General features: G+C 43.1%; 4 protein-coding genes and 1 pseudogene across 6 annotated transcripts; all 5 read left to right on the forward strand.

Moving 5' to 3' along the window:
* The first annotated feature begins 24,551 nt into the window (after positions 1-24,551).
* LOC308165159 (Fanconi anemia core complex-associated protein 24-like) lies at positions 24,552-25,991 on the forward strand (annotated as a pseudogene). Its single transcript has 4 exons — positions 24,552-24,648; positions 25,175-25,314; positions 25,447-25,602; positions 25,749-25,991. The product of its transcript is annotated as a Fanconi anemia core complex-associated protein 24-like (transcript).
* Positions 25,992-28,712: 2,721 nt separating this feature from the next.
* On the forward strand, positions 28,713-38,475 carry slc7a10b (solute carrier family 7 member 10b; the record flags this gene model as incomplete). The annotated part of the gene is made up of 11 exons (XM_080539940.1): positions 28,713-28,875; positions 30,806-31,010; positions 31,950-32,101; positions 33,819-33,944; positions 34,113-34,266; positions 35,268-35,391; positions 36,455-36,558; positions 36,719-36,815; positions 37,325-37,474; positions 37,733-37,910; positions 38,384-38,475. 11 exons carry the CDS (start codon positions 28,713-28,715, stop codon positions 38,473-38,475), a joined length of 1,545 nt encoding a protein of 514 aa, XP_080396066.1.
* A 2,408-nt stretch (positions 38,476-40,883) lies between these two features.
* On the forward strand, positions 40,884-46,466 carry dus2 (dihydrouridine synthase 2). 2 transcript variants are annotated; one of them, XM_080539359.1, is made up of 16 exons: positions 40,884-40,975; positions 41,483-41,623; positions 41,731-41,776; positions 41,901-41,992; positions 42,087-42,130; positions 42,325-42,385; positions 42,766-42,813; positions 43,128-43,193; positions 43,333-43,403; positions 43,518-43,604; positions 43,858-44,026; positions 44,257-44,378; positions 44,534-44,677; positions 44,890-44,977; positions 45,603-45,676; positions 45,792-46,466. In XM_080539359.1, exons 1-16 carry the CDS (start codon positions 40,970-40,972, stop codon positions 46,060-46,062), a joined length of 1,530 nt encoding a protein of 509 aa, XP_080395485.1. In that variant the 5' UTR covers positions 40,884-40,969; the 3' UTR covers positions 46,063-46,466. The 2 variants fall into 2 exon arrangements, with proteins under 2 accessions (XP_080395485.1, XP_080395486.1); XM_080539360.1 differs by having other exon boundaries at positions 45,609-45,676.
* An 836-nt stretch (positions 46,467-47,302) lies between these two features.
* Positions 47,303-59,399, forward strand: LOC308165341 (nuclear factor of activated T-cells, cytoplasmic 3-like; the record flags this gene model as incomplete). The annotated part of the gene is made up of 9 exons (XM_080539498.1): positions 47,303-47,393; positions 48,886-50,026; positions 50,387-50,549; positions 51,600-51,799; positions 52,320-52,492; positions 52,938-53,078; positions 53,188-53,243; positions 54,667-55,765; positions 59,269-59,399. 9 exons carry the CDS (start codon positions 47,303-47,305, stop codon positions 59,397-59,399), a joined length of 3,195 nt encoding a protein of 1,064 aa, XP_080395624.1.
* Positions 59,400-61,167: 1,768 nt separating this feature from the next.
* tmem168b (transmembrane protein 168b) lies at positions 61,168-66,041 on the forward strand (the record flags this gene model as incomplete). Its single annotated transcript, XM_080538785.1, has 4 exons — positions 61,168-62,304; positions 62,830-62,972; positions 64,908-65,182; positions 65,319-66,041. 4 exons carry the CDS (start codon positions 61,168-61,170, stop codon positions 65,864-65,866), a joined length of 2,103 nt encoding a protein of 700 aa, XP_080394911.1. The 3' UTR covers positions 65,867-66,041.
* Between the last annotated feature and the right edge of the window lie 6,048 nt (positions 66,042-72,089).

Genomic DNA, 72,089 nt, shown 5'->3' on the forward strand with positions numbered 1-72,089 from the left:
ACTTAAATGTTGTTGTAAACTGTTGAACTATCTCACATTTTCAATGATAACAGAGTTTAATTGCGTGTTTTTTTCAGAAGTGCAAATTGCACGGGTCCTGTTTCCTCTCACGTGACTCCTTCCCGCCCTCCGGTCCTAGACACTCCAGGTCACAGACGTCAAGTCTTTCTTTCTCTCCGACCATCAACCTGTTCGCTGCCCACCGCCAAGACCGACAAGACACCAGATTGCATCTGAGAATTCTGGTCACCTTACCGCGGAAAGCCTTCCACAATGTATGGAAGACATTTTAATATCTTATCAATGTACATATTAATGTGTTAATATCTCACGTGCTGCAATTATGTTATTGAATTAATCTTGCTTTAAACGGTGTGTGCACTGTCATTGAACTAGCTGTGTTAGTGTTAGCATTTCGTTAGCTTAGTTGCTATTCATTAGAGCTTTCGTCATTATCGGCTGGTATACGGTCATTAAATATAGGTCATATATTACATATAGGTCATTAAACATAACTAGTTATGTATGTTATAGGTAAAACAGTTTGTCAAGTGGACTTATTCGGTAGTTGGACAATTCGGACTCTTTCCAATTAGATGCTAGCTAAGGGTCGATCGTCCGCATTCGGAAAACGCGCTATAATTGAGTGTAAGCTGCCTACCAAGCTATCAAATCTAGCTAGTTATGTATAAAATATATTCCAAATGCTGCACTATGACGATAATGTAGCCGTGAAACCAATCTACATTCTACAGCTATTCAACCCCTCAACGCTCACCTCTGGGCTGGACAGGGTCTGGGACGAGGCCCCCGGCATCATCTGAATCATGACGCAGATACTCACCAACATCCTCATCAGCCCGGATGTCCAAGCTGTGGACATCCTCGTCCCCAGGGGTTTCCTCACCATCCTGCTGAGGTTCTCCCTCATCTTCCTCATTGGGTGCCTTGATGCAGTGATGAACATGATACCAAGTGGGGGACCCCTTGATTTGAATGGCATTCCCAGTGCAACGAACGACCTCGTACGGTCCTTCCCGTCGAGCATCATGCCACTTTCGTCGGTATACCTTCACGTATACTTTGTCACCCGGTTGCAACGCGTCCTTCCTCTCCTGTGCGTTCACCTCCTCTTCACGTTCCTGTTTATGGATCACATAAGAAGAGATACTCTTTTGCCGGTTAGTCATATACTGCACATAGGCTTTCATGTCACTCTCCAGGAGAGCCAAACTTGGCCCTATCCCGCTGGTTCGTGCACAGGGAGCTGTCATTACTCTCCCCATAGCCAGTTCATGGGGAGTCAAGTGCAGCCCTCGAATCTCACTGGAACGACAGGCCATCAATGCAAGAGGGAGTCCTTCCACCCAATTAAGACCTGTATGCTGACAGACCTTAGAAAGACGGTTCTTAAGGACCCCGTTCATCCTCTCTACCATCCCCTGGCTTTGAGGTGAGTAAATACACCCAAATCTCTGCTTGATCCTTAACTTTTGTAGTATAAGCTTTACCGTCTTATCCACAAATTCCTTTCCATTGTCTGACGCTATCCTATCTGGAATTCCAAACCTAGGTATGAATTCCCTGCATAGGAACTTTGCTACAGACTGAGCATCCTTTCTTCGAGTGGGGCAAGCTTCTACCCATCTGCTGAACCTGTCCACTACAACTAACATGTACCTGTATCCTGCAACAGGACGAATCATGTCCACATAGTCAATCACCAAATGTTTCATTGGCCCGTTTGGGGTAGGGATATGCCCAGTTCCCACTGGTATTCCAGGTCTGATATTGTTTTTCAAACAGACCACACATTGACCAAGGACATGGTCTATTTGTTCCAGTAAATATGGAGCCCAAAAACCATATTCCTTGGTGATCTTGCATCTTACCTCCCCCCTAGCCACATGTGCTAATCCATGGGCTTCCTGTATCAATATGCCAACTAAATGTGGGGGTGCCACAACCAGCCCCTCATGATTTCTCCATAGACCTGTGTCATCCTGACTAGCCCCCCTTGTTAACCATAGGTTTTTGTCTAGCGTAGTTGCCCCACTCTGTAACATCAATAAATCCTCAAGCGTGACCATGCCCTGTAATTGTACTTCATGTGTGATCAGAAGAACTTTACCTGCTTTGTCTGCTCCTGTAATGGCTTTGGCTGCATCATCTGCAGCCCTGTTACCTTGTGTGACATGTGATGAGTCAGACCTGTGTGCGGCACACTTCACTATGGCTAATTCCTTTGGTTTCATCATGGCTTGTAACAGCTTCATGATTTGGGCGTGGTGCTGTATAGGCGAACCATCAGTTTTCTTAAAACCCCGTCCCTTCCATACAGCTCCATGTAAGTGACACACATTATGGGCGTAGGCAGGGTCTGTGTACACTGTTACTCTCCGTTCGGTTCCCAAGTTGCATGCCTCTGTGAGGGCAATCAACTCAGCCAACTGAGCTGAACAAGGCTGAGGAACAGCCTCGGCTTGTTCCACAATGAACTCTGAATTTTGGGATCGGACTATGGCATACCCAGCACATACATTTTCTCCTACACGGTAACAAGATCCATCAGTCCAATATTCAACATCAGCTTCCTTTAAAGGCAAAGCTAGTAGATCTGCTCTAAGCTTAGAGTACCTCATGGCTTCCTTCACACAATCGTGTGGCTCCCCATCTTCTGGGGTTGGCAAGGTCTCTGCTGGGTTAAGTGTGTTACATCTTGCTAATGTTACATCTTCCCTTTCCAACATCCTGTAATAATCCCTAATCCTAGGCATCGTCAAAGTGTACTTGCCTTGATTCAAAAGATTTCTTAGACTGTGGTGGCAGAGAATGGTAATTGGGTACCCCATTGTTAAGGTTGTTGCCTTCTCGTACATAAGATATGTCCGGGCCATTGCTCTGTAGCATGGCGCGAAACCCATTTCTACCTCTGAATATGCGACAGAATAATAGGCTATGGGCTGTGGACTAGGTCCAATGCCTGTTGGTTGCGTAAGAACAGCGCAGGCATACTTCCCTTCGGCTGAAGAAGAAACATACAATCCAAATTCTTTAGAATAATCTGGAAGCGCTAAAGCTGGCGCTTCTTGCAATTTGTGTTTAATTGTCTCAAACGCCAAATCAGCTTCCCTTGTCCAAGTGATGCAACATTGGAGGTTATCACTACCTGTTTCCTTAATCATCCCCCTCAATGGAGCGACCAGTCTAGTGTAATCCTCCACCCATGCTGAACTATACCCAGTAATGCCCAAAAACATCATCATTTCCCTAACTGTTCGTGGTTTTGGAGCCTTCTGAATAGCTTCCAAATGTGCGTTAGAGACACTGCGATGTCCCTGTGTAATAGATTGTCCTAAGTAAGCTACCCTTTCCTGACAATATTGTAGCTTCTTTTTAGACACCTTGTGTCCCTTCTCCGCCAAAACCTTTAACAGTTTAACGGAATCCCTGTGACATGTTTCTTCATCTGGGGCACAAAGGAGTATGTCATCCATGTACTGAATGGCAGTACTACTTATCGTCTGCTCTAACCCGTCTAAGTCCTCCTTCAAGACCTGATTAAAAACATGAGGACTGTGTTTGTACCCCTGCGGCATTCTGGTATATTGATAATGCTGACCTTTGTAGGTAAACCCAAATAACCCTTGACTTTCTACACTAAGAGGTACAGAAAAGAAAGCCCCGCATAAATCAATTACTGTAAACACTTTGGCTGTAGATGGAATCTGAGTCAACAGCACATGAGGATCAGGAACTTCAGCTGGATAGCTGACAACTACCTCATTCACAGCACGTAGGTCATGTACCAGACGATATGAACCATCAGGTTTCGTCACTGGCAGAAGAGGTGTGTTGCTTAACGGATATTGAGTTATCTTCAGGACTCCTGCCTCTAACAGTCCTTTGATCTGTGGCTCAATTCCATCAATTGCTTCCTGTTTCAATGGGTATTGATTTTTCCAAGGGGGTTCTGCACCCGGTATGAGTTCAACTCTCAATGGACGAGCTGATTTCACAAATCCAATATACTTTAAATTGAATAAGGCGTACTTTTCTTACAACCCACCTTCTTTTGCCGTATCTGCTAAACAGATGCTAGTCTAACTTTAACTGTATTAGCTGTCCACACAGAATCACTACAACCTAGAACAACGTATTGTTTCAGTGGTATTGTGTATTATTGACTTAAATGTAATCTATGTGTGTGTTTTTTCACTTAAATGTTTTTTCCTTATTGTGTATGAATATGTGTCACTTAATTGCTCATTCAATACTAATTATAGTTCAGGTCAACTTAATTATTAAACTACAAAGGCTGTTCAACACAATTATCAAATCACAAAGGCAGGTCACGCTCCAAGTCTTTGCTGATTTACAAAACCTTTGACTGCTCAATCCTCAGATAGGAAATGTTCTGCTATTCTTTAATCAAAAGCTGTGGAAATGACCTAACTGAAATAAAAGATGTAAAATACGAATATTAATTACAACCTGTAAAGAAATCGACTTGTTATTTGAAAGGAATGAATGATTAGTTAGACTTAGTCATTGTACAATCGTATACTTCATTGATGTAAACCTGTGAAGTCATTCAGCTATTATCAAAATATCAAACAAAGGAATGGTTATCATTAGATTGTCACAAAACAATTGATCAAAGTTTTGTGAAACAGATAATGAATGATCTGAATAATTAATTCAAACAATTAGTAATTAATTAAAGTAATGTAATATTCAACAGTCATTTACAAACATCAATCTATGAATGTAAAGGACTATTTCATCGACCTATAGATTCCACAGAGAACCAGTGTTTTAAAATGTCTTGTCGTGTTTCGGCCAGCAGATGGAGCCAAGCAACCGACTCGAATGGCCAACACCCTTCCCTGTGTATGTAATGCGCATGCGCGCGCTTCCCGTGTCTAATGCGTGTAATGTTTAACCGTATCTTTAAACTATTTTAAATACCCCGATGATCAATTCACTTTATCTTTATCTTTAGAAATACTACAATCTATGTGAATGAATTTATCTTTATCTGTAAGGGATGAGTAATGTAATCAATGAAATTCAGCTTCCCTTGTGCCTTTTTTTCTCTGAAATGAGACGGACAGAAGGGGGAAGGGACCACGGACTTTCACACGACTTTTGTTTTCACAAACAAAGTACTTTCACGACACAGCAATATCAAGATTATCTTTCAATGTAGTTAAACTATTACTTACCAATGTAATCTCATTCTAATATTCTCCAATGCTCATGCTCTCCACGTTTTTTCTCCGTGTTCTCAAGTAAATGAACAATGTGTATCTTAGAATAGAGCTATTTCCTGCTCACAAACACGGACTATGCTCTTTCAAACTAGGAATTCAGATTCCATACAATAACACAATTATCAGACTCTGTTCTGATCCAACACACTTATATTCACAAAATACTTAATATTGCCAACCCATCAACCCAACGTCTCAGGTTAATTTTCTGTCGGCAAGGCCTTCACAAAGGACCCTATAACAGTACGTCTTCCTGTTATACCACACACACGATAAAGTATCGTACAATTAAAACGTATTTACAAATACAGGCTTCACAACCCGGCTCTTTGTCCAACCCCACCCAACCTTAAAGATCTTATATTTCCAACAGATATTCAACACAATTCAAGATTCTTTTGAATATAACTCATCTGATAGACACAGTCAATCTTGCACAACTCCGCCTTGGCCTGGCGAAAATTCAGCGAGGGAGGGGTATTCTGCAGAAGACTTACCTCTCTGCTGAATTGAAGAGATGCAAAAAATGACGGTGATTCAAATGGCTATTTGTCTTCTCCGGGATTCTAGCTCGCCATCTGTTGTGTATTGTTCTCTGTTGGCTGCCAAAAATGAGGAATAGTTCTTGAGCAGAGTTAAGACTATTTATTCAAAAAGGCAGTTCACACAGCATGTTCTTCTCAAGGTCTGGCAGGTCATCTGGGCGGGGGTCGCAGGAAGCAAGAGAATGGGCAGTGGCTGCCCATAGGATTTTATACCCTTTTCCTATGTAAATACCTTCACCCTTGGGCCAACCAAAAAACAGTATGGTCAAGCTTGTTCCTAACCTTCTTTAGCCAATGATCTCCTTTTTCCCCGTTCTTTGCCCTAATATGGAGATGGTCAATGTGTGTGTGTGTGTGTGTGTCTCTGGTCATCTGAGTGTTTTGAGAAAAAAGTGTGTGTGTGTGTGTGTGTCTGGTCATCTGGTTGTCATAAAACCCCCATTTGTTAGAGGACATGCCCTTACAGGCCCTTCATGGTATGTGTGTCTGTCCCCAGTAAAATATACTACACAATCATGTTACAAGAAAACCATAAAATACATTCCTGGTTCTTTAAATCAATCAATAAGTAGGTTACTTCTGTGCTGTTTACAAATGTTTAGAGGTAGAAACCCTGTTATTGTACAAACTACCTTCTGCCAACACTGAAATTGACAAAGGTTTGTTGAGGTCACGAAACAGTAATTCAAGTATAACAGTAAAATTGGTAAGAAGCCAAAATTGAGTAAAGAATAAAAAAGAAAAAATAAGCTACAAAGTCATGTGAAATGTAAAAGAATAAACTACGCTGCATTTTTTGGTGTAAGGAAATGTGCAATGTGTAAGGTGCTTTGAGACTTTTTGTTATTAAAAATACATTTACATTAGGTTATAACCTTATGTCTTATAACAGTAATGAACAATATATTAGCAAAAAAGACATAATATAATACAGCAAAATATATACAAAATATATACATCGATGACTTAAATCACTAAACCTTTATGTTTGCATGTGTGTATTAAAACATATTTGGGTTTGTTTATGTGTGTGTGTGTGTGTGTGTTTATACTGTATATAGGTCAGAGGCAGTTTGAGTCAAACTGTGTGTGTGTCTGTCTGTCTGTCTCTCTGTCTGTCTGTATGTGTGTGGTGTGTGCCAGGCAGTTTGAGTCAAACTGTGTGTGTGTGTGTGTGTGTGTGTGTGTGTGTGTGTGTGTGTGTGTGTGTGTGTGTGTACAGGGGGCTATTCCACTAAAGGTGGATCAGTATAGCGGCGATATAAATAAATGCGGCGCTCAGGCAACTCGAGATTGGAATTCAAGCCTCAGGTGATTCCTCGAACGAGGATCAGCCTTGTGTCATCAGTGTTCACAGAAGACAGGCTTACAAATCTTCGATATGGGCGCGTGCACGCAGACATAAAAAGCCCTGAAGTGTCGATCTGTCGAAATGAAGATACTCCACTCTGCAGGGGTCCTACATTTGCGCAGCATTCCGAATTATTGATTTTTATGAAGACGGAAAAATAAGATGTAAAATAGTGCAATACTGCCGCAATTAACAAGGCGAGGGAAATGGTTTGGCAAGAAATTGCTGACCGATTAAATGCGTAGGTCATACTAGCCCCAGTTATTGTTATATGTTCATATTTTAATAAATGAATATTACTACTGTGGTGATATCCGCAGCAGGCTTCAAACCGTCATATCGCCACAATGGCCTAGTGGTATCGACCGCGGCCACAGGATTTAGTCGTCATTTTATATCGGTGGTTCAAATCCCTTTTCAGACGCACTTTTTACTGCATTTCGTTGTCTGAATCTAATCTAAAATCTCATCTAAAAAAGTATGTAGGCTATAAAATGATGGTGCAGGCTAATTTACAAGAACTGACACAATTACAATGGTGTTTGAAGCCTTTGCATGAAATCTTCGGTTAAATGTAAAAATAATAAAAAAAATAATCACTTAGTCAAGTCTCGAACACGCAACCTTTGGAACTCCAGCTGGCTGCCTTAACCACTACGCCAGCCAGACCGCTGTGATGACAGCAATGCAAGTTGAGACAATTACTCTTTTTTTTTACACTCTTTTCTTTATTGATCTATCGATCTATCTATCACACTTTCAAAATATCAAGTTATCTATCACACAATCAAACTATCTATCGATCGATCACACTTTCAAAATATCAAATTATCTATCTATCACACAGTCAACCTATCCATCTATCTATCTCGTGTGAAGTGGGAACTAATATTTCCTAAAAGAGGAACTGTCGTTCGGGATGTAGTTTCCGCCTGTGAGCCTTTTTTGACGCGCGTCTTACCATAGCCTGTGTTTTAGCCTGGTCGGCTAATTATATCTGACTCAGAAGAAGCTCAACCAAGCAGCGAATTATTTGAGCCACATTGATGGCACCGAACGCAAGCTAACATTTTCGAGGCTTAGAACTTTATCGAGGCTTAGAACTTTATCGAGCTTCGTGGAATACCCCCCAGGTCAGAGGCAGTTTGAGTTAACACAAGCTTTGGGAGCCCTGAGTATAGCTGACACAGTGGGGACTGGGACCAGTTCCTTCTTTGTGAAAAGCTGTGTTGTGCTATGCACCTCTTTGCTCCATACAAGCCCAAAAAACATCTTTGTCTCTTATGGCCAAAAGTCGGTACAGGCTCCAAAGTTCTGGAGCGATCGACACATACACATTCAACCATACACATTAAAAAACAAACTTAGTTCTATGTAAGCAAATCATTGTGCACTCAGTTCTAACTGGTCAGTCCTTTATTTCCATTCACTTGATGCTAAAAGTCCCCCCCCACACACACACACACTCTGGATGGATGATTGGGGTGTGTCTCACAAGATGATTGGGGTGTGTCTCATCTGTCCATGCACACGGAAGCGGTACACACAGGTGTATTCCAGGTGACCCCAATTACTGAGGATAGCCAGCTCAACATAGCGATATGGGGTGCCATTACGGTCCTGAGAGAGAAAGAAGGAACAACATTTGGGAGGTTGAGGGATAGAGGGGTGGAGAAAAATGGGAGCGAGCAAGAGTGGATGAATGCTAGGGTAGTCAAGCTGAAGAACATCTCTACATGTGTCTCTATTGATGGATTTCATGTGCGACTCAGCAGAAATGCACCACAAACATCTATTAAGAATGTTTGAACACTTTTTTTGGTACTATGTTCCCTATGTACTTCAATGTTATCGCTCTCAGCTCACAACTCATGCATTCACGTACCAACATGAAATCCATCTATTGGTACAGCACTTTAGTGGAGTCTATCACTCACAGGCAGTTTGAAGGTCTGGATGGACTCTCCTGCCTGGTCATATCTGAATGTTCCAAGTAACCTTCCCTCTTCACCCTCAGTAGACATTCCCTGAGAGAGATGGAGGAATAGATAGAAAGACAGAGTCTTTTGATGCACTTTTAAAGAGACATCTTTCTTGAAGGACCGATCCGCAGTTGTGAATTGGCTGGCCACCATTCAGGGTAAACAACATTGGAACAACAGGGAAAACATTGTGTTGAGATTTGAAAAAGTAACATCAGTTACTCTACACAACAGCCTTCAAAAGTGAAATGTATGGTTCATGAAAAGCTTTCAAATACTTTGAGCGTTTACTCAAGTGGACTACTTACTCAAATGACTATTCCATTGGTTTCATTGTGCCAGGCAAAATAAAGTGTCAAAATAAGCAACATGGACAGGGGATAAGCAACAGCAATGAACATCAACAACAGTGAATACCAGTACAAATGTGGGGAAATGCATCATTAACATTAAACCTCAGTGTATTGCTCTGAATTTCTCTGTGTAGTGTCATACACAATAGATTTCATTTATTAATGTATGAATGAATGAATCTTTTTAGTTTGAACATGATTTAAAATAATAAAAGAACAAATAACTAATACGAAGAGTACAGGCCTATCAATGTTCGACACTATCCGTCACTCTCAAGTGAGAATAATTATACTTAAATTATATAATCTAGTTAATTAATTCATACATTTCTGTATCAACAGTACTAATAATGTTTCATTCTTAATATTGAAACAACACTAAATAAATAAATAAACATAATTGTCCATTCTTAATACTGAAACAACACAAAATTAGTTAGTGAGATTGGTGCGAGCATAACCCTTGTTAAAGTTGTGGTTACCTCTCAAATGATATCCCTTATCCCTCTCTATAAATCATTTTTGAATGTTACCTGGGAGTTCATGAGTCTTTGCTTTATACATTAACTGTGACAGTTTAAATTTGAATAAGTCCATGAGCCTTAAGGCATTTGACATTAGGAACAAGTTATTTGTGTGATCACGAAATCCGACCTTATGTACAATTCTCATAGCTTTTTTCTGTAGTGTAATCAATGGTTTTAGAGTGCTTTTGTATGCATTCCCCCATATCTCCACACAGTAACTCAAATAATATTTTGGTAAGACAAGACAACAATAAAGAGTATACAACATCCTCTGTTCCAGAATATGTTTTGCCCTACACAATACACTCCTTGATACTTTGGATCTAACGTATCTTATGAGATTTCTAACAGAATTTACTGTCTAATATTACTCCTAGAAATGTGTATTACTCAGGTTGGGGTGTAAGAGGTTAAAGGTGACTCACATAGACTTGGAAGTCCTTGGGGGCGCTGTCGATGCGTCCTGTGGGGGAGGTGAAGCGAGGCAGGTGGTCCAGGGTGACGTGACTGATCAGGACGGGGCGGGACAGGGCGATCACCAAGGAACCCTGCGCCCCATGGAACGCCCAGCACTTACCAGGCTGACCCTAATGGGAGGTGAGGTTTGGAGAAGGTTACCGGTGAAGTGGGAGAACTTCAATTCTGCCCGTATCTTCTTCAGTTCTCTTTCCCCCTCTGAAGTGTCAAAATGAATTCCGATTGGTCTACCTGCTAAACAGCTCCTAATTTAAGTACTTAAATCTATATAACATGGGCAACAGGATACATTCTTTCTCATTCCTGTGTCCTGTTGTGAGGTTCTCATCATGACCTGTGGTCATCTCTATCTCTCTCTGCTCGCCTCATTTGATTCATTCTATTTGGCCATTCTTGCACTAAATATTCTTTGCACTTAGTGATAATTACATTGGAGTCAGATTATCAATATAAATATGCTTTGCTATTAACAAACAAAAGTTTTAAGTCTCTGCCAAACCTTATTCAGAAATCATCAAAACAAAGCTGAGATGTTATAATAAAGTAAAAAGAAAATGAGTTCCTCTAACCAGTTTGTCATGCATTTCTTTATTCCAACATCACCCATGTTTTTGTTTTATCTCCACCCAAAAATACCTAGTACCGGTAAATACTATATTTTAAACGTAATTATTATTTAGCCTATTTTTGTGAGAGAAAGAGACGGAGAGAAAGAGACAGCAAGAGAGAGAGAAAGAGACAGCAAGAGAGAGAAGTTGGTACCTGGATAACTGTCCGTGGACTCTCTGATGAATACCACAACGGAAACCCAAACAACGTAACACAGGCATCACGGAAATGGTAGGTTTCAGAACACCTAGTGCTGACCACGCTGGCACCTGCACAAACACACACATACACACAGCTCTGAGCATTCAAAAGTCTACATTCTAGTACACTCAGCAAACGTCAGTGACGTTGTCTGGGATGTGGTAGAACAGGAGATTCACAGTTTGAAAGTGCACCTAAAAAATCTGCATGAATTGTGTGATGTAATCATGTCATCATGGACCAGAATCTCAATGGAATGTTTTCAACATCTTGTTAAATTAATTAATTAATTTAGCCATTTAGCAGACGCTTTTATCCAAAGCGACTTACAATTATGAATTACAGGGACATTCCCCCTGGAGTAACTGAGGGCTAAGTGCCTTACCCAAGGGCACACTAGTAGTGGTGTGGCTTCAGGCGGGATTTGAACTCACAACCTTCCGATCACAAGTCCAACTCACTATCCACTAGACCACCACTACCCCATATATTCATTCATATCTTGTGGAATCAATGCCACAAAGAATCGAGGCTGTTTTGAGAGCAAAGGGAGGCCCTACACAGTATTAGTATAGTGTTCCTAATAAAGTTCTCAGTGAGTATATAATGTATGATGTGGTAAGCATTTACATGTGTCACATTCAAATGAAACACCACATCTAGATGCTAATGAGCAGTAAATCACAAACCTTGTGACTCTAAGGCGAAGTCAGGCATTCTCTCTGCCATTGGAGGACTGCAATCCTGACCAAACTGTTTAATGCATGACACGCGCGCGCGCACACACACACACACACACACACACACACACACACAAAGAGTTAAGATGCTTGTAGACATGCAGCAGCAAAGTGCCAATCTTGCAACTCTGGCAGTCATAAAAATGTCAGCACTGTATTCACTGAGCATGACCTGACCTATTAAGCAGTTGTTGAAATAGCTGTATTTTGGAGAAAATTAAATGGTAAGAGACATACAGGAATGAGAAACGGGCATTACCATGGCAGTCTGGCCCTCCTGGGACTCTACCCTCTGTCTGAGGAAAGTGGTGACTCTTTTGAGGTCCCTCATCTCCTGGCTCAGCACGGTAGTGACGGAGCGGACCCCGGCTTGTTCCACAGTGAGTTCTGCTCTGAGGTCTGCCATCTCCTGGCCCAGTACGGTAGTGACGGAGCGAATCCCGGCTTGTTCCACAGTGAGGTCTGCTCTGAGGTCTGCCATCTCCTGGCCCAGCACGGTAGTGACGGAGCGGATCCCGGCTTGTTCCACAGTGAGTTCTGCTCTGAGGTCTGCTCTGAGGTCTGCCATCTCCTGGCCCAGCACGGTAGCGACGGAGCGGATCCCGACTTGTTCCACTGTGAGTTCTGCTCTGAGGTCTGCCATCTCCTGATCAAGGTGTGTGCGATGCATCTGTGGGGAGGTGATTAAAACACATAATTTACATTTACATTTATGGCATTCAGCAGGCGCCTTTGTCCAAAGCGACTTACAACAAATACATTTGACTAAGTAAGTGAATAATCTATCCACCAGTCATAGCCAGTCAGAGAAAGTAATCTCTGCTCAGGCTTGGGGCCATTGGCAGTCGTCGTGCTAGACATAGGGGAAACAGTACAGGGGGGTAGTAGATGTCTCAGGAGAACCAGTACAGGGGGGTAGTAGATGTCTCAGGAGAAACAGTTGGGGGTAGTAGATGTCTCACGAGGAACAGTACAGGGGGGTAGTAGATGTCTCAGGAGAAACAGTACAAGGGGGTAGTAGATGTCACAGGAGAAACAGCACAGGGGGGTAGTAGATGTCTCAGGAGAAACAGTACAGGGGGGTAGTAGATGTCTCAGGAGAAACTGTTGTGAATCCCTCATCGGCTCCGCCCCCTCCTGCCTCGTTGGCGCTCGTTGAGCCTCATCAGGCTCAAGTGGAGACAGCTGGGTCCAGCTATCAACTCAGGAGGAGGCAGCCCTATATAAAGCCCCAGAAACCTTCCTCCGACGCTTGATTATTTTGACCCATGTGGTTAGTAGTTTGGCTCTCCCTGTTGTCCCTTCTCGTTCAAGTAGTTTCTCTTCAGAGTTTTGTTTGTTTGTTATTTTGCTAACCGTAGTTGTTTTCTTTGTTGATCCTCGCTCCCCAAAGGAACCTGCCTCCCCCTGCCTAGACCGCCTGCCTGCCTATCGACTACGTCTCCTGCCTATGTCCCTGCCTGCCTAACGACCACCCCTCCTGCCTATGCCCCTGCCTGCCTACCGCCTACTCCTCCTGCCTAACCCCCTGCCTGCCTGCCGCCTACTCCTCCTGCCTAACCCCCCCGTCTGCCTGCCTGCCGACTATTCCCCCTCTCTGCTCCGGACTGGTTAGTACACGTACAGATTTCAACACTTCACTCATCTACATATCTACACCACACTAGTTTTGCACGCTAGACACTCACACCCAGACACATAGATTACAGTTCCACTCACACCTCATTTACATTATCCAGTCCTCTGGCATCCACACATTCCCCCCACTTAGGCCCCGTTAGAGTAGGGTTATTCTTTTGTCCATCATTTTAATAAATCCTTTTATTATTAGTTTGCCTCTTGTGTCCGTCTGTTCTGGGGTTCTGCCACACTTGACTCTTTTGATAGTGCTACCATAACAGAAACAGTACAGGGGGGTAGTAGATGTCTCAGGAGGGACAGTACAGGGCGGTAGTAGATGTCTCAGGAGGGACAGTACAGGGGGGTAGTAGATGTCTCAGGAGGGACAGTACAGGGGGGTAGTAGATGTCTCAGGAGAAACAGTACAGGGGGGTAGATGTCTCAGGAGGGACAGTACAGGGGGGTAGTAGATGTCTCAGGAGGGACAGTACAGGGGGGTAGTAGATGTCTCAGGAGAAACAGTACAGGGGGGTAGTAGATGTCTCAGGAGGAAATCACAGCCTTATTCCCGATGGGTCTGAGACTGATGGCTGAATCTCAAAAGTCGGTATAAGTTATTTTACCACCCGGTATAAAGCAGGCACTAATCTTGCCCACAGCTCTCTCTCTCTCTCTCTGTCGAGCTGTCTGTTTTCAAAACAACTCAGAATTGGACTCGACTTGAAGCCTATGGCAGGAGGAGATTTAATTGTCTGACCTCTCAGTCCATCACCATCTGGCGCAACCCTAACAACCTACAACAAGCGTGCAGCTCTGTCACACTGACATGATCATGTTGATATTTGGCTGCCAAACCTGCTCTCATCTTCTCCACAATCCTAAAAATAGAGACACTCATAAAAAGCATAAAAAAATCGGTTTTAGGCTATTTTTGCGACTGGTCACGTTATCTGTACATGCAAAATATAATATAAACAACCACAACATACATCCTTTGGTGGCATACCTCTGCTGTTTCTACCTGACTGGAGACATTAGTGTACATCAACGACTTTAGATAGTGTAGCATAGTTACTCTTGATATTATATGATATTCTATATTAATGACACTCACAACTGTGTCAAATTTATTGAGGTAATGACCAGAAAGTACCCCTTGTTACAACATTGTTACCACATAAATTCGTAGTAAATACTGGCTGAACAAAGCTCTATAAAGGGTAACCCAATGGTCTTTCCTAGACACAGTGGTCAGATATAAGACAGTCCTTGTCCAGTTGCACGCATCTTCACATGTCAAGGAAATGTATTCGCCTTCTTGCTGTTACAGTTTTGAGAGACACATTTCAACTACTGTGTAGAGGTTAGTAGAGAGAGTGTATAGGAATCGACTTTTGAGATTCAGCCACATTTTGCGTTTCAGCAGTGACAGGAAGTGGGAAGGGTCAGACTTCTCACCTCTGAGACAAGTATCTGCTTATGCTTCTGAATTTCAATCTCTCTCAGTATGTTATTGATGTTGTCTTCCAGAGCTGCATTTATGACAGCAGTAACATCCTGTAGAAAGAGATTGGAGATTTAGAGGAGTGGTTTGTGTGGTTTTGAGACTACACATGAGTGGTTTGTGTACAAGTCTTCGAGTACTACAATAGCTAACTTGCATCTCGAAATCAAGTACCCAGACCACTGAGATAAGATCCCGACATGTCAAGTGAACAGGTCATAATAAATATTTGCTTGGACACAACAATAGTTTTTATTTGCCTACTTCCTGTAAAGAGTTACGATTTGACAACAAAGTGGCCGTACCTTTATATGTTGTATGTAACATACAATGAACATTTTATGTGTAGCTCTTTTGACACACCTTTATGGCAGAGAACCAATATATCACACAAATGAAGACAAAAAGTTAAGAGGTAGATGGCAAAGGGAGGAATGTTCTACCCTCATCTATTTTCTCTACCACACGAACCAGGAAAACCTGGAGGGCCCAGCGATACACTACAATTATGCCTTATGCTGTACAAACTTCAGTAATGGTTTAACAGATGCCCTGCGTCACTTAGAAAAATGGCACAAAGCATGGGATGAAGTAGGCGATAGCATATGGCCCCCAAATTAAATTATGTATTTTCTAGGTTCAGCGCAAGCAGTAGGTGCAATTAGCAGCACAGCAGCTGAAACATTAAAGCTGACAGCGGAGCAAGAGAGAGAACTCCAAGTTAGGATTCTCAGTTACTTCAGATTTGTATATAAAGCCTGGTACACACATAAAGGTAATCTGGACGATTTTGGCCCGATTTCTCCCCTTCTGACCAAGGACAGCAAACGCCTGATTATCGGATGGCTCTAAAAATTATCCTACAAGATTATCCTGTTGTGTGAGGTGTGTTAAGAGTCAATTTCTCCTGACAATCTGCTCGGAAAATGGTCGGGCCGACGATCTTAAATATTAAACGTGTTCAATATTTACGATCAAAAGTCCTCTTGTGTGTGGGCAACTCCCGAGTCCCAACAACTCTCGAGCAGGGTTGCCAGATGGGCAGTTTTTTGGGTGGAATTAGCGGTTTTTAGACTGTGGTTAGGCTGGAAAGTGTCAATCCCATCTGGCAACCCTGCTCCCGAGTCCGATTGTGACGTGGATGGAATGTAGCCAATCAAGAAGCGAGCTGACTTCTTTCGAGATTTTCGAGATTTCTGGCTTGAGTGACGAGACTCTAGACTGTCGTAGGACAGATCTTTATGTATGTTGTGTGCTGTATTGAGAATATCGGAACACACCACACTCAATACGATCAAAACTGTTCAATCCATGATTTTTTTTTATCTTCATGTGTGGGGTCTCTCTCAGATTAAAAATCTGTTAAGATTTAGAAAATCTTTATGTGTGTACCAGGCTTTAGGCAAGACCTGATTAACAAAACGAGAAGATTTCTACTACAGATTTCATATTACAGCTGTGTTTAGTGCTATTCAATGCAAGATATACACACTGGCTGGCTGAGGTCTGACTGAGGTCTTAAAACAGCTGTTATTTCATCATTCATTCATTAGGCTACAATTGAATATGCTTTATAGGTTTTAGGTCAAACATGGCCAATAATCACAACATTCTCAATAAAGCTCAAACATTACAAATAATGTATACTGTATACCCCTCCCCCTGGATTTGGATAAATATTACTTGACTTAATTACAACTGTTTCACCTTTCTATAACCAAAACACCAATAACTTAAGATAAGATCAAGCCTACAGACACCAAATTCATTAATGTTAATGTGTTTAATAATCGTGTAGCATAATATTTCTCATACTTTTCCATCTAAGCTGGATCTTCGTACACTCTACATTCTGATAGTTTTTTCTTAATTTTTTTCTTCTCTCGCTCGCCTCACTTTTCTGACAATTAAATCTGTTAAACAATGAATGAAGTTTGCCTTACCGTTTCCTTGGAAGGCAGGGTGATGACAAACGTGCTGGGGTACAAGTACCAAACGCCTGAGAGCCAGAGGGAGAAGGGAGAATCAGAGAATCGAAAATAGGACTGAATACGTTATCAAGTGGTATGCTCCACTATCCTCAACAAATCTGCAACATGCTCCATGCTGTCGGTTGATTGAAACAACACCCAAGCTGCTAGTGACAAAGCTACAATGTCTGTCTCTGAAATTCATGATATTAGCTTGCCATGTTAACTGGTGAAATAAATTATTGGTAGGGATGGGAATCGAGAACTGGTTCCAGTTGAGAACCGGTTTCAAATTGTTCGATCAATCGGAATCGTACGCCTCCAAGGATATCGATTCCTTTTATTGATGCTGCCATATTTTTCTTACAGTTTTGCGTTGCAAAAACTAATGAGTCATGACGTCAAACTCTGTAATAATCACAATACTATAACCGTGATTTATAGAAACTTCTCTTTTAATAACGTCCATGGAAAGAGGGCAATCAGATATGCAAATTGAAATTAAACAACGTGGAAATCTGTTGCTAGCAGCACAATCGCGGGTCTGTAGTTTAAACACATTTTTTATTCATTTGTTTGTCAAGTCTATTTATGTCTTGGAAATGTCTTTAGGATAACCTAACCCTACATGTTAATGATGTGGTAGGTCAGGTGGTCAGAACATATGTACTTCAAAAGGCACTAAAAATCTTTTGTGGAAAATGTACTAATAGGGCCAAAGAGGTCACATCATATATATCACTGTGAATAGCTTGCTGGTGGGCTAGTAACACCACACAAGTAGGACTTATGAATCTAGAATGAAATGGATGTGAAGTGACACTCACCGAAAGTCAAGAGGAGAAGAAGCAGGATGGCCTTCCTCACATCAATGTTGAACAATGCACCAGCTACAGGGAGAGAGAAAAAGGCTAATGTCAACAAACAAACAAGTAATGCTAACAAATGATCTACAGGAGAGAGATAATGCGAATTGTTAAGTAAACATTACTTGATTAAACACATGCACGCACGCACGCAAACACACACACACACACATGCACAGACACACATACACACACACGACCAACGTGCGCATACACACCGCAACGCAACACATCTGCATACACACCACAACATGCACATGCACACTGCAATAAACACGCACGTACACACACACACACGTACACACACACACACACATGCACACACAAACAATGGGATCAACGTTTGCGGAAATGTTTGTGAAATGGTTTGCGGAAGCAAGATTTTGTGCTAATTGTAAGATTGTTGGTAAAAACAGACATTGTACATTTGTTTAATTATTATAATTGTTTAAAATATATTTTGGGTGTATTCAGCAATGGCATGTTCAGGTCAGAAAGAGGCATACAAATGAAAAAAGATCCATCCATCTATCCATCCATCCATCCATCCATCCATCCATCATTTACCATAAGAGCAGATCACATCCATTGTGCCCCTCTGTGTTGCTGCCTGAGATGAGGCCAAGCCTGGCCAAGGAAGTACAAAAAACTGTGGGCCAATGTCCTGAGTACGAATACTCATACTGACTAACATTAAGTAGGCATTTTGTGTATACAGGAATAAGAAAGTTCTGAAAGTATGCAAAATTCAGTCTTAACTAATTTAAACTAAATTCAATGTGTCACTGTACTTACCACAGCTGGCAGTGGTAGTCCTGGCACTCTGGGAGCCATCAGAGGAAGAGTCCCCAGAGGTGTCAGTGCTACTCTGGCTTTGGGCTCGGTGGCTTACCTGACTGGAGAATCCCTCACTGGACGTGTGCAGGCTTGGGGGAGGAATACTCACCCTGGGGGGCACGGCTGGGGCCATACTCACCCTGGGGGGCACGGCCGGGGCTGGGGCCAGAACAGTAGCAGGTGCTGGGGAAGCTGCCTTATGCGCACCTGTTCTCCTCTTATTGTATCTAAAGAGAGAGAGAGAGAGAGAGAGAGAGAGAGAGAGAGAGAGAGAGAGAGAGAGAGAGAGAGAGAGAGAGAGGGAGAGAGAGAGTGGATGGGGGGACAGAGAACATTAGTACACAAGGATTTGCATACCTTGCTAATGCTAATGTCTACATCAAGTGTGACACACACACACACACACACACACACACACACACACTCACACACACCTCCAAGGGCTCTCTTTGTACGAGATCTTGCTGACGTTACCGTCCTCGTCCGTCTGGTCGTTCAAGCGAGAACTACGGCGTAACATGACTGAGAGAGGGAGAGAGAGATTGTTGTTATCGCATGGCTTGCCACTTCCATGTAGTCAAGCAGAATTTTGCACCAAGAGACGACCAAAATTGTTCACTCCCAACTCAATACTTCAAATAAGACAATTCTAGGTGCGTTTTATTTTTATTTTGAGGTAAAGAATGCTGTGTTCGTAAATTTGCTCACAGTGGTTCAACTTCATAGAGCGACCAAGTAATTTGCTTGGACTAGTCATAGGGTCTTGCTCTTGTTCTTGGTCTTGAGGGCAAACTTGAAGAGGTTTGACACAAATCAACATTTTGTTTCCACTCACATAATAGCCTTCTCACAATATGCTTTTGATGCAGATGGGTTGGCTGTCAAGCAATGATTCGTTGGTATTACACATGGTTATTTCTCCATTGTGTCAACAGTCCAGATGGAAAGGCATAGTTGTGGCGCCATTAATTGTACTCTTTATCTTAGACAGTTCCAAAAAGGTTTTGTAGGTCTGCACATCCAGTTGTCCTGGTCTTCAACATGAGATGGTTCAGTAGTGACTTTGACATAGTCTAAAAAGACCCAACAGCTTAGTGAGATCCAGACGAAAAACCAAATGGTTCAGACCTCTTTTCCTCCGACATGACTATGACCTTTCTAACTATGGTTAAACACTATATTAACGTGTTTGACTGTTTTATTACGGTTGTAAGTACAATGTAAAACATATTGTCATTACTCCTTTGCCACATTGTAATTACAGCAGTGTAACAACAAGTAATAACAGTATTTGTTACACTGTACTTAGATGTTATAACGTGGTAAATAAACACATGCCAAAACAAACTGTTGTTTTTGAACTAAATCCCAAAGTCAGAATTTGAACCGTGACCTTTGGGTAACACTATAGTACAGAGTTTGAATGACTGTGTAATAACTATTGTAAGTGCAATGTAACATGTTATCATTACTCTTTACACTATACTTACAACGGTGTAACCATGAGTAATAATACTATTGTCATTACTCCTTTGCTACACTGTACTTACAGCAGTGTAGCAACAAGTAATAACGGTATTTGTTACACTGTACTTAGATGTTATAACGCGGTAAATAAACACATGTCAAACCAAACTGCTGTTTTTGAACTAAATCCCAAAGTCAGAATTTGACTCGTGACCTTTCTAAGTTGGGGTAACACTATATTACAGTGGTTGAATGACTGTGTACTGTAATTACTATTGTAAGTGCAATGTAACACGTTATCATTACTCTTTTACTACACTATACTTACAACAGTGTAACAATGAGTAATAACAGTTACAGTTTTACAGTTACAGCCAGTGAGTTTACAGTTACAGCCAGTGAGTTTACAGTTACTGTGTTACAGTTACAGCCAGTGAGTTTACAGTTACAGCCAGTGAGTTTACAGTTGCAGTGTTACAGCTACAGCCAGTGAGTTTACAGTTAGTTACAGTTACAGACACTGAGTTTACAGTTACAGTGTAACTGTTACAGTCAGTGAGTTTACATTTACAGTGTTACAGTTACAGCTAGTGAGTTTACAGTTACAGTGTTACAGTTACAGCCATTGAGTTCACAGTTGGTGATACAACTGAAAGCTCAACCCACCTTGTCATTTAAGGCTCATAAAGTATATATACATTATGATGTAGTCTTTAAAGCCTTGTGGAAATGGATAGAAAACATTATTTAAGTGAAATCTGTAAGTATATGCTAGTTAGTGGCGGCGACATCATGCGACTCAAAATGTCACATTTTAATTTAATATAAAATATTTCTGTTGGTTTAATTATATGTGTCCTATGGAGTTCAGATAGTGCACGTTGTATGGTGCCAGTAAAGAGCAAGCAACATTGGCTAAGACGCCGCTTTAGATTCAAAATTAGACCTCGCTTTCGACTCATTCCATCAATGTCACTAAAGAAAATTCCAGACTTATTTTTGATAAGTCTCGCAAAATCAATTTATTGTAAGTGCAATGTAACACATTATTATTACTCTTTTACTACACTATACTTACAACAGTTTAACAGTGAGAAATAATACTATTGTCATTACTCATTTGTTACACTTTACTTACAGCAGGGTATCAACAACTAGCCTATTAATAACAGTATTTGTTACACTGTACGTACATGTTATAATGCGGTAAATAAACAATTTACAAATATAACAAATAAACAACAGAAAAACACCCCACATATAGGCCTACCCAACATGCTATTTAACCATGAGTACAGTATGCTACCTAACCGTCCTGTTCACCAGACTGGCATCACATTACATTTAATTGGCACTTACTGTACTGTTCTGGGTACTTACCCAGTTCTTACCTGATCACAGTGATCGGCTAAATCAGTGCCGTGTTCTATACCTCTACCTCAATCAGTTCAGCTGAGAAGATCAGTGAAGATTCTCCCTTCTTATTCATTCAGCAGATTACTGTCTCTGCTTCTCCGACTAAAAACATGTGGAAGAAAATGTATTAAATGCCATTCTGGTGCAGACCAGTGAGGAATAATGCCCTTTCATACAGTGCTCCATAGCTCAAATTTGTAATTTTACAGGATAAAATGAATATAATAGAAAAACAAATAGATAAATAAACATTCAAACCAATAGAATAATGACAACATTGATTAGGATATGTTGTAAAAAAATTATGTAAAAAATAAAATAAAAAATACCACATTGATAATTTGCCTAATTAAATAATGTTTATTACTCAGAATAATGGAAATAGCTGCAATTCATGGTCTTGAGTTTGGCTACAAATGATTTAAACTGGACGGAGTCGCCAGACTATCTTTTTTTTAACTTACCGAATGAAGACGACTCTGTCTGCGAGCCAGATGTCCAGATTGCCATTGTCCGGCTGTAATTACTTGATATCACAGGGGACTTTCACCAAATCTCACTGTTCCGTTTTAGTTGACCGTCTTAACCATAGACCAGCAGTCTTTCCAGCAGTACAGTAACTGAGGATTTGTACAATTATTCTATTGTTGTTTTAACGTTCTGTCAAACAACGTCATAATGTCCCGAGATCAACTGTTTCCATGGAGCCGCCGTGCTGATGCCGTGCGTAATAATGAGTCACGCGCACCAATTTAGTTGATAAGTTGAAAGTCATGGTGAATTTCCAGCCATTCAAGAGCAATATACAGGAGTAGGAAGTGCCTATATTATTCATTTGTCACCAAATCACCAATCAGCCTACCCATGCACCATTTCTGGTCCTAGCTGAAGAGAATGTCATTACTTTGGTGTCACAACTTTCACATTACCCAGTAAGCACCGAGTCTTACTCTAAAATCACTGCCAGATAAACATTATTTTCCAACAAAACTTTTTTTTATTATAAAAAAGTACATATGAATGAATTGTCTTTATTGTCATTAATACAGTACAGGTACCAACGACATTTGGGAGGGGGGGCTCCCCTGGTGCTAGTAAAAAAAAAAAATATTACTACTAAAAACAAGAAGGGAAAAGAGCTGGTTTACATAAATAAAGGCTATATCCACTATCCACTATACTATACTATACAAATAAAACACTGTGCTGTACTCTATGCTATGCTATAAATATCCTAACATTTCCTATCTCTGAACCTTATGTGCACGAGGGTTGTCACACACAGTATTATTGCACATTCATTTAAAGTGTCGCAGTTTGCAGGTATGAAATGTTCACAGTTGTGTTTCAGTATTGCACTTGATTACAATCTAGTAGCTGCCATCAAATTGTCTAGATTGTCCAGGGCCTAGAACCTAGGTCTTTGCTGTGTTCAGGGCCTGAATGGCCCTAGGGTAGAAGCTGAGCTTCAGTCTATTTGTCCTTGCGGACATAGAAAGAATACCCATGATAACAATTACAGCTTGATCTTATCAAACTTACTAACATCCGTGTAAATATTTATTTTGACGTAAAAAAACATGAGCAAAGAGACTTAACGCAGAGAAAGGAGTTTACAACTTTAATACGCTTTGATTGTACCACGTGGCCAACTATACGGTTATCTCATTGGACGGGGGAAACAAGCGACTGCTCATTGGTCTAGAAGATTGTGCAAGCTGATATCTACAGTGATTGGCGCTATCATTCTGAACACGACTGAAAGGTCCAACACAAATACATGTGTACATATTTTACCACGTGTTCTGTGGTTTGAGGCATGTGCAGGGAATATGCCCGGTGCAGGTATTTCACGGGTGCTCGCCATACTCGGCTCTCTGTATCCACACGTACAGACATTGGAGGAGTTTGCAGAAACCCTCGTGTACAGAGAGGGACACAAAGTGGTCCTTATCGAGCAACCCGACACAAACCTCTTCGTATCTTTCGTCCGGGGAATGCCTCATTTGCTCGGACAAAAACATGGAGGATGTCCCCAGCTGTAGCCAGGTATGTATTTCATTTCGCAATTGTGGTTGCCACGGCAAAAAAAAGCGTTATTAGCTCATTCATTGATCTCGGAAAAGCTGAATAATGCGTTGTTTAGACGAGGGGCAGCCTCTTTTTTAGCAACCTGAACATAACTCATCTTTAGGCCGTGCCATGAATGGTTTGATTCTCAAAAGATTTGCAACTTTTTATTCAGTGCAATGTAGTAGCAGTGGGCCACTCCTCTCAATACATTTTTGGTAATTATAAGGTTTCATTATCGAGGTAATGTGTAATGTTCTCTACTGCCACCAGGTGACGGTGTAGATGTATTCACTCCGCTGCCCACAAGATGGCGGTATATATGTATTCCCTCCACTGCCCACCAGATGGCGGTATAGATGTATTCACGTCCGTCAGAAACTTCACTTTCAGTCCCTGCCGTTTTTCACCAAATGAATTAGGATATTAGAAATAGAATTACAAACCCTTAAAAGCAATAATTGAGATGTTTATTTCCATAGATAAGTTAAATATAAATGTGTCGTTCCTTTATCCATATTAACTATTTCTATACTAAATGCTAAAAACAAGTTTAACGTTGGCGCTTGTATTTTGAAGCGAGGAGAGAGGTGGACAGGCAGAGTCGGACTGTCTGTTGTCGTTCACGGAACACAGATGTACGGTGGCCGACAAGGGCAAACGCGCTGCAAAGACCACCGTACAGATGCAATTCTGGAGGCAAACTAATCCCAGGAAACTCGTCCTGTTCGTAATTCCAAATGGAGACAAAAAGGGCAGTGCTTGTAAACGCTGTCCCCCCTTAAGGACACATCATTGCCAATGAGAAGTGGAGGGGCTCAGTAGATCCCAGTACTCGTGCAAAGTTTGAAGGGTAAGTTAAACTCGCTAAGCAACCTAGTCAAAACAAACAGCCACGTTATACGACTGCATGGTACTAACCTGCCTTCTCAACTCACCCATCAACTTTGAACTTTTGATGTTCCATCAATTGATTCTCAATTGACATCTGGTTAAATAAAATAAATAAAACTTCCCCCCAGCAGTTCGGAGTAACGCAGGACCAACCAATCAAGGTGATGGAAAAACACCTCAAATGATGTCCTTTTGATCCAAGTTAAACTGATGAGTGAGTTGGGAAGGTTGTCTGACTCGGTGGTAAAGTGCCATGGAGTCGGATAAGACAACAACTGTCTGATCTGTGGGTAGACAACACTACTCATTTGTTGAAGCACTTTTTTTAGCCTTTACATTTTTTGGGGGGGGGAGGACACAAATGACCCTGACAACACAAACGATAGAATAAGCCTTTATGGTGTAGCATGTATTGCAGGCTAAACTTCTTCCTACAGAATTGTACCTTTCATTGACTTTTTGACTCTAGGAAGTGTGAAAATCATCTTCGAGAATGAGCTTGGCGTGGTTGACTTTCATCTGTCCAATAAAAGCTGTATCCTGTACGTCTCTGAGTGTGACATTGTGGCTGGAAATAACTACAAAAGAAAACTTGTTCGGTTTAGAAATGTAAGTCTAAATTCAATGTTGTGTTGTGTACTACTACTTTTTTAAAGGTTTGTTAATGTTTACACTCAGACTGCTTTTCATTAGTGGTGTTCTTATTATGTCTCTCTCATGTCTCTTTGCCCTGTTTTGAAGGCCAACAGCAGTCTCCAGGGGATCGTGTTAGTGGAGAAGACCAGAATCAGTGAGCAGTACTTCCCTGCCATGCAGAAGTTTGTGGTGTTTGAACTCGGTCTGACACTGCTACCTGTTGGCAGTCAAACAGAAGCCTCCCAACTCATTTCTCAGATAGTAAGTCATACTCTTTTTTTTTTATACCAAAGTATAGGCTACTTTACTTCCCCCGTATAAGAAAACAAGTAAAGAGTGATAATGAATGACTTTCAGTGGCTGAATAATTGGTGATTTTTGGTTACTTCCGCGGGTGTTTTCTGCAGGTGCATGGAGAGAGTAAAGAGAACCCGTTCCGCAGGAAGAGTGTGTCTCGGTTGTTGGACCCTGTGGTCCTGGCCCTGGTGCAGCAGATCCCGGGGGTGGGGAAGGTCAAAGCCATGGCTCTGCTCCAGAACTTCTCCAACGTCCACCAGCTGTGCAACGCTGGGACCCGTGAACTAGAGCCCCTGGTGGGCCAGGCTGCAGCCCAGCACATCCATAACTTCTTCCACAATCCGTTGGTTTGATTTACGGTACAGCCGAGTGTCAATGCTGTTAAAGGGGACCCAAAAGTGGGGAGTTGTTGAAGGTCTGAAAGGAATAGCGATTGTGATATTTAAAATGTTAAATTAAACAAGTTGTGTTTAAGCTCTTCCTAAATATATATGCCGCTTAGCTGACGCTTTTATCCAAAGCGACTTACATTGCGGTGAGTGCATACATTTTCAGTATATATGGTCCCAAAGGGGAATTGAACCCACAACATAAGCATTGTTAGCGCCATTCTCTACCAACTGAGCTACAGAGGGCCACAAATGAGATGTACAAAGATTACATGCTGTTCATGAGTTGGAAGAAATCCAATAGATCCATATCATGGCCTATAAGTCTGTCTAGTGTAGACCTAAGCCTGGTACACACATCAAGATAATCTGGACGATTTTGGCCCGATTTCCCCCCTTCCAACCAAGGACAGCAAACACCCAATTATCGGTTGGCTCTAAAGATTATCCTACAAGATTATCCTGTTGTGTGAGGTGTGTTAAGAGTCAATTTCTCCCGACAATCTGCTCACACGAGATTTCTTGCTTGGGGGACGAGACTCTAGAGTCTAGACTGTCGTAGGACAGATCTTTATGTATGTGGTGTGCTGTATTGGGAATATCGGAGCACACCACACACAATACGATCAAAACTGTTCAATCCATGATTTTTTATCTCCATGTGTGGGTCTCTCTCAGATAAAAAATCTGTTAAGATTTAGAAAATCTTTATGTGTGTACCAGGCTTTAGGAGAGGTACACAGGATCCGTTGCTAACCACTAGATAGAGTAGAAGAGGCTTTTCCTGGTAAAGGACTATTAAGTACACTTTCACTGCCTGGGATTCAAACAGCAGATCCTTCTAAATCCATTCCATTTGCACTAAAGCATTTTGTCAGCGAAGGAACACTTTCTTGGCAGCCTGTTGGAAGTCCCTTTTCCCCCAACCACAGTCAGGACTGCCTTTTATACCAGTGTGTACCATGTGACCTGGCTGCATGGAGTTTACCCTGGTAGTGACCTGTCTCTGCCATCCCCTCCCCTCCACACTCAACACAACAGACAGTGATAATGGCATGCTGGCCAAGTATGAATTGACTACATGAACTCTCATGGGGTGAGGGAATGTTAAGACATCATTCTCACCTTGCCTATTGTTACAAACTGTAGGGTGAACGGGATGAGACCTCAGACGTGCTGACATGACTCCTCTGGGATTAGTGTTTACATTTGAGCGGACAGTCTTCCCTGCTGTTGTCGTTTGTTTTCATGTTGGAGGTACAGCGCATCGAAACCTTTGACCCTTGTGTGAACTTTCGCACTTGCCCCATGATCTAATGGCTTCTTTGCAGTGAAAAGACACCGGATGGAGTTTTCTCTCGGCCTCTGACACTGTCCAGTGTCCACCTTCCCCTCACCCAGAGTGGCTCCTCCTGTGATGTATTGGTTTTCTGCTCTGCTTCCTCCTTTAAAGTGTTGCACACTGCTGGCAGTGTTCAGCTTTCCTGCCCGCAGGACAAAGCAGCTCCCCGTTTTATTGGCCTTCTAACAGGATCAGCTGAATCCAGGCCCTTTATTGTGTAGTCTGGCGTTAGCGAGAGAGGGGAAGAAAAGCCCTGGTGCGACTGCACAACTTGACTTCCTAAATTCCACACTAGGGTCCTTTAGAGGGGAAGGGAAGCATGAAGAAGGCCCTCTTTTGGATGCATGCACGGAGCACTCCTCTCTTTCGGATCCCGTCCCAACAGTTCAACTGCGGCCTCTCCTCAGGAGGCTGTAGAGGTGTATCAATATAACATGACTGCCTGGGGCTTATTTATTTTAGATACAAGAGGAGTCAGAGGGCAGTGTTGTGTGATTGTGTGTATCTGACATGAAATATATGGTGAACCAAGAAAATATTTGCTAAACTGTTACGTAAATTACTTTTTCCTTGTAAAGGAAATATATGTATTGTGTTGTTCAATGAAAAGTCTAAGCAATAAACTTTATTTCACACAATTTAAAGACCGCTCTTATCAGTTTGAATAGTTTTATATTTAAGTTGTGAAATGTCATGGCTGCAAACTACCTGCCGTTCAGGACATTTACTCGAGGTGCAAGAGGAAGGTGGTAAGATCATCAGAGACCCCAGCCACTCCCTGTTCTCTGTTGCCTTCTGGCGAAAGGTACCGGAGCGTCCAGACCCGGTCCAACAGGCTCCGGAACAGTTTCTATGCGCAGGCCATTAGAAATCGCAACTGATTCACCTCAATCGCCACTACCTCAACAATAGGTAAATGTGATTTGGTTTGATATGTATATGATATATGTTTATACTGTAGGCCTTACCCTATACAGCATGATGAAGCTCTTTATGAATCTCACTATTGACAGACCTGTTTATTAAGTAATTTCTCATGAGGGCGACATCTATTCACAAGAAGTAGGAGAGTAACCTATCAAGCAAGGCTCAAAGGCATTCCAAAATCCCAATAACCGGTTGAGAGAAAAGACAAAAAAGACGCACTTCGAACAAATCCGATTGAGGGGGGTCTCCGCCAGTGGGTCTTCGAAAGCAGTGATGCTCAAGTAGTTGATGGCACGAGAGCAGGGTAGTTAGCATTCTACCCTGGACAGCGACAGATTGTTGCGCATGCGCACGCTATTCAGCGTGCATCAATGCCGTGTGTGAGTTCAAGAGAGGGATTCGAGAGAGCCTTTGATATGGTCGCAGACATGGATGGAGAAAAGCGGAAAAGAAGTATCTGGTCACGGCAAGAGCAGGTGGCCGGAGAGAAGTCCTTGAAAGACACGCGTGACGATATCCCCGATAGAGTGACACTGAAAAAAGAAATAGGACTTTTAAGCGCTTGCACAATTATCATAGGTAAGGTTGAAGAAGTGGTAGCTATTGCATTTATTAGAATCACTTGTGAGGTTGTTTTTCCATTGCAGTGCTTTCTTTTAAGATACAACTTGTTTTTTTTATTTCAGAGGCATGCACTTGGTGAATTTAAATGATTAGAATTAATGGTGGACTGTCAAGCCTAATTAAAAGTTAGCTACATGCTTTTCAAGCACAATTCGGATGAGAAATGTTTACCTTGATTTTTATTTTATCTTATTAAGTAGTAGAGGGACTGACTCACTCAGCTGCCCTTGCGGCACGTTTGAGGTATTGTGGTGCATATAGCCGTTAGATCAAATGAGCAACTATGTCTTGTCTACCATCAATGCTTACGTGGCCGAAATATATTAAGTGAAGTAGCACATTGCTTGTCAAGCAGAAGCACATTGACTGCTGGGGCAGAAGAGATGGCAGCGACTTCATTATTAAATCCTCACACAAATCAACTATTGGCTGGTTGAAGGGTGAAATGAAGATTTAGGCCTTAGTGCCGCCCACAATATAATGTCACTATAAAAAATGTCTGGAAATGTGGTAGTTTATTACTTTGTAGTTTTAGATTTTTTTCGACTGAAAAATTGCTTTGGTGTATGGTAGACTAGATAGATGCACATAAGCTCTACTTTGTAGGTGCTTTTAATTGTAAGGCTTAAAATATCTGATTCAGCCACTGGATGTTTATTTGCACTGGTGTCACATTATCTGTATGTCCCCAGACTGCTGAAAAATCTTATGATGCAGGTAAACATGCACTCTTTTATAATACCTGGGAAAGGGTTAGATTAGGTTTGTGTATAGGTTTCACAGTATAACTTTAACAGTATAACCTTGTTCAACTGAAATATATAAAGAAGTCTGCAGTATGTATAATTACTGTTTTTACATTGTTAAATTGTCTTGTCTCAGTATAGTCCCCAGTATGGTCTACTGCTGCTTATAAGTGACATTGGTGCTTAATGGAAGGTCTGTTCCACAGAATACTGATTCACCATTGCATGTGTTGAGGAGAACACCAACTGTGATTGGACAAATTGAACAATATCCAGACTAGCAAGTTAATGTGTCCACACAGTTTTAAAAAGGTAGACATCTCACCTCAAGTCATGACATATTGGGAACAGCACAAACCAACATGAAGTGTATACTGCAGAAATAATGCAGGAGATGTTGAATTCAATTCTCGCGGCTCCGTCTGGGCACGACAGTTAAGAGTAAATAATTTATGTCCAGTTATGTAATCAAAGTCTGTGCCACTTGGCTGCCTTCTGCTGTGCTACTCCGAGTGCTGTACCCTGAATGTTTTGGTCGGGATAGACTGGTACATCACAGAGATATCCTGGACCCTGATCAGTATGATACTCCAGCCACGGTTGAAGCTTCCTGTGTGAATGCACTTCCTTACTCTCTGACAGTTGATCTTAAACTCTGTGTCTTTCATTCACATCCATAGTATGACATTGTGATTGTACTGTTTTTTTTCTTTGAACAATGTGTCTCAACAAATAGGGGGTGATTTCAAGTACACTTGAAGGGAGAAAGATTCCTATAAATAGTTTTATGAGAAAAATGCTGCTCTAGTTCCACTGCTTGTTTACTTTATCTACATGTATAAAACAAAACAGACAATATTGAATTGATGATTTACTTGCTTAGTCTAATGTATCACTTGTAAGTCGCTTTGGAATAAGGCTTTGGAAAAAAAAGTTTATGTAATATACTACAGGCACCCCCAATTCTACAATGTAATCGCCCCAGACAACATCTATCATTTTGATTGCTCAGTCTGTATACATCTCTATATTATAAATATAGATTTTTCTGTGAATAACTTAATTTGAGAACAGTTAGCCATTCTCTTGGGTTTTTAGTGCATGCGTTCCAGTAATATATGTTTTGTCCTTGTCCTTAGGAAACATAATTGGTTCTGGTATCTTCATCTCCCCGAAGGGGGTCCTAGAACACTCGGGCTCCGTGGGCCTAGCGCTGGTCGTGTGGTTATTAGGAGGTTGCATAGCCGCTCTGGGATCCCTCTGCTATGCTGAGCTCGGGGTCACCATCCCAAAATCAGGGGGAGACTATTCCTACGTCACCGAAATATTCGGAGGCCTGGTTGGGTAGGTATCGATGTCACCCGCACCTACAGTACCAGTCAAAAGTTTGGACACATCTTCTCATTCAATGGTTTTCTTTATTTTGACTATTTTCTACATTGTAAAGTAATACTGAAGACATCAAAACTATGAAAGAACACATGGAATTATGTAGTAAACAAAAAAGTGTTAAACAAACCAGAATATGTTTTATATTTTAGATTCTAAAAATATTTAGAACCTTTAGCTTTGACGACAGCTTTGGACACTCTTGGCGTTGTCTTAATCAGGTTGGTGTGTGTGTGTGTGTGTGTGTCAGTGGAAAAGGAAACTGTGAACACCGCCCAGCATTCTCTTCTCTAGAATACGTGGGAGAAAACCAATAAAAAAGCAAAAGGTGGCTACTTTGAAGAATCTAAAATCTAAAACATATTCTGGTTTAAATCATATTCATATACACTTTTTTGTTTACTACATAATTCCATATGTGTTCTTTCATAGTTTTGATGTCTTCAGTATTAATCTACAACGTAGAAAAATAATATATAAGTAAAGAGAAACCATTGAATGAGAAGATGTGTCCAAACTTTTGACTGGTACTGTACATACTTTTAACATTATCTGTATACAGGTGAAATACACTACGTGAGCTTAGAATGATAAGGTTCTATCTCCGTTTAGGGCAGTTCAGAGATATCGAGCGTCAAAGTTTTTACATTCCATTATGTTCTGTGAGATGGAACGTTTGTATTTTATGAATTACTAACTCAAAAATGTCAACATTAAAAAAAATAACACCACACAGGCATTAATAAACACCTAATGGATCAGATTATGTAAAAAACTCAATTTTGACAAAAATGGAGATAGAACCTTATAATTCTAACGTCACGACTAGTCACTAGAACAGACTAGTGATTTTGATCAAAGTGGTTACACGTGGGACTGTTTGTCTGCTCCCAGCTTCCTCCTCCTCTGGAGTGCGGTGCTCATCATGTACCCTACCACCCTGGCTGTCATCGCCCTGACCTTCTCTAACTACGTCCTGCAACCTGTCTTCCCTAACTGTGTACCCCCCTACATGGCCACGCGCATGCTGTCCATGACCTGTCTACGTGAGTTCTGCTCCATGTTGTTCATCCTGTGTTCAAACGTCAATGTAGTTGTAGATCATGCCATGGTTAATGGGTGAATAGAGATAGTGATCTTTCACACATACTAGTTATAAGGTATCCAGAACATAATGTGAACAGAGCTCTCTTTGAATGTCTATCGAAGTGGTGCAATGTGAAATGTCTCTTATGTAACAGTCGCCTGACGATTCCAAGCCCATTAACGTTTTTAAAGGGGATATTAACAATGCATGTGGGTGTCAGACAGGAGGAAATGGAAGGGGGAGACATGAGGAAGGAGTGGGCGGTAAAGTCGTGAAAACGAATGACTCTGCTGATGACTGAGTTTCTAAAGAAGACATACAATCTTGTTTGTATCGTGTGAACTTGGACAAATATTCCTGTTGTTGGGTCTACTTGTTGGGTATAATGTTCTGGTACATTTGCCAGAATGAGGACATCACTCTTTTTGTGAAATTATTGATGGTTTTGGGGTCTTTGATCTGATGGGTGATGGTTGTAAATGGTAAACGTAAATGGACTGACATATATAGCGCCTTATTCCAAAGCGCTTTACAATGGCCTCTCATTCACCCATTCTCACACACATTCACACACCAATGGCGGCAAGCTGCCATGCAAGGCGGCGGCCCACTCATTGGGAGCAAATTGGGGTTCAGTGTCTTGCCCAAGGACACCTCGACATGTGGTCAGCCGGGGTTCGAACCGCCGACCTTGCGATCATTACACGCCGGCTCTACCGCTGGCTCTACCTCCTGCGCCACAGCCGTCGTAACATTGGTCAGACTGTCAGCCTGAGCACTGAGCCCTGTTAAGCAGTGAATGATACAAAAACCCTAATTGTGTTATTATGAGTGAGCAAATAAGCTCATGAAAAAGCCAACATGGCAACAACGCGGTGGCCCAATGAGGTGACCCAGCAGGGAGGTTTATTTCGCGTGTGATCCCTTGCTTCTGGATGCCATCACTCACACTTGTTTTTTGGACTTGGATGCCAACCATCTGGGGGGGGGGGGGGGAAACGTGAGCTTTCTCTGCCTCCTCAGGGACCTGCCTGCCTGTCTTCTCCAGGTTTTGTTCTGTGGCATCGGAAGCAGTTTGTTTTGGGGGGGCCGTGACAGCCCTCCTTTGTGTGTGAGAGCCAGGCCACCATGAGAGAGAGACAGAGGGGAGCCAATGACAGTGATGGATGAGGTGAAACAATCGTGCCCACCCCCCTGCTCCCACATTCCTGCCTGCCATGGCAACTTCCCCGCTGCCGCCCCATCAACCCAGAAACCCTGGTGCCCATGTGCACAGCCATGACCCCCTGACTGACTGGGAGCAGAACACCGCATGGCCTAGCATCCATAATGCCAAGCTACAATTGGGCAAGAGCCCCCCTATATGAATTGTTTTCAGGGCAATTTTTTTTACTTTCAACTAATATTGCACATACTGACAACAGCCCTCTGCAGCAATGGTGCAATGGAGATTCGCAAGCCTTGTAATATTAGACTTATTGTACATTAATATATTGACACGCCTAAATAGGAGTGGTTCATTTCCCTCTACTTGAGCATTTGCAACATGTTCGTCATCTCTCTGTCTCCTCGCATGCATGTGGAAGGGTTATCTGATGGCTAAGTGTGAGTTTGTCCACTCACTCTCTCACTCTCTCTCTCTCTCTCCCTCTCTCCCTCTCTCCCTCTCCCTGCAGTGTTCCTGACGTGGGTGAACTGCTCGAGTGTGCGTCTGGCTACGAGGATCCAGGACGTGTTCACCGTGGGGAAGCTGATGGCCCTGGGTCTCATCATCGTGGTGGGGCTGGTCCAGATCTGCAAGGGTAACACAACACTTACATCTCAACTGCACACAATTGGATACAACGATTGGATTTAGAAACCAATAACACATTTCTCAAACGTGATATTGGTCCTTGTGTCTGCTTATACATGGTGTTCTGCTTATGCATGGCGCATGGTGACACTCATGGTGACTTTAACCCTTGTAGGTAACTATGAGGGACTGACCCCTCAGGTGGCCTTTGAGTTCTACAAGACGCCATCGGTTGGGCAGATTGCTTTGGCTTTTCTACAGGCCTCCTTTGCCTTCAGTGGCTGGAATTTCCTGAACTACGTGACAGAAGAAGTGGTAAACCCAAGACGGTGAGCTCCATCGGGCTGTTGACACTGTAATTGGGCTCGGCCTCTTAACATAAGAAAGAAAACATTAAATGGGCGAATGACCATAGGAATTAATAGGATTTCAGGCAAATTCAAGTACAGCTCAGAAATTATAAATGGTATGAAGTTACACAAGTACAAGCACTAAAGTTAGACATTTCTGCATATTGTAAAGTTGGGCTGATGTAAATAGCTTAAACTCTGCTCACTAATAACGAGAGAGAGAGAGAGAGAGAGAGAGAGAGAGAGAGAGAGAGAGAGAGAGAGAAGGAGAGAGAGAGAGAGAGACTCTAAAACTAACGTCATCAGATAGTCCCTCCACATGCATGTGAGGAGACAGAGAGATGATAAACATATAGCAGTGACCCAGTCACATATACAGTGTAGAAAACAGAAGGTGGGAGAAATACCAACCAACCCCGGCGGCAAATCACATTCCTACTTTAACCTCTGTCTCTCCATCTGCAATATCCAGCCTTTAAAGAAAGATAGGATAACACATAGTATATTGGAGGCTTGTGGTGATGTAATCTATATTTATTTAGCAGATAAGATTAATAAGAAGATTAAAATCAGTATAGTCAGCCCTTTTATTTTCCTGACAATGCATGATTTATGTACTGTATAGGGCCCGGAGGATCTCTTGACTCTGTGTCTTCTCAGGCCATGTGTTAAACAATCATCCTGCCATTAACCAGTCCACCTCTGACCATGTGGGTTTTCTTTGTATTGGTCACTTCTACCGACTTTCTACCGAAAGTTAATCGATTATCTTATGAATTAATTAATAATTTACCTGGATTAATTAATCTACTGCTTTCTTAGATTGTGGTGGTGACGCTTGCTGTTGGGTCTCGAGTATACAAATGTAACCGCAGGTGAATGATGTATGTCACAGATCAGGTGGTCAAGAAATCTTCCTGGCCACTATTTCCGTGATTGTTGTTTGCGTCGTATGTGACCCGTGTCGATGACCTCATCAGGAATCTACCTCGTGCCATCTACATCTCCATTCCATTGGTGACCTTTGTGTACACACTCACCAACATCGCCTACTTCTCCTCCATGTCACCCGAGGAGCTGCTCTCATCCAATGCTGTGGCTGTCGTGAGTAGCGCTGCTCGCTTTGCAACATGACAGAACCACCTAGCTTTCTTGAACAGTGTCACTGAATGGCGTCGTCGGGGGCTGGTTGCATAAAGATAGACCCAGTCTTAGACTTAGATCTCACTTTAAGTCAGTCTTGCTATGAATGAATGAATGAATGAATGAAAGCTTTATTTCGAACATGTTAAAAAATTAAAATAGCAAAGACAAGATCAAAAAGAAAATAGTTATAACAACAAAAAACAAAAAACAAGAAAAAACGAAACAAAAACACTATTAACTTAACATGTCCGAAAAGGAGTAGGAAGAAGCATACAGTGCCTTGCTAAAGTATTCACCCCCCTTGGCTTTTTACCTATTTTATTACATTACAACCTGTAATTTAAACATTTTTTTTATCTGAATTTTAGTTGATGAATCTGAACAAAATAGTGTTAGTTTTTAAATGAAATGAGAAATATATATATTTAAAAATAATTTAAAAAAATAAAGAACTGAAAATTGGCATGTGCATATGTATGAAGCCCCTTTGTTATGAAGCCCCTAAAAACTTCTGGTGCAACCAATTACCTTCAGAAGTCACATAATTAGTGAAATGAAGTCCACTTGTATGCAATCTAAGTGTCACATGATCTGTCAGTATATACACGCCTTTTCTGAAAGGCCCCAGAGGCTGCAACACCTAAGCAAGAGGCACCACCAACCAAACACTGCCATGAAGACCAAGGAACTCTCCAAACAAGTCCGAGACAAAGTTGTTGAGAAGTACAAGTCAGGGTTGGGTTATAAAAATTTCTTATTTTTTATGCAACAGGCAGACTCCAATTAGACTGGTCTAACCTGAGAATATAAAACTAGTCTAAGGCTTAATCTATCTTATGCAACCGGCCCCAGATCTAAGTAAACTTGAACAATGTTACTATCGATGAGTCGTTCGTTGTCTTTTATTGAGACCTGTTAGGAATTTACGGTGCTTGTTCAAAGAAAGGCAGCCTCTCAACAGTTTCATTTTCCTGGTTATCTAAAGCTTGTTTTGATACATACGTAATCCTCTGTTATGCAGACATTTGGAGAGAAGCTCCTGGGCATGTTCTCTGTCATTATGCCAATCTCTGTGGCTCTGTCCACTTTTGGAGGCATCAATGGATACCTCTTCACATCCTCAAGGTGAGAGTTGCACTGTGGGAAATGTTTGGTGTTGAGATGCGTTTCTTGTACATTATTTCAAATTGATTGTAGATGTCTGTGAAACGTCTCGTCTACAGTACCAGTCACACGTTTGGACACACACCTTTGACTGGTACTGTATGTGTACTTGTCCCTTTAGATTGTGTTTTTCCGGGGCCAGAGAAGGACACCTACCGAGCCTGCTGGCCATGATTCACTTCAAGAAGTGTACCCCTATCCCCGCTCTCTTGTGCTGTGTAAGACTGCGTAACACTACCCTTTCTGCATTTTGCACTCCCCAAAACATACTCTATGGCCTTGTATCAATCTCAATATACAGCGCCTATAGAAAGTCATTATACCCCTTCACTTTTTCCACATTCGGTTGTGTTATATACTACATTTCAAATTGATTAAATTAAAAAGAATTGTCATCAATCCACAATACAATACCTACAACTCTGCAACATGATTTATTTTGTACCTTGTGTTTAGCAATGTTTTAAGAAAACTTTGAGAAAACTGTTGAGTTTTAGTAAACAGTCTGAAAATAAAATAGCTGCGTTATTCAAAACTCCCATTGGATTATGTCTCATTGCATCTATTAGAAACATCACGATAAAGATGGCTCCCATTCCACACCTTTTTGCACATGCAAATAGTCTATACGCCATAGGTCTATTACTTTATTATTATAGTAATAGTCAAGTCAAATCAAAGTGTAATGTCATACATAGTAAGTTACATGATGATTTCTCTCTTGCAGTGCACAGCCACCATTGTAATCCTATGCATAGGAGAGACGCATAACCTGATTAACTATGTGTCCTTCATCAACTACCTCTCCTACGGGGTCACCATAGCAGGCTTGCTCTACTATCGATGGAAGAAACCCAAACTTTACCGTCCTATAAAGGTACTAAATACATGACCGACTCACAGCCTTTCTTTACCTGTTTGCATTTTGAAATGTTTTACTTGTACTGAATTAAGTGCATTTGCATAAAATGAATGAATAGAATGAATGGAATAGAATATTATTATATACGCGGAAAAGGACATTTGCAAAGGTAAAAAAATGGATGTACCAATCAGATCAAATATGCTACACAACGACAGCCCAAGGTTAGTCAGACCCTCAGATTCAACAACAGCTTCATTCCCCTTCTACCAGGTGAACCTGCTGGTTCCGGTCACCTACCTGCTGTTCTGGGCCGTGTTACTGGGCTTCAGCCTGTACTCAGAGCCTGTGGTGTGTGGCGTCGGTCTGGTCATCATGCTCACTGGTGTGCCTGTTTACTTCCTTGGGGTCCACTGGAAAGACAAGCCAAAGTGTATCTATGACTTCATTGGTGAGTGTCCTCCTCTTTCCTCCCCCAACCTGCACATATATACTGTACTGTTCTCCCTCTTGTCTGGTGACATCATGACTTAAGGATTATGGGATGTCTTCTATACTCAGTACTCGATACCCTGTACAAGTGTCAAACCATTTTTATCATCCACTATACCACCAGATACAGTGGGGGAAATAAGTATTGAATAATACCAAAGTATGGTGCAAATTTCACTTGACTAGGCTCATTGGAAATACATTTACTGGAGAAAATGTTGATGTGTTAAATACTTATTTCCCCCACTGTACATGCCATGGCAACAGCCTGTTTAATGGTCTAGTTAGTGGTCTAGTTACTAGATAGATAGATAGATAAATAGATAGATAGGTAGATAGATAGATATGTAGATAGGTAGATAGATACTGTAGATAGATACTAGACTCTAGTATGTTGTGAGATTCCTAACATGGCTCCCTGTCTCCTCACAGAATCAGCGACCAGCGTGGGACAGAGGCTGTGCTGCGTGGTGTTCCCCCAGATCGATCCCATAGAGATCGCACCCATTGAATTGACTGACTAATCCTCCGAGAGGAGCAGGATCTCTGGGAATTCTTCAAATATGCTTGCCTTTTACAGAATGTTATTTTTTTGTTTACATTCACCATCACTGTTTGAGTGCACCAGATCCTTTTAGTGGACCTCCCATGTCTGATATCTGGTCACCTAAGGGTCATATCTGTTTATTTTCAGCTGAATGGAGTTGCCTGCGTTTTTATGCATGGGCCATTGCACTTTGTTTCCTCTTTTCTACTAAGTCGTCAAGTACAACAAGCTAATGCCAACGTATCACGTTTCGAAATGGACTTCATACACCCTGAGGAACTATCTGCACCTTTTCGATAACTTTTCAACATTGGCCGTATTTGGTTTAAATTGTTCTGAAATGTACTGTAATTTACTGTGCCTTACAGGGGGAAATGTGTACATTATTAACTCATTGACTCTTGACCTATTCATGTATTTTGGAATTCCTTTTGCTTCGCTTATGTGAATTTAAAAAGCACTTTGGTCTTCCATTGTGTACTTCTTGACCGGTGTTAAATTGCCACATAAGTCTGACTATTAGACCTGAATATAGAGATCATGAAAATGCCCATTAATGGAGTTGAATAGGCCGATATTATCCAATATTGATTACCAGAACCTAAAAGGCAGGGTATAAGACTAAACTAACCCTTTTTACACAGTTTAGCCTTTGAATTGAGGCCTCTACAGGCCTATACAGTGAGGCATATACAGTGCATCAGCCAGCAGACAACAGCATAGAGTTCAGATTGAACACTGTGGCTCTGTTTCTATTGCATTCAATAGAATGAAAGGTATTTTTTGTTGATGATCACTGTGTTTTTCCTAGTTTATGTTTTAACCCATGCCATTGCCTCTCACTGATTTTTCTCGACTCAGTAACCCTAACCCTAATCTACGCACAACTTTACAAACCATAGCTGGCCCGATCTTTTTTTCCCCCCTTCTTTTTCTTTTCCGCCAATGTTATGTGGAAGTAAAAATACTGACAATGCTTGCTGCACACTCTCTAACGCTTGTTTCCAAACTGAGGTTCTAACACCTTATATATTCTATTGTATTCTCAACACTTGAAATGTTATATGCCAATAGCCTGAAAAAATATAATTCTATTTGTCATTGCAGCTTAGTAATGCCAATCTCTGCCCCAAACAGAGCTGATAAACACTATTTTTCTTCACATGGCAAGACTCTTGATTGTTACATATACAATTATTTTAAAATGATATGCTATATTTCCTTTATCTGAAGATTCTATGGAGCATAAAGTTTAAGTAGCATCTATGCTAGGGCGGAATACACTTGATACTGCTGGAACAAATACTCAAGGGAACAATTTCATTTCATTAACCAGATGATAGGATATTGGTCGATTACTTGAGTTTGAATTCTCTCTATCTAGTCTCCTGCAGCTACATCATTAAGCCAGTCAGGTAAAGCGCAGTGCTTTTAAATTGAATTCATTACTACTTTATGCAGTCCAGTACAGATTTTGAAACAAAGATATTTTACACAGTAAATTATTTGCATCAGGTGTTTACAGTGGGTTTAGTACTTGGAATGTTACTGGAATGTATTTTAGAGCACCTATTGCAAAAGCGAAAATAACAAAAACAGCACAATAAATAAAATGCCAATTGGGAATTACTTTAATCTGTGTCTTGTAAATAAAACCATTTTTTGCAGTATTTTATATATTTTTTACAGTATTATTATTTATTTTTTACAGTATTATCTTTGTATAGAAAAACAACAATGAGCATTCCTTGGATAAAGCACGTCAACATTATTCTGTTATAAGAGGTTTTAATTCTGTAAGAGGGATCTGGATCTGAAGCTTCCATCTGAGTTTCGGATGGTGGAGGCACCGGAGCGGAGGATGTCGGAGGAAGTGACGCGAGGGGATGGATGACTATATTTTCTGATTAATAAATGACACTGACTTTGGCTTTTGGACATCTGGACTTCTGGACTTGTCAGTAGGATTGGGTATTGGGGGGAACAGTATAGGAATATCGGCCGACGGCCTGTACAGGTCCAGAACGATATTCCTGCTTTGTTCCCTGCATACTCGTTTGTTTGGTACCTGTACTATATCAATGACAATAAAGACCATTCATTCATTCATACTCTGGCAGGATGGCAGGAAAGGAGATGGATAGTGACAGTATGGATGAGAAGTTTGTATGACGCAGTTTGACCTCACGAGACTGAAGAGACGCGCAATGCATTTTGGGGATTTAGTACCCCAGTAGTGTCCAGTCATGGCATACTCAAATATTTTCCCAAATCTAGTATACATACTATATTTCTCGCATACTCAAATCTACGTCATATCTAGTATGAGTAGTATGCCATTTCGAACACAGCCGATGACTGGCGCTGAGGTTTGATGACGCGACATCCAAACAGGAAGTGTATGGGCATGTGGAGATCCAGTTGTTCTTTTGCTAGTTACCTAACTCCTAACATAACATTGTCTCCCATGAATGTCGGTGAGTTATTTAAATTGTCAATAACCGTTACGTAGCTTAAATCCTAAATGTATATCTGTCACTTAAAGAGGAACAATATTATCCACCAGTCACGGACATGCGGCACGATTCACGGTTAGCAGCATGCATGTAGCTGGGTTATCCATGCATCCATGGCACTTTCAAATGTCCCGAGCGGATGAGGAAAAAAACAAAAACATTTTGCAACGTGTGTGGGGAGTCAGGGCAGTGGGCAGGCCAGATTCCGTAAATACTGTGACTTATTCAAGTATCTGGAGTAAAAACCTGATCCAAGTTCAACTGTGGTAGGTGACAAGTCGGTCCAATTCCGTGTTAAAGTGCTGTTGGATGATCCAGCTAGATGCATGCTGCAGCTGACCAGGTAGACCTTCCTCTCTCACCACTCAGGTGTACATACGGAGCAAAGGCTCGATTGGATCTCAATCCATCAACCCCTTTTGGCAACGTCGCCCAATTGCTGTTAACAACTTGTGTGTTTTTATCCAGGAGAATAAAGAAAACATCATGGCAGCAAATGGAAGACTGTGTTTCCGCAATATCACTGCCTTGGCCCCTATGGTGCGTGTTGGGACCTTACCAATGAGGCTGCTGGCTCTTGACTACGGTGCTGACGTAGTATACTGTGAGGTAAGACAGACAGGTGTGGCTGACTTGGTAACACCCAAGTAATGCATCAGTGATATTCATCATCTGGACCGTATAACCTCCTGACTTCTTAGATGTTTCTGTTCTAGGAGCTGATCGATATCAAAATGGCACAATGTCAGAGGGTGGTAAATGGTAGGTGTCTTTCCCTTTCTCCGTCACTATAAAGAATATGATACAGTTAGCTAGCTACAATTGTGGTGTGTGTGTGCGCGCACGTGCGTGTGTGTAATTGTGTATCTGCTTGTGGAATTGGCAGAGGTCTTGGAGACGGTGGATTTTGTGGCCCCAGATGACAGAGTCATGTTCAGAACCTGCCAAAAGGAGAAGGAAAAAGTGGTCTTTCAAATGGTATGTAACTTCTGTTCTTTCAATATCATTTGCATTATTAAAGTTCCATGTATTGAATGACATTATCTGACTGTCTCTTACTGTACTGTTGCAGGGAACAGCGGACCCGGACAGAGCACTGATTGTGGCGAAGCTTGTGTGAGTTGTTTGTCCTGTCCATACATAGCCTTTCTCTTCCATTCGACTTTTCTCATGCTTTTAGTATTGGTCTGTTAGGAAGGCTACTTTTTAATAATGATCAGTAAGTGTCGTTACTGATGTTAGGTACCTGATTGTACCTACTTTTTGTATTAATTTCTTTTATATATATATATATATATATATATCAAAAGGGAGAATGATGTGGCTGCCATTGACGTGAACATGGGCTGCCCTAAGGAATACTCCACTAAGGTAAGTTGTGTCTCGGCAGCCAACATTGGTATTCATTGCTCTATTTTTGTTTAGTTTAGTTTAGTTTATTTAGCACACATGAAACGGTGCAAGGAGGGAACGAAGCCCAGAAGGTTTGTACAGAGTTCCACTCCCGTCAATAGCTAAGTTTCAATATACCACAAAGAACACTTAATACATGTAAATAAGATAAAAGAAACCACAAAACAATCATATCCATGGGGAAAAATGGTAGGATAGCACAACAAAACCTGAAAAAAGACACACGGATGCATAGTTTGATCAGAACAATTCAAGAAAAGAAAAACAGAAATAAGAGCAAAAATCATGGAAAGGAATCCATGAGAGGATTTCTGCTGACTCTCTTGTACTTCCTGCAGGGTGGAATGGGGGCTGCTCTTCTCTCAGACCCTGACAAAATAGAGGCGGTGAGTAACTCTTGCTATTTCCCCACAAATAAAATAGTTGATAGTAATATAGTAAATAAATCGTTCCAATGGTTCCAATAGTTGTGGATAGGGGTGGGCATCGACGATCGATAATTGATCGATAAGGATCTTGGTCGATCACAAAATAAAACATTTGGTCGATCACAAAAAAAAAAAAAAAACGATCAATTATCGATCAATTATCGATCGTCGATGCCCACCCCTAGTTGTGGAGTGAACTCAACTCGGAGAACAGTAGTAGCTCAGTAGAAGACTGGTGACTGAAATGTGTGTTCACCTTTCTCTTATTCTAGATTCTTCGAACACTAGTACAAGGAGTATCTAAACCAGTGACATGTAAAATCAGAATCTTATCCACGGTGAGTGTTTAAAGGTGCCACAAGTGCCTTTTCTGTTACAGCAACAATAATAGATGTGACATTTCAGCCTTTTGTCCTGTGTGTAACAACTCCCACCGTTGCATGTATGAGAAAAAACGGACACTCTTGTCTCTTTCAGCTGGAAGACACGTTAAGTCTAGTCCAGAGAATTGAGAAGACTGGCGTGGCTGCTATCGGTGTCCATGGCAGGTAAAACGCCTGCTGCTTCCTGCTGTTTCTACCACGCGATAACATGCATCTAGATACGAGTGCTTGACTGTGTATAAATGCTACGTTAATCTGATGACTGCCACACATCTGTAGGTTAAAAGACGAGCGTCCGAGGCACCCTCTTCACTGTGACTACATCCAGGCTGTGGCTGCGGCCGTGTCCATCCCCGTCATCGCTAAGTGAGTCGCCGTCTCTCGGTCGTGGCTGTTTCTCTCTGCCACTGCGTGCCGATTTAGAAACCGTTTGTTTTGTTGAGGGTATTGGAATCACCCTCCCCATTGCACTGATGTCTTTCCTTAGTCCCACCAGATCTTCTGCACCTCTTTATTATGTCCTATGCCATTTGACCGTCCTGCTTTAACTCAATCACAATATTCACGTGCCTTAACTCCCTAGTGTCCTGCACTCTCTCTCTCTCTCCATCTCGTGTAGCGGAGGTTCTCTGGACATGGTGAAAGCCTATGATGACATAGAGGAGTTCCGGAAGGCGACAGGCACGTCCTCGGTGATGCTGGCCCGCGCAGCCATGTGGAACCCTTCTGTGTTCTGCAGCCGGGGCCTTCTGTCTCAGGAGGAGGTCATGGAGGAGTACATCAAATACGTACGTGTGCCAACATCCATCTGATTACACTGAACATTATACTTACTGGGTTCACAGTGCCAGACTCATAACACATTGACGATCTCATACACTGTCTACTATTATTGTGGCATGATGCCAATAGGTTTTTGAGGCAACTCCAAGTCTTTTATTCCACTATGCCTTTTAAAGATGACACAATGCAGCTAGGATAATATTCTATATGTCAACCTTTTTCCCCCCACTTGTAGGCTGTACGTTACGACAATAATGTCTACAACAGCAAGTACTGCTTGTGCCAGATACTGAGGGATAAGGTGGAGTCTCTGATGGGGAAGAAACTGCACTCAGCCCAGACCAACGCAGACATTTGGTACGCTATATCTACTTTGATTCACGATGCCACCCAAAGCACACTGAATTCAAGTTAATTAACACGAGGTTCTCGTTGACCTTCTGTTGGCGTTTAACCGCTTTAAAACATTTTATTTGTGGTAATTTGAAATTCTACGCTTCTGCGTGTTTCAGTGAGATCTTCGGAATGCAGGAATACTATGAGAAGACCCAGGCCCAGCTACAAGTCCGAAGAGAAGCCGTCCAAACCGACCACAACCACTCTGACCACCCTGTCCTAGATGGCGACGTCATCACCATGACTGTTAGATTTGAAAGGTTCGACCGAGTTCTCTTCCTCATATTTCTCCTTTTGTTTGCAGTTTTGTTTTGTTCTAAATGAACGAATCAATCTGATCTTTTAAAAAAAAAAAAATATATTGGTGACATTTACCGTCTTAAAGACGTATTAATTTTCAATGCAGATATTCGCCAGTAGGCCAGATAGTTGGGCGGGGTCCTTTCTGACTGTTGTGATGTTTGTGTGTCAGGAGGGAGTACCTGCCTGAGATCTCCCCAAAGATGTACCTGCTGGAGTGGAGCCGCAAGGAGAAACTGGACCAGCCTCACTATGAGACGGTAAGATGACGCCCCTGTTGTGTCCTGAGTCTGACACTTGGATCTTTCAAGCCTAGAATCAAAGTGCATCTTGTGTGCAGGGTTCCCACGGGTCCTTGAAATCCTTGAAAGGTTTGTGAATTTGAGAGAAAAAAAAATCAAGGTCTTAAAAGGGTTTAACCCTTTTTGAAAATAGACATGGGTCATTGAAAGTGCTTGAATTTCCTCTCTCTCTCTCTCTCTCTCTCTCTCTCTCTCTCTCTCTCTCTCTCTCTCTCTCTCTCTCTCTCTCTCTAAAACAAAAAAATATATATATTCAAAAATGTTTTACTTAACTCTTCAACTAGTAAATATGTCTCTATTGCTTAACTTTACACATATTTCACAATATATTGTTTTGCTGTGCTGTGGTAGAGAAGGCAAGAGACCATCTAGTGTTCACACATTCAAGCCTCTCTTTTTAATTGTTGTCTGTGAGCGGATAGTTCCTATTATATAAATTCTCATCTAGATCCGTCTCAAACTATGCCGTGTTTGGTCCTTGAATTTGAGGCAATTAAACTTGAAAGTCCTTGAAAGGTACTTGCATTTGATGTTTCAGAAGGTGTGGGTTATTAACAAAGTCCATTACATATTGTGTGTTCAGGTACAGCGTTCTCAAGACCGGGGTTTCCAATCCGTCGTGTCAATGGCAGGGAAACAGTACAGGTCCACCCTGTGGTGAGTTGTTGTGGTGCAAGGTGGAACGTTTCACACGTTTAACACGTTTAACCTTTGATTGGAGTACAAAGCTTCACACTCATATGTGATATTCCCCTCGTTTTTTCCTATGCAGGGAGAAGTCGAAGAAGTATGCAGAGCAGGCTGCAGCTGTAGTATGTCTGCGTGTACTCGGACTACCAGAGGGGAGAACGGGGGAAGGGTACTCCGGCTTGGTCGGCAAGAGGAAGAGGGAGAAGGCCAACAGCACACCAGGCGAGGACACGCCCGTGGAGGAGTCAGGAGACAAGAAGAGACTCTCCTCAGAAAATGTCAGAGAGCCAGAGGTAGCAAAAACAACCTGGATACCAGCAGTTCCAAACGGGGTGCAGCACAAGCCAAACTAACTGACAACTGCGCTGTATAAGGAGGACTGTGTAGAAGGAAATGAAATCAAGGCTATAGGACTACAATAAGACAGCATGCTCCATTCATGATAAGCGGTGATTGCTATGCAGGGGTCGCAGGGAGTGACACTATATGACACTATGACACTATATGTTGTCGAGCCATGTTGTCGAGTTTGAGACTTGCACAACCTGAGTTACAGTGAGTGATGAGTTATCCTACCATCTAACCGCACGGAATTGTCAAACATTCATTCAGCAGGTTATGGATGCTGTATTCTCTCCTGGATTGTTTTGTTTACAAATTATGTTTGGTGTTGGTGTGCAGAAAAATCTGTACGGCTTCTGTAAAATAACTACTCCTGATTTTTTTTCTGAATATTTAAAGTCATTTTATGAAGTGACCACATTGTCAAACAGAAGCAAATAGATTTTGGTTATATTTGGGTTATGTTGTACTATGTAAAACAAACAAGTTCTATTAAACCAGAGGAGGGCAGCACAGGAGCTGTACAAGTGTCATGAAGAGGGAAATATCATGTGTGTATTAAGATAGGAGTATTTAAAATGATCGTTTTGTTTCACATAGGGTGAGGGGGTCTTTCACATTTAGGAAAATGTGAAATGTCTCATCCTTATCAATAGCTATGTTGTTCCTGAACCTGAATCTTCCCTGTTGATTAAGGGTAAGATGAGTGTCTTAGATCCAGAATGGTTTAATTTCCCCCTTTTTAATTTAATAATTTCATTTAATCGAAACGTTGATTCTTATCATTGACTGAATGATTATTATGATTGTGTTCTCACTGGTACAGTACTCTCTTTCACCAGTACTGTACGCGGGGTGTGTTGTATATGTCCTACGTCATGAACAGAGCCGTGTGTGTGAGGCTTTGTCCGCAGTGTGGAAGTTAAGAGAGGCTTTTACCTCCCGGGTCACTGACACAAACTACGGCCAAACAACTCCGTATGCGTCCCGGAGGAGCTCAACAACTGCATCGTGACATATCAAGAGAATAATCCCCACAAATGTAGCCTTGTTCTTCTGAAGAGGAGTGGAAAACTCAGTTCGGATTCGCGTTACTAGTTTACAACTTCGCATTTGATACTTGTTGCACTGTTTGTTGTCAACACAAAAAGTGTTCGTTGCGACCGTGCGCGTTGAACGTTTCGGATCTACAGTTTTGAAGCGATCGCGACGCGACGACCCCCGAGGTTGAACCAACACTCGCCGTGTTCAATGACTACTGTCAATCGCAGCGGCAGTGAGGAGCTGGACTTCAGACTGATTTTCGCGGAGGACGAGCTGCAGCACTCGCTAGGCCCCACAGGTGAGCTTGGGACTCTTTCGCAACATTGTATTATGAATTCCAAGAATTTACACACTTTGGCCACAATGTGTCGAAATGTTGCTCGTGCCGCGTTCGATGAGTGTTTACGTGACGGGTAAACATCCCGAGATGTTTAGAGATAACAGTGAATGAGACAACGATCCATAACAATGTGTTGGAGGGTTTTACTGGTGTCTGACTGACTGACTGCAGCCTGCCACAACTAAAGCTGGAAGTTTCTGTCAAGACTGAACCAGAAGCTGTCACATTCAAAGTTTTGCAAGTTCCTTTACTCACTGATACAAGCACTTGGGAGTGTTGATTATACATGTTTTTTCTGCATTCAGATATTGCACTTCATTTCATTGTGCATTATATACTAGGTACTATGCAGTATAAATAAATGACATTTAAAAAAAATAGTAATTGCACAGTAGCCAAATACTATGTTACATGACATATTAATTGTACACCCACCGAAGCTTGATTGATGTCCATGAATTGATGATTTTTATCCATTTACCCTTATTACAAATTGAATGTGCCATTTTATAATCTGTAATAAACTCAATAACTAATTGCACTGGCACATTTGAGAGTGAAATGTGGCTCATTTTGAACTGGATATTTGTCAGCCTGAATTGATAGCAGGTTAAGTTCTAAAGCACAGGGGAATTTCAAAGGGAAATATAATATCACAGCTCAAATGTAATGTAAGAACAGTGATAACAGAGAACACAACCTGCTTTGCTAACAGCTGTCTGGTTATAGAGCTTCCTTCCTTTTTCTAACGGTTCTAAATGGCGCCCACAGCTTGGGCAACATGGTGGGCATACCCAGAGGGCCAGTGTTTCATCAGATAACATGTATATTCATTACATTCATTGGTTTTGCAAATACGTAAAGACCAAGGCAGTTGTTTTATGTGCCCCATATCAAGGCACAATCAGCCCTTTGACGTCTCACCCTTTTTGCATTTTGCATGCAGACCAGCCGTGTGTGTGTGTGCGTGTGGGCGGGTGTGTGTGTCCTGTGTGAACTGGGGTATTAATAGTAGGCTGCTGTTGCTGCACTGTTGACAGCTGTGAGCACGTACAGTTGTGCGAATTAGTTTGGCGAGTGCTGCTGATAGTCTATCACCATGCTACAGTGGCACGAGTATGATGAGGTCACTGGTCTCCCTTGCCGTTTGTAGACATCAGGAATCTTTATGACCGACATGCCTCAAGGCGTTACCATTGGGGTGACCTGTCTGTGTTAAAGGCTGGATCAGAAGAGTAGAGTAGGTGATGATAACATCAGAGTGAACTTTTGATTGTCTCTTATTATTATTATTACGTGCCCCTCTTTGGAGTCATTCAGTGACACAGGGAGTTGTTTTATGACCCTGTTTTTGTCTGTCGTGCAACGAAGACTAGACATTTTACTTTGCATTGCAAATGAACAACCTCCCCACAATTTGCTTACTGGTTCTTTTATTCGTTTGGCGTAGGTGTAGATCCTGATGACGGCACACTTTACTACACCCAGTCCTTGGTCAATCAGCCCATCAGCGAGGACTTCCAAAGTCACCACCATCCCACCATACCAGTTCTTGTCCAAACCCCCAGTAGCTACTACCCCAGCTATGAAGTCCACACCTCCAGATACAGTCCCATGGGGCACCCCAAAGCATTCGATTGCCCAAGCATCCAAATCACATCCATCGCTCCCAACCCCCACCCAGACGTGGGCACGAGCCAGGATGCGGTGCCGGTCAGAGGGGCAGAGGGGGAGTCCTCTGAGCGGTCCTGGTCCAGGGACCACCTCTACCTCTCTCTGGACCCCTGCTACAGGGACTCCACCCTCAGCCACAGCCCCTGCAGCAGCCTGTCCTCTCGGAGCTGGCTGTCCGACGTCTCGTCCTGCGAGTCCTTCTCCCACGTGTACGACGACGTGGAGGCGGAGCTGAACGAGGCGGCGGCCCGCTTCACCCTGGCCGGCGGCTCGCCTCTGGCCTCCCCCCAGGCCTCCCCCGGCTGCTCCCCGCAGGCGGCGGCGGGGGCTAACGTGGGCTTCGGAGTGGAGCTCTGGCAGCAGCAGTACCAGCACCCTCTCTGCTTCACCCAGTCTCTCTCGCCTCACCAGTCGCCGCGCCAGTCCCCCTGCCACTCCCCGCGCACCAGCGTCACAGAGGAGAACTGGCTCAACCCCCGGCCCACCTCCAGGTCGTCCTCCAGACCCACGTCGCCCTGCGGGAAGCGACGGCACTCCAGCGCGGACGTGTACGCACGCTCCCCCTCTCCTCACCGCTCCCCCAGCCCCACCCCGGGTCACTCTCCCAGGGGCAGCGTGACTGAGGACACCTGGGCGGGGATCTCCGCCGCGGTCCTGGGGCCCCTCCTGTACGGCTACCCCGAGGTGGACGTGCCGTCCAAAACCAGGAGGACGTCTGCCACCCACGTGGCGCTACTGACGGGGCTGGGAGACGGCGGGCTGGAGGAGCAGTGTGCCGCGTTGCCTTATCTGGACCCCGCCGCCGAGGACGCTGGGTCTGCGTTAAAACAGGACGACGGCCTCGCAGAGCTGTTCCTCTCAGTCCCGTCACACTTCACCTGGAACAAACCCAAACCCGGAAACGCTCCCCTCTTCAGGTTGGTCATTTGTGCCAACATTAATGCTCCGACTTCAACTTCAAACTTCAAACACAGAATACACATTCAGCCCCCCAAAAAGTAATAAGTAACGAAACCTTCCTCATTAAGTGATGAAACGTCGTAAATGTGGTAATAACTAAATTGATTGCACATCATCATCATCATCATCATCATTAGATATTCAACTATTTTGTTTCTTGAGTAGGACCATATTAAGTCAGTACGACTGAACAAGAGATGAAGAAAATACATACCTTTATAAATACATACCTTTTATGAATACATACCTTTAAGGTATTCATGGATCCTGATTTCCATACAGTTGTATATGAGAGATGTCCTGTGTTGCTACTCTAGGAGCTCGTCCTTGCCCCCTCTGGACTGGTTCCTGCCCAGCCAGTTTGGTCAGTGTGAGCTGAAGATCGAGGTGCAGCCCCGCTCTCACCACAGGGCTCACTACGAGACTGAGGGAAGTCGGGGGGCGGTGAAGGCATCCTCAGGAGGACACCCTGTGGTCAAGGTGAGGAGAAGTATGCATGTATGCAGGGAGAAGTATGCATGTATGCAGGGAGAAGTATGCATGTATGTGGGGTCACCGGCGTTCACTCTCAGTGGATGAATATAATTCTACAACACTGCAAGGTCTGAGGCTCTTGGAAGAGGGTGAACGATAAACAGAAAAATTGTGAAAAGACTCTATTTCCCTTCTGTGTAGATGTTTTAGATTAGATGTTAGCTGTTTGAAGTTGTAACCTTGAGGTACAGTATCAACTGTGTGACTTCCTGGCAGATATCAACGGAAATGCTTATGTCACATTGAATTTGCTTTAGTTAAGTGGACATGAGGTAGAACAATACCCTGTTCATTTTTTTCTACCTGAAATGTAGGTAATGTTTTTTGTTTTTATTATCAGGGATTGACCTTATTCCAACCCGACTAACCACAAGAGCAATGGAGCCTCTAATCTCATATGATTACCAAGCGAAAACATACAGACTTTTATCGACCTTGTCTAATGTAAACTACTGATATAATGCTAACTCGCAGACAAACAAGTCTGTTGTTATGACAACATCAACCTATGCCATGGCAACCAGGAGGGAGGGTTTTACGCATTCAACATGTGGAATGCTTCTCATACTTTGGTGTTACACCTTTTACTCTAAAGTGATTCACATACCAACAACCTATGATAGTCTTCCAGTATGTTAATTATTTTAGACTTACCGCTCAGAACACCACTCGGGATCCCCTAACATTTTGCGGCGTACTATTTGCTCGTGTGTACGACCATCTCTGGATCAGAGGAACAGATGCAAGCTGAGATAGGCAAAGCTTCATTAAGGCCTCACATGTAATATATACCGACTGGTTTATTTTAGGTGGGGTTCATTACATCAGTGTGAAAGCCATGCAGCTTTATATCCCCTAGTTCTATGTAACGCCACAGACAGTGTTTCCCAGAACATGATTTACGATGGACCCCTCAGACTCAATCTCAATTGTACTCCGACACAGCTTTTTAGGAATGCACAGTACGCTTTAAACGTTCTTTTGTGTCATTTTTAGCTTGTTGGATACAGTGAGAAGCCAGTCAACCTGCAGGTGTTCATTGGAACTGCAGACGAGCGCTCCATGAGGCCTCACGCCTTCTACCAGGTGCACAGAGTAACAGGGAAAACTGTGTCTACCGCTTGCCAGGAAAACATAATAAGTTGTACAAAGGTCCTGGAAATACCTCTCCTCCCAGAAAACAACATGTCTACCAGGTAATACTCATAACCATGTAGGATTTATGTCTTGAATGCTTCGCAAAGATAAAAATAAAGTATTTCAGTGATTTAACGGCTCTGTGGTTTAAATGGCTACTAGTGGGAATTCCGTTCATTTTTGAAGAATTCATAACAGATAGCCCAAAAAAAGTTATGGATTTTCAGAATCCATCACTCGAAGTCGTATTTCTCCACCTTAAAAATAGGAACTGACCAGGACTAGACGTTTTGTCATGGAAAAGTGGCCGCTTTCCATAATAGAAGAATTCAGGAAGTACTTTGTCTCTAAGAGTTCTTGAGTCAATTTCATACTGCATATCTTATACTTGTTGATAGTTTTAGGATATTCTACGTACTGTAAATAGCACAATACTATAAAACAAAAATGCCTTGAAATATGAACTTCTATCTCAACTAGTTATTGACAACTTATTGAATTACTGTCATTATTCAAATGGAAGGTTATAAGGTCAACCCTTCTAATATTGACTTTTGTTTGGTTTTACCTCCACAACAGCATTGACTGTGCAGGGATCCTGAAGCTGCGGAACTCTGATATAGAACTCAGGAAGGGGGAGACAGACATCGGGAGAAAGAACACGCGTGTGAGAGTTGCGTTCCGTGTGCATATCCCCCAGCCCAACGGCAAAGTCTTGTGTCTGCAAGCTGCATCTATTCCTGTGGAATGCTGTGAGTGTCATACATACGTACATACATACTCACCACTTTCAAAAATAAACTTCAGCAGATCATAGTTGACTGTTGTTCCTGCTGATTGCCCCCTCCCCCCCACATACACACACACACACACACACACACACACACACACACACACACATGCCCCCCCCCCCCCCATACACACGCATACACACACACACACACACACACACACACACACACACAAACACACACACACCCCGCTCTCTTTCCACACATAGGTTAGCTGATTTTGTTTCTATTTTTTTAATTTATGTATCTTCACTGTCTTTGCCGTTCTCATGTATTGTATGTATTGTTTTATGTTGACCATGAGTATTTCTGTTTATATGTTTGTTTTTATTCTTGCCGGGGCCCCTTGGCCAGACGTGTTATTGACGTGTTGTTGACGTGTTATTGACGTGTTCTTGGATCACAGCCCAGCGGTCGGCCCAGGAGCATCCCCATGTCGAGAGGTTCAGTCTGGTTAACTGTTCTGTGGCTGGAGGAGAGGAGATGGTCATCACAGGCTCCAACATCTCCCCCGAGTCCAAGGTCATCTTCCTGGAGAAAGGCCCCGGTAAGAGGCTGTCTTGGCACCTGCCTGTTTAGAATTCATATTGTAAAAGAACACCGGAAAAATGTCTTGAGTAGAGTCAGTTTGAGATGTTGTTGTTTTATCTCTCTAGATGGTCGCACACTATGGGAGGTTGATGCAAAAGTTATGCGAGACAAGAGCAATGGAGTAAGTTGGAACATTTAGACATTGTGTGCATTGTTATTTGTAATTTGTCTAAAAGTCTTACGCTTTTTTTTTTTCATCATTCCACCATGTGGTCCTAAAATACAATACAAGTCTTATATACAGTGCCCTGCGTAAGTAATGGGACAGTGAAGCATGTTTTCTTCAATCAAACAATTACTAAGAGGTTAAAGTAGAGATTCTCAGCTTTATAACATATTGGGCCGGTTTCAGAGACAAGGCTTAAGCCTAGTCCTGGACTAAATCACACTTTCAATGTAAAATCTCAATTGAAGATGTTTTTTAGTCTAGGATTAGGCTTAAGCCTTGTCTGTGAAACCGGCCCATAGTTATTTAGAAAATACATTTTTTATACATAGGGCACCAAAAATAATGGTACAGATTAATATAATGTCCAAATGAAGCATTCATGTTTAGTATTTGGTTGACAATCCTCAAACTGCCTGAAGTCTGTGACCCATTGACACTGGGTATCTTCTCTGGTAATGCTCTGCCAGGCCTGCACTGCAGCCGTCTTCAAAACATCTTGTTTTGTTTGTTTTAAGTCTTTTTGCCTAAAATCTTATCATGAGGAAATAAAATGAATGTTCAATTGGATTTAAATCTGAAGATTGACTTGGCAGACCAGAACTTTCCACTTTTTGGCCGTAAAAAACCTCCCTAGTTGCTAAGGCGGTATGTTTTGTCTCTCATTGTCTTATTACTTGATATGTATGATGAAGCACCATCCAATGAATTTGGAGGCATTTGCTTGTACTCGAGCAGACACAATGCTTCTGCTTGACCAGGTGTAGATCCTGATGACAGCTCACTTTACTACACCCAGTCCTTGGTCAACCAGCCTATCAGCGAGGACTTCCAAAGTCACCACCATCCCACCATCCACCTACTTCCTGACCATCCGTTTTGGATTTTAGGATAACTAGTGGTTTGCCCCTTGCAGTGAAGCCTCTGTAGTTGGGCTGGTGATGTAGTTGGAATATGAAACATGTTCAGCCTAATAATGACTTCCTTGACTTTCACTGTCACCTCTTTGATCCTCATGATGACAGACATGTTGAAACACACCTGACCTACCAGCGACATCAGTCAAGCCAATTGTCCCATTACTTTTGGTACCCTGAAATACGGGTATAACATTTGTATAAATGTTTTCTGAATGATGAAACCAATATGTTTACAAATACTCTCAAATAAAAGCTGGGAATATCTACTTTAACTTCATAGTTCCATAATTCCAAATTTTTGTAGTATAGATCCAAACGAGCAAATCTCCACCGTGCCATTACTTACACTGGGCTCTGTATATCCTTATAGCAAGTCTAGATTTACTTCCTGAAATCGATCATGAACAGATCTATGAACGGATGATTAATCATTTTTGACACATTCTTGTTGTTTGCAGTCCAGCATTGTGGTGGTGATCCCTCCTTACTACAGTAAGACTGTGGGCTCCGCGGTTCAGGTCCAGTTCTATGTGTGCCACGGGAAGCGGAGAAGGAGCCTGACACAGAACTTCACATACCTGGCTGGTACCACAGACTGTCCGGTCCCCTCCGCTGACCGTGCAGCCGTGTCTCCCCTGGTGAAGCAGGAGCGCAGCGACTCCGGCTATCCCTCTGGCCTTTACCCAGCCAGCTCCCAGCTGCCCTCCCCTGACCACGCCTTCCCTCAGGACAGACCCTTGTATGGTGGTTCCTCTGGACACCCGGTGCCTTGTGCTCAGCCCTCCCAGACGGCATACCCCCCCCTGGGCTCCGCGCCCCTCCAGCAGCACCCCCCACACCTCCGTGGCTGCGGTCCCAGCCTGGCCTACACACAACACCACCAGCTGATGAGTTCTATGCATACTGTCGATCCCGCGCCAGCTACTGGGACAAGGTCTCCATACCAGGCCACGCAGCCTAGCGTGCTTTACGGAGGCCAGCCCGGGAGCGCTCCCGTGAGGTCAGCCCCACCCCAGGCCAAAATGTCTGGCTCCAGCTCCCACAGGGAAGGCATGATGTACCACCAGAGTCACATTAGGCTTGGCTCCGATCCCCAGGCCCCTGGCTCCGACCTCCAGTCTACAACCAGCCGGGCCAGAGACCACACCTCCGCCCAGCTGCACTCTCTCAGCTACCACGGCGGCTCACACTCTGGCTCTACCCAGGGTGCACCGCTGCAGACCGAGCGTGGCCTAAGTTACCACCCTGCCAGGGACGCGTCTGCCTCCTACTCTCCCGGCCGTGTAGCCGACCCCCCCGCCCCCCTCACGGCCACCTCTGGAGCGCCCCCCAGGCAGCTGGGCCCCTCCCTGGGCCCCTCTCTGGGTCACTCTCTGGGCCCGTCTCTGGGTCTCAGCAGAGTCAGCCTGATCTCTGTCGACCCTCAGAAGCATCCCCCAGCAGCCCCCCACTCCCTCTTCTCAAACAGCGAGGAGAGAGTGAGTGTGAAGCAGGAGGAGGCGGAGGAGGGGCTGGCCCTAGACCCCCCAGGGCTTCAGGAGATCACACTGGACGACGGTAAGAAGCTCCTACCAACGTGCACCCGAGATCACCGATATTAGGTCCTAACCCTAGGAATGTTTTAGATCGGTCAGGAAAACCCAAGGTCCGTAAAACGAAGGGAAAGTGAAATATAAACAAAAACAAAAAACAGTGAGGTTGTTAAGTATTTAATTCTCAGAGCCCTGGAAGAGACAAAGTCAAAGTTCTGTATTCTTATGCAGAGAAGTGAGATGCTTACTACCCATGGGGCAACACTCAACACGAATACGAATTTCAAAATACGAATACTGGTTATTAGCAATAAATTAACATTCACATCTAAGGGTAGGTGGTAGTGGGCAGTGGAAAATACAATATGCATATATGTGTGACACGTTCTAATGCTTTGGTCCTCATATCGGGATCTTATGTAACGATCAGACTTTTCTTTCGAAAAATGCAAATACATTTTGCGTTGTTGAAAATCAACAACACACTGCTAGTCAACTAACACGGCTTGTTTTGTGAGCCTGCTAACAGTGTAAAGTAGTGTTATAGTTAACTAGGTAGCAGTGGGGATTACTCACCAAATCCATTGCGTTGCAGTATTTTGCATTTTGTCTTGACTAGCTAGAGTTTGTGTTGAGTGATTCTCAACAACGTTGAAACGTAGTTCCGTGTTTCAAAAGACGGGTTGATGGGTTGCCGACGTGCGGACCAAAAGGCTAGAATGTGTCATGTATGGCCACACATCCATTGCGTTGCAGTATTTTGGCTTGACTAGCTAGAGTTTGTGTTGTGATTCTCAATCTCAACAACGTTGAAACGTCGTTCCGTGTTTCAAAAGACGGGTCGATGGGTCGATGGGTTGCCGACTAGAATGTGTCATGCATGGCCACACGTTCTCTATAGTACGGATACCGACAGACCAAAAGACTAGAATGTGTCATGTATGGCCACACGTTCTCTATAGTACGGATACCGACAGATGCCATTGCACTGTGACATTCTAGGGTGCTGTCAGGGTGATGGAGCAGAAGGCTGTCAGCCTCTCACCATGCCGACCAGATTTTTTAATTAATCACCTCTCCCCGGACGCCCTGTGTTTGTCCCGACCACACAGACACGGCCCAACGTCCCCGTCACCATATGTCCACGCTGCTGTTTGTTTGCTCTCCTACAGAGCTGCATGGCTGCTGACCTGGGGCTGTGTGTGTGTGTGTGTGTGTGTGTGTGTGTGTGTGTGTGTGTGTGTGTGTGTGTGTGTGTGTGTGGGTGTGTGTGTGTGGGTGGGTGGGCATGTGTATGCGTGCTTGCGCATGTATACATCTTTCACTCGCTGTGTGTGTGTGTGTGTGTGTGTGGGTGTGTTTGTACTCACTATGATCTTATGTTAATTATAGGTATGGGTCGTGGTTGCTAGCGGAGGAGATGACGTTAGCTGTGTGCATGCAGGGTTTGTATACAGTCGTAGAGAGGAGGGAGCTAAAGATAACACACACTAATCTGCTTCAGTTACCGTAGGCCAGCTGTCGCCGTGCAGCGATGACAGGCACTCATAAGACCCCACAACCCCCCCCCTCACTACGGCTGGGAAATAAGAGCTCTGAGCTAGGTGGAAGGGTGGGAAGGGTGGAGGGGTCCTCTTTGAACTTGACTTTCACCCTGTATGGTGCCTCCAGCACTTGGTCTTAAATTAACACACAGCTTATGCCCTATGCCTATGGGAGCTGTTAGATACAAATGGATGACAGTGCCCATGCATAAGTAATGGGACAGTGAAGCGTTTCTTCTTCTTTCGACTCTGTACTTCAGAAGTTTGTACATGTTGGTTTCACCCCTTAAGAAATTACAACACTTTTTATACATAGTCCTCCGATTTCAGGATATCCAAAGTGATGGGACAATTGCTTGACACAGTAATTCTTCATTTACATTTGCATTGTAGACATTAGCGGATGCCTTTATCCAAACGCCACTTACAATATACAAGTACATTTGTGAAGTGAATCATCTATACATCAGTCATCATAAGAAAAACAAATCCATGCTAGGACCAGGGGTTAAAAGAAGAGAAGTAGAGAAACTGTACAGGGGGGTAGTGAGGATGAAGAGGTCTTCAGGAGGGACAGTTCTGGTTTGTCAGGTGTGTTCTGTCACATAATTTGTGTAGTCATAATAGAGTTGAAATCTGAAATGAGTGTCTGTCAATCTGCTATCGGTGTCTTGTCTTCATTGATGATGTAACTGCTGACGGAAGCAGCAGAATGAATTGTGAAGGGTACAGAAACATCTCCTCAGCCCAGGTACAAGTACAAAAGCCTCCAAACTCATTGGACGGCGCTTAATCATTCAGCAAGACAATGACCCGAAACATACTGCTATCGCAACCAGTACTGGCCATCTGAAGCACCGGGATAATTCCTGGAGGGCCGGTGGATCTGTGGACTGCAGGGCTGGTGGATGAGCTGATCTATCTGGACTGCAGGCCTGGTGGATGGGCTGATCTATCAGGACTGCAGGGCTGGTGGATGGGCTGATCTATCTGTGGACTGCAGGCCTGGTGGATGGGCTGATCTATGTGGACTGCAGGGCTGGTGGACGCCGACCAAAATGAGCCCCACTACTCCATCTCCCCCAGTGTGGCAGGCCCATCGGTCCATTCCACCTTGAGTTTTTTCAGAGTGGGGCAGTCCCACTCATATTTTTCTTTTTTTATTGGACAGATATAGTGAAGACAGACAGGAAAGTAAGGAGAAGAAGCGAGAGAGAGGGCATGTCAGCAGATGTCATGCCGACATGGGCATATGTGTGCACTGTAGACCGCGGTGCTAGACCACTCACAGTTTTTTCCCAGGACACTTCAGTGATTTTTGTGATTCAAGGCGACTGGTGTCCTTTTCTATTTTAGATACTGAGCTTTGATTTTTGCCATTGTATGTGATTGTGGTTGCAGTTTCTGGCCCCCCTATCTTGCATTAAGTGGTCATGGAGGCAGGGACAGGTGGAGGGGAGCTGTATCAGGTCCTGATGATTGAGCTACGAAGGACTGAGGCAGGACCGGTGCTCTATGTGTTTTTTTTATGTGCGTTGTCTTTCATCTACTCTCCAATACGGGTCAGGTTTCAAACACACCACCTTTTCATGGGGAGGCTATGAATAGATAGTGTAGAGTATATGTGGCCATTCGATCCATGTTTTTGTTGCGCTGCAGGCATATACATAGACTCGCAAACAGAGACTGGGGCATGGATGACACGCTTTGATAGCGTGCCTCCAAAATGTCTTTTCACCATTTGTATACAGTATACATGCAGTAATCTAACTATTTAATCAGACCTTAATGATTGTTGAACTTTTTTAAAGTAACATTTGGAATGGGTTAAGAATCAAAAAATATTGTATGATTCAATGTAGGCTACTGTTGAATGTGTCTTTACAGAGAAAATGCTGCTCTCAGATGGCTGAAGTAAGTCTCTGAAGTAAGAGAAAATAAGGTCATTGAAATTCCTGTGTCTGTCCATCTCTCTCTCTTGCAGTTAATGAGATCATCGACAGAGACATATCTCAGCTCAGTGGCGGCGCAGAGACGATCCAATCGGGACCGGGCCATTTGGAATGGGACCAGACCTACAGTGATGCTACTCTACCGTTCTGTGGCCTTCATTAGTTTCTACTTCCTTACTCAGGTGTTGACTGGTGCATTTGGCAATTATATAAATAAACTGTCACAGCTTAGTCCTTTTGATGAGGAAGATACGGTATGCTGCCTTAACTAGTACAACGAACCGTTGGCTGGTGATTTGCCTATGTTGAGGTTTAGTTTGTAGTGAAGTTATGCCTGTTGGTTTGTTTATTCATTTGTTTTTTGTTTGTATACATTTGTTTTTAGCTAATATACAAAAAAAATAAGTCTTTCAGGATCTTTCATATAGCTAATACCTCACTCTCATACCAAAGATATTCCTCGTTTGTCTTTTATTAAAGGGTAGAGATTGAGGCCCAGCTGTTACATGATAACAAATGTCTGTAAATATGTTAAAAATGATTTAGCTGTTTAAGTAGCCTTCGTGTCAATGAAGAGGCTGTCAGAGACTTAATGCTGTATTATTGTTGTATTTATTGGCAAAAATACATTGATTATTAATCTATTTTTGATACTCTAGTCTAGGTCTTGCATACAGTATACATAGAAGTATGGTTCTTTGGAATTTTACAGCCTGGTATTTTATGAGCATTTTGTATTTCAGGATCTTACTTTCCACAGAATGTATCTGGACTGGTAGATTGCAAATTGAAGCAGCCATATTTCGAATCAAGTTATATTTTTAAGTACAAGTTCAATTAAAAGCAAAACAAAGAAACCCCATTCTTATCTTGTGTTTGTGTAGAGTGGTAACTATGTACACTAGTGAACGCTGGTTGAGGTAGACATCGGGAGACCGGCTCATTGTATCACACTGAAGAGAAATATGAATGTTATTCCATATAATGGACTGTACTGTACACAAATATTCCTCACTGTAATAAGGCTAAATTAGATATTTACTACCAATCTACTCAGCAACAGCTGTAGAATATGAGTCAATTGAGTTTCAACCATGAGTGGTGTCATACAAAGTGTTGATGGCTCTTTTTATTGTGGGACAACATCTCAAACGGCTCTGTCATCTGGACTGCATACGACAACGACAACACTGCGGCATCACGGGAAATGTAGTTCATTATTCGGCGGATATACTAAACCCCTAACTTTTGTTGTTGTACACTTCTATCACAAATATATTGTCAGGTTTACAAGGCCACAACATACTATCGCCACGGGAGCGTGATTTGATCCGATCCCTTAATAATACATGTTGGAAATGTAGTTTCTGGGTAAAACAGTCGACAGAAACTCATTTCTAGTACTAAAAACAAAAAGGGCGGAGCGGACTGCTGCAGTCTGTCATCTGACTCAAAGTTGTCAAAGTTGGAATCACATTCCATCCCTTTTATCTTACTAAGCGTGTAACCAAGTGTTTGACTAGGCATTGATCAGGCTATTCGCCTTGAGGTTCTGCTCACGATAGTGAACGAGTCATGTTCATCTAGTCTACTGATTCACAGTGAACTTTACTACCGGCGAAACATGTTTAGTTAAGTCAAGCTAGCAGAGCTAGCCTAGTTAGCTCACAATGTGATCTAGGTTGCAAGACTGTTAGCCGACCTCCGATCGGATCGCAGCATAACAACGCACGTTTTGGGGCAATATGGCCAACACACACCAAAGAAGGTATTTTACAAGTATTTGTAAACAATGTTTATTGGCGAGAAGTGTCAAGTCAACAACATAGGTGACTGATTTACTGTGGCAACAAGCTCCGTGAAACGGTTCTTATCGCCTCCCTGCCTCCTGACGATCAATCTCATCGTTCAACATAATAATAATAATAACAATGTGTCGCCTTCGCTACTGTGTCAGTCACTGTCTCCATTCAGCGATGACCAGACTAGAGGAGGTCAACGGAGAGGTGAACATGTGGTCCTCTGTCCGGTGTCTAGGCTACCTGTCTCGTCTCAACCTGCTGGTCGCTCTCTGTCTGGGTCTCTATGTGCGATGGGAGAAGACAGCGCAGCCGATGATCCTGATCATATTGGTTCTGGCATTGTTTGTGCTCGGGATGGCGAGCATACTGTACTACTACTTCAGTATGGAAGCGCTCAGTCTGAGCCTCCTTCACCTATGGTTTGGCTTTCTCCTGGGCCTCCTGTGTTTCCTCAACAGCCAGGCTCTGGCCAGTGACGTCAAGGAGCAGGCCACCAACTACCTGCTGCTGGCCAGTATGGTCATGAGGACACTGTGGGCTCTGCTGGAGAGAATATGCGGCTGTGCCAGATACCTCCCGGTGTTGCTCACCTCAGCAGAGGTCTTGCAGCTGGCGGGCTTTGCCATCGCCAGTGCCGCCTTGCTCATCGATAAGTCCACCAGTGTGGTGGTTCTGGTGGTGGCGTTGGCCACTCTGATGGTGGCCCTCCGGATGAAGGCTCTCCTGGCTCTGCCCAACCTGGTCTGCTTCTCCGTGGTCACCGCCGTGTTCTTCTTCGAGCCGCTGCGGACCTCCATCAACCCCTTCGCCCTGGCCTGCTTCCTCAGCCAGCTCCTCTGCGAGCCCCTGCTGGACGTGTACTTCAGCGGCCTGTCGGCGACCGAGCGCGCGGCGCCCTTCCTGGCCTGGCGAGGCGTGTGGCACCGGCTCTCCCTCCTGCCTCTCCTCCTGGTGGAGGTCACGTTCTTCGCCCTGGCCGCCCGGAAGCTGGCGGACCTGGACCGGTGGTACCTGACCATCCCCAGCTTCGTGGTCTGCGGGGTCTTCTGGGCCATCTGTCACGTGGTGTTCGTCATCACCGTGTGGGGCTTCCACACCAAGCTGAGCGACTGCCGGAGAGTGTGCCTCGTCCAGGGGCCGTCCGGGGTCGGCAACCTGGACAAGGTCATGGCCTCCAAGGGAGTGAGACACTTCTGCCTCATCTCGGAACGCCTGGTGCTCTTCAGTCTCGTGTCGACCACGGTCCTGGCTGCTTTATCGTGGCAGGTAGGTGTGGCCAGGGCATTTAGGTGCATTTAGGTGCCCTAAGCGAGAGTATGATTTGATGCCCCCCCCCAAAAATGTTTAGGGGTGCCACCACCACCACATTAAGCCACCAGTACTGCCTCATCACCACCCACACATTCAACAGTAAAAATATGGACAACAATGGTTTCAAGACAAAAATAGACAGTAGGCTGAGACATATTTTCATAGAGACATGAAATTCATAGAGACCAAATTATTGAAATGTAAATGTTTTTTTTTTTTTTGGGGGGGGGGCATTTGGCGCCCTAGACGACCGCCTAGTTCGCCTATGCCTAGGACCGGCCCTGGGTGTAGCCTATCTCCAGCATTTGAAAGCATGTAGCTAAGTGCCATAAGTACTCTTGACTGTCGCACCCTTAAGTTAGTCTACAATCTGGAATGGATTTCCTCAATGAAAATAGGACACTTTATTCTAGTTTTCTAGTCTGATGTCCTGACCTAGGTGTTATTTAACGTCAGACTCTGTGTTTGTGTGATTCTCAGTCCTCCAGCAGCATCTTCATGAGTATGTTCCTACTGGTCCTGCCGCTGGAGTCACTGTACCACGGCCTGTTTTATGAGCTTGGGAACTGTCTGGGTGGCACATGTGTCGGGTACGCCATTGTCATCCCCACCAACTACTGCAGGTACATATGCACACTAGGGGTGTCACGGTATGAGTTTTTGACAGTACGATAACTGTCAAACTTGCTTTTTTTTTATTTTAAATATTCCCTTTCCTCAACTCTCCGTTCTTCATAAGCTGATCTGCTGCTCTCCCTCTTTCCACTCTATCGCGAATCCTGTGCATTCCACAAGCTCCAGTTTACTTTAGGGAAACATTGTGTAGGGTCAGTATGTTTGTATTGTTGTGTACTATACTCAGGATTCAAGAAGTGTATTTGTCTCCGGTTACACAAGTACAATCGTGTGAGATACTTCCGCTGTGGGGGGGGCTCCATCTAGGGTGCATATAAGAAGACATATAGAATAAATAAAATAAAACATGTAAGAAACAAAGGAAAATATATTTAAAATGTTATACAATTATAGAATTTCATACTCAAGATAAGAAAAATGATACTCAAAATATACATTCAGAAGAATGTTGCACAGGAGTTGGATAGCTCTTTGTGTGTGTGTGTGTGTGTGTGTGTGTGTGTGTGTGTGTGTGTGTGTGTGTGTGTGTGTGTGTGTGTGTGTGTGTGTGTGTGTGTGTGTGTGTGTGTGTGTGTGTGCGTGCGTGCGTGCGTGCGTGCGTGCGTGCGTGCGTGCGTGCGTGCGTGCGTGCGTGCGTGCGTGCGTGCGTGCGTGCGTGCGTGCGTGCGTGCGTGTGTGATGGGTCCTTGATGACCTTCAGGGACTTCCTGAGGCACTACTGGTTGTATAGTTCCTGCAGGCTGGGCAGCTCACACCTAGTGATGTACTGGGCCGTACACACCACCCTTCCTTTAGACCCTTTTACAGCCTACGGAAAGCTGCATGGAGTGCGCGGCGCGCATCTGCGATGTGTAAACAGAGGGAGCGCGATTTCAGAGCAAGGAGTAGGAAAGAGCAGGATTTTAGTCCAAAAGGTTTATTAAGTATTTAATTTATTTCCATCAAGATGTCTAGCTGTTGTGTCTACGGCTGTACAAATCGGCACTCTGATGGAATCAAAACGTTTTCGATTCAAAGAGGAAAGCGGCCTTTTCAGAGCAACCGGAGGCGCTTGTGGCTACAAGCCATTAAGTGTACAGACTGGACTGAGGACATCATCAGAAATGAAAGGAAACTTATCTAGCCTCTGTCAAAAGGAAACTTATCTAGCCTCTGTCAAAAGGAAACTTATCTAGCCTCTGTCAACTATGATGACATGCCTCTGGGCATTGGTAGCTGCCTGCCTAGCCTCTTTGGTTTATTGAAGCTCATGTCTCTAAGTGGAGCTGGCACTACTTCTTTCCTGCTCGGGGGTTTCCACCAACATGATTCCTCTGTAACTGCTGGCTTCTCTGTCTTCCCCATCCTTACACAGAGCTGAACTTTAAATAAAGTTTCTGCTGCATTTAAAAAATAAAATAATTGCTGCTGCATTTTTTATTGATGAGGATACATGTTGAATTTTATGTTAAAATATGTTTTATGATAATAAAGAGGCATGGTTTACTTCATAGGATGCTGTGTTATTACATTATCTGGGTCACATAACAGTGAAACAATATTGTTCCTCGCAATTATTTCTGAGACAATTAATAATCGTACAGCAGAAATTTGAATTGTTACAGATTGTTACAGGCCTAAACACAAGTTCTTATATAGTTTTCCTGGGGCCATAGGAATACTTGAGTAACGAGTAGAGCACCGCAGATTTCATCAGATATTGCCCATGTTGACACTTATCAGTAAATCATAACGTGTAAATTAAAAGGAGTTAATGAAGTTCAAAAAGTGAGTTGGTTGTCAGCCAGGCACTAGTTTTAGCAGTCGATTGAACTGATAACCTTACAGGTCAAATTCCGTACTGGTGGACCGTACTGTAGTGACGTTTTTACCATTCTTCACCCACTTACTCTTTCCTCGTCATCCCCCTCTCCCCCTGGCAGTCCTGACGGCCAGCCTACCCTGCTGCCTCCAGACCAGGTGCAGGAGTTAAACCTGCGCTCCACCGGCATGTTGAACAGCATGCAGCGCTTCTTCTCCTACCACATGATCGAGACATTCGGGTGCGACTACTCCACCAGCGGGGTGACCGTGGAGGCCCTGCAGGCCAAGTTCAAGGCCTTCCTGGAGCTCCGCACAGCAGACGGCCCTCGCCACGACACGTACGTGGTCTTCTACAGCGGACACACCCACCACAGCGGAGAGTGGGCCCTGGCAGGTAAGAGTTCCCCCACAGTTATGTTCTATTACGATGTCGCTCAGTTTAAGTATTCTAACCTCTGACTTAGAAACAGTTAGAGAGAACGTATTCATACTGTTCTGCCTGCCTGCCTGCCCTGTGCTGCTGTCGTCAGGAGGGGACACCCTTAGACTGGAGGACATCCTGGAGTGGTGGAGGGAGAAGAACAGCGGCTTCTACTCTCGCCTCATTCTGGTTCTAGACAGTGAGAACTCGTTACCGTGGGTGCGAGACGTCCGGAAGGTGGAGGGTCTCTATGTGGCGGTTCAGGGGGCGGAGCTAGCTCGTATGACGGACATAGAGCTACAGGACAGACCCCAGCTGGGGGACTTCACCTCCCAGTGGGTGGAGTTTAACTGTGGCGTGGACAGCAACATCCAATGGTCAGAAAGGGGCAGGACCGTCACCGCGGCCTACGGCATCTCCAAGCACTGGAGCGACTACACACTGCACCTACCCACAGGAAGTGACGTCACCAAACACTGGAGGATGTACTACCCGCGGCTGACCTACCCTGTTGTCCAGTTGGCACTCTGGTGCGGTGGACTGAACCTGCTTTGGGCCTGCAGTGTCTGCCTAAGGTGCCTCAGGAGGGTCAAACTTAACTGGTTTCCCCCAGCCATACTCGACACTGGTCTAGGCTTCAAACTGGTAAAATCTTAGAAAAGCAATTTAGTATAATTGTTAGAGCCTGACATTTAAGCATACAGTATATTGGCCGATTTAAGGAAATATCTGTATCGGCACATATTCCTCTCTAAAGCACCAAAGATGTGCATCAGCCTCACATTCCGAAACTATAGAAAGTCAGTGTGGGGAAATAAGTATATATCAACATTTTGTCCAGTAAATGTATTTCCAATGAGCCTATTCAAGTGACATTTGCACCAGACTTTGGTATTAACTCAAACATTTCACTTGAATAGGCTCATTGGAAATAAATTTACTGGACAAAATATTGATATATACTATACTTCTTTCCCCCACTGTATTTGGATTTTTATGAATTAATAAACCTGTTTATTGGTGTTTGCTGTTAATTTTAGCTGTTTGGAGTCAAACAACTGATTGCAGTCAATTAGCACAGTTACTAAAGTAACTAAAAGGATGTTGACTGAACAGGAGTTATTCGGTATAAGGAGTCACACAGTAAGATATTATTTATTCAACCAGTTAAGATGGCTTGTGTCAATGAGTCAGATGTTGTAGCTAACTTTTGTCACAAGCAGCCTGTGTGTGTAGTTTCCAATCAACTGTATCAGCATGGACTGCCAACGTAAGGCTGTTTAGTCTTGTGGACAGAGCAGAATTGACCACTTTTGATCAAGTTTGTCTTGGGGACGAGGAGGGCTGAAATAAACCATTACTGGAAATGACGGTGGTAGGTAACCAGAAAGTGCATGGCGTGTTCTAACAGTATGTTTCAAGGATACTTCTCGCAGTGCTTTTTTCTGTATTTTTGTAATATAACCAAGTGTAACAAAATGAATTCCATGGATGATCAAACAACTTAGATTGAACAGCAAATCACGGATATCAATATGCAGTGGACTGAATGTGAAATTCTTATTTGGCATAGTACAAGTAACTTCATAAAATAAATGAATGTTTATTTATTAACGGAGATCATTTCAGGGCATTATTGAGATATGGATTTTTGCCTACTCTGAAAAGAAACATCGGTTATCATCAGTGAATTTTGCCCCCCAGAAATCGGTATCGGACCCAGAAATCCATTATTGGCCGGGCTCTAACAATACATGTCTTTGTATTGATATTTTATTTTTTCACAGATTTTCTTAATGTGTTTTTGCTCTCTGTTTTGTGGACCCTCAGTATACAACTATAATACTGTAAGCAGCGGTTAATTATGAACCACACAGATACTGAATTTGATATGCAGTGTGTATGATGTATAGTTGCTTGTATGAGTGCTATTGGGTGATATATAGGCCGATTTGTAGGCCTACATGTTTTTCTATTGTACATATTTCTCACCAATATGTTAGTATTCGTTCTGCTATGCAAATTGCAAATGCAATGCAAATTGTTCTATGGATTAATAGCTGCTATTAGATTTAATTCAGTTGTAAGTAGCTTAGCTAGTAACGATTTTGTTTATTTATGATAATTTGGCTGATTTATTTTTGGCACTGTCCTCGGAAACGTACAACAGGTACTTTCTCCCGCTGTTTGAGTTTGCGCCCCTTGACCCCCCCCTCAGTAACATGTCTGTATGTCCACTGTAGGGACTCCTCCCTATGTGAGAGAGGGGGTGAGACTGAGAATGTTGGCTTACCACTCTGTCTGAAGTGGTATCATAGTATTTTCATCCTGTCACGCCTTGCCCACTCTGATCTGATTCCACATACATTTACAGACATTGATATTGCCTTTTTTTTAATTATGAATAAAGTGCGTCATGTTTTATGAAATCTGATATCATTTTTCTGAAACTTAAATAGCCATTGTTCCCCTCCAAAACAGATCTCAGGTAACTGTGATGGGGGTATTAACAGAATAGGAACTCTGTATGTTCCAAATATGTGCATTGTAATCAGATGACTTGGTATTAAATCTAAAGTGTTTTCTTACAACCGTTTTGTATATTCAGCTTTATGCACTATATCAGCTTTGTAGAGTATCACTGCTGTCCCTCGGCTGTTTTGGCTGTTTTGTAACTTCGTTCTGCTTTGGGGACCAGTGAGATCTAACACAACTGCTGCAGGGATCCTGAAATGTTACTGTTCTTTTAATGATGGATTGCACTACCTTGAGGAGTATAATAATTTTATTTTTTGGATATTTATGTGTGATTTACTTTTTTGTCAAGATGATTTAAATTGCCCTAATCAACTGTTTGTTGAACTGTAAATGGAAAAGCAATATTTGAATCTTAAGCATTGGATGAACTATGCAATAAATTGTTGAGACTTTGCATTGTCTTCCTGCGTCTACTTTGTCTACTTGTCTTAGCTGAGAGGTACATGTTGCACAGCATTCCAGGGACACATTCTGCCCTCTGCTGGCTTGCAACGCAGGTCTACGTTGATTGTTTTCGGGAGGTTTTCGAGATCATTATCATGTAAGAATACACGGTAATTATTACCTGTCACAACAATGCAACTGGCCTCCCTTCAAACTGGGTGGGTTTGTCCACCTGGTGGACAACAGGTAAGACCCCGTTGGGGTGATAGAACCGTGACAGCAGATTGGAAGGTTGCTGTTTGTTGTGGAAGGAAATACGCTTGTTGTCAGGCAAGTGCAGAGAGGCTTGCATATTGGGTTACCGTTTGTCTAACCTGCCCTGACGTAGCTGCAACTTGTGTTGTGGTTGTAATGTGCATAGTCAGTTAGACTGATGTTGAATTGGGGATCCATGCGTCTGAGTGGAGGCAGACATTTTACCAACACAATATGGGTAGCGGTGCCTCAGTCAGTGATGCCAGAAATGCAGACGACCAGTCTGGACCAGTGCAGAGACAGAGAGGCCAGGCACAGGACGCTGAACCAGTGCAGAAAGAGAGAGACCAGGCAGAGGGAAGTGGACCAGTACAGGGACAGAGAGACAAGGCAGAGGGAAGTGGACCAGTACAGGGACAGAGAGACAAGGCAGGGGGAAGTGGACCAGTGCAGAGACCGAAAGACCAGGTAGAGGACAGTGAACCAGTGCAGAAAGAGAGAGACGAGGCAGAGGGAAGTGGACCAGTACAGGGACAGAGAGACCAGGCAGAGGGAAGTGGACCAGTACAGGGACAGAGAGACAAGGCAGAGGGAAGTGGACCAGTACAGGGACAGAGAGACAAGGCAGAGGGAAGTGGACCAGTACAGGGACCGAGAGACAAGGCAGAGGGAAGTGGACCAGTACAGGGACAGAGAGACAAGGCAGAGGGAAGTGGACCAGTACAGGGACAGAGAGACGAGGCAGAGGGAAGTGGACCAGTACAGGGACAAAGAGACATGGCAGAGGGAAGTGGACCAGTACAGGGACAGAGAGACATGGCAGAGGGAAGTGGACCAGTACAGGGACAAAGAGACATGGCAGAGGGAAGTGGACCAGTACAGGGACAAAGAGACATGGCAGAGGGAAGTGGACCAGTACAGGGACAGAGAGACAAGGCAGAGGGAAGTGGACCAGTACAGGGACAGAGAGACAAGGCAGAGGGAAGTGGACCAGTACAGGGACAAAGAGACATGGCAGAGGGAAGTGGACCAGTACAGAGACAGAAGGACCAGGCAGAGGGAAGTGAACCAGTGCAAGGACAGAAAGACAAGGCAGAGGACACTACATTTGACGATGTGCATCCCACCACAACTGCATCTGCCAAAACAAAGGAGGTGAGTGCTCCTTAAACTTGTTTAACCTGGAATGTCAAACATCTACAAGTAATGGGACAGTGAAACCGTTTTTTCTTCTTTTGGCTCTATACTCCAAAAGTTGGGATTTGAAAACAAACAGTTACTATGAGGTTAGTGTGTAGATTATCAGATTTTAGTTGATTATATTTGTGTACATATTAGTTTCACCATTTACAACTTTTTATATGTAGTCCCCCTATTTCAGGGCACCAAAAGTGTGGTCCGTCACATCATATGTGCAGGCATAAAGGAGGTGTCAATGTCAGTATTGATTCTCGGCTTTGTGTTTGCCTTTGGAGTCTGCTATTGGTGTCTGTCCACACGCGGACCAAAGAGGTGTCAATAGAAGTCAAGGAAGCCATTATTTAAAAAGCCAATGGCCTAGGCTTGCTAAAATCAACAGTTTGAAACATCTTTTTTTTAAAAGCACTGATGAGTTCAGCTGCTAGACCAAGGAAAACTTCTACAGCATAGGCTACTGTAATTAAGAAACCCCCCCCCCAAACTGTCAGAAAGCCCCTACAGAACCACTAGTCATCCTCAACAAGGACGGTCAGGTTACAGTTTGTGTTTCATCATACAGTAATACAATGACCCAAAACATACTGCCATAGCAACTAGGGAGTTTTTTTCAGGGCCAAAAAGTGTAATGTTCTTGACTGGCCGAGTGAATTTTCAGATGTAAATCCAATTGAAAATGCATTTCATTTCCTGATGATAACGTTTTAGGCAAAAAGACCAAAACGAACTGAAGATCACTGCAGTAGAGGCCTGGCAGAGTGTTACCAGACAAGATACCCAGAATCTGCTGGGGGCAATGGGTCGCAGACTTCAGGCATTTATTGCATGCAAAGGATTGTCGACCAAATACTAACAATTATATACATTATTATCTGTCCCATTACATACCCTGAAACCCTGATACCCTTTCAGGTACCCTGAAATAGGGGGACTGTGTATTAAAAGTGTTGTTATTTCTAAATGGTGAAACCATTTAGTTTTAAAATCAAAACTTTTGGAGAGCCAAAGAATAGCCAAAAGAAGAAAACTCACTTCACTGTCCTGTTACTTATGCAGGGCACTGTAGCATTGTAGCATCATTGATATTGTTTATTAATTTCATAATGTAATTTCATAATCAGCATGCTTTTTATTTGTAAGCCATTGTTTCAGGAGGAACCACTGCCTGTTAGTCACACAGTTGACATTCCGTCTGAGGATGAGAGCCTCTCAGAAGAGAAGGATGAGAGCCTCTCAGAAGAGAAGGATGAGACTGTTGAAGAAAAAGCGAACTCTCTTTATCCACCAGTGCCTGTGAGTAGACAGAAAAACTTAGCTTGATTTCGTCCAGGGGGGTATTCCATCAACACCGCTAAAGGAAAATACAGGCTTATTCTGACAAGTCTCGCCAAGTCTTGTCAAAAGCCTGGACTTTCCTTTGGATTCCCAGAACATATTTAAGGTGCTTGATTGTTTTAAAATGCATAATGTGTTTGTTTCCTTGACTCAGGAGCTTGTAGAAAGTGAAGAGGTGCCTTTGGCTTTTGAGAGTTTTCTTCACAACAACGGGGCTTTGTACAGCTGCTTCAGTCAACATGGGAACAGGGTATATGTTGATGACTCAAAGGTAAGCGCAGTCGACACAGAATTGCAGTAAACATGAACCCACAATGTTATACATTCACTTCATTTGATACCTCTACCTGACTTTTATGTCACTTCTGTTCAGGGTCTGCAACCCTTTCCAAATGAGTGGTACAATCAGGGAAGATTTATTACCGCCACAAATGAGGTAATGCAGACATACCGATGTTCTTCAGCTCTTTGTTTCATCTTCAACGATACACTATTTGAATGTTCCCTTACATTTACGGTATTTAGCAGACGCCTTTATCCAAAGCGATAAATACGGATAACAAATACTGATACACCCTACAGACGCCAAGTCAAACACAGGCCGTGGTCAGCAGTCAGCAGGTGATCAGTGAACCAGCTGTCGCCAAGGATGACCGGTCTAGTTGGGTGTACATCCAAGGCAAAGGAACAGTGATGACCTACATGTTTGAGGTTGTCAGATACAAATACATGCATACATACATACATACATACATATACTGTACATATATACATACATGCATACATACATACATACATGCATATATACATACATACATACACACACACACACACACACACACACACACACGCGCGCGCACACACACACACACACACACACACACACACACACACACACACACACACACACACACATACATACATACATACATGTACATGATGACACGTGCAAACATCTATGTTGACTGTTAGTTTGCTGTCTCCTAATTCCCAGGAGAGGGCTAACATCTGCAGATACTTTGACGCTCAGACAGGCCTGTGGCTGTTGTTGCCGCTGCAATGGGAGATGAACATCGACTTTGTCAAGGAGAGGGTGAAACAAGTCACGGTAAATATCTGACCGACATCAGCGTTCTGATTTCCATACGAGTCATTCACGGTTCATGTATCT

Source organism: Nansenia antarctica (genome assembly GCF_963989245.1).
Source record: "Nansenia antarctica genome assembly, chromosome: 9".
Lineage (NCBI taxonomy): Eukaryota > Metazoa > Chordata > Actinopteri > Argentiniformes > Microstomatidae > Nansenia > Nansenia antarctica.

Excerpts from the sequence above, each read along its gene's own strand:
- dus2 (XM_080539359.1), top strand. Across the intron at positions 42,131-42,324 it reads CTGATTGTGGCGAAGCTTGT|GGAGAATGATGTGGCTGCCA; the intron begins GTGAGTTGTTTG and ends ATATATCAAAAG. Across the intron at positions 43,605-43,857 it reads TCCATCCCCGTCATCGCTAA|CGGAGGTTCTCTGGACATGG; the intron begins GTGAGTCGCCGT and ends CATCTCGTGTAG.